General features: G+C 27.3%; 3 protein-coding genes across 5 annotated transcripts; all 3 read left to right on the top strand.

Annotated features, from left to right (window-relative positions):
• Window positions 1-29,218: 29,218 nt before the first annotated feature.
• LOC107166204 (uncharacterized) lies at window positions 29,219-35,616 on the top strand. Its single transcript, XM_015514773.2, has 3 exons — window positions 29,219-29,378; window positions 32,404-32,586; window positions 34,162-35,616. The coding sequence occupies exons 1-3, from the start codon at window positions 29,364-29,366 to the stop codon at window positions 34,747-34,749; spliced, it is 786 nt and encodes a 261-aa protein (XP_015370259.1). The 5' UTR covers window positions 29,219-29,363; the 3' UTR covers window positions 34,750-35,616.
• A 4,836-nt stretch (window positions 35,617-40,452) lies between these two features.
• Window positions 40,453-47,542, top strand: LOC107166208 (uncharacterized). The gene is made up of 3 exons (XM_015514779.2): window positions 40,453-40,709; window positions 43,000-43,191; window positions 44,952-47,542. Exons 1-3 carry the CDS (start codon window positions 40,695-40,697, stop codon window positions 45,471-45,473), a joined length of 729 nt encoding a protein of 242 aa, XP_015370265.2. The 5' UTR covers window positions 40,453-40,694; the 3' UTR covers window positions 45,474-47,542.
• A 4,231-nt stretch (window positions 47,543-51,773) lies between these two features.
• Window positions 51,774-55,678, top strand: bigmax (helix-loop-helix-leucine zipper transcription factor bigmax). Of its 3 annotated transcripts, none has more exons than XM_015514777.2 (7): window positions 51,776-52,313; window positions 53,333-53,396; window positions 53,472-53,579; window positions 54,244-54,455; window positions 54,756-54,923; window positions 55,112-55,225; window positions 55,481-55,678. In XM_015514777.2, the coding sequence occupies exons 2-7, from the start codon at window positions 53,375-53,377 to the stop codon at window positions 55,562-55,564; spliced, it is 708 nt and encodes a 235-aa protein (XP_015370263.1). In that variant the 5' UTR covers window positions 51,776-52,313; window positions 53,333-53,374; the 3' UTR covers window positions 55,565-55,678. The 3 variants fall into 3 exon arrangements, with proteins under 3 accessions (XP_089073313.1, XP_015370263.1, XP_015370262.1); XM_015514776.2 differs by having other exon boundaries at window positions 51,777-52,372; XM_089217187.1 differs by lacking the exons at window positions 53,333-53,396; window positions 53,472-53,579 and having other exon boundaries at window positions 51,774-52,372.
• The last annotated feature ends 8,664 nt before the right edge of the window (window positions 55,679-64,342 follow it).

Here is a 64,342-nt window from a genome sequence, read left to right as displayed (position 1 = left end):
CATTTCAATATTTCTATTATGGCTAAACAGTTTTTTATTATTTTTAAATAACCTGAAATGTTGTCGTAGTAATCCGACATTCATTTAAAATCGATTTTAGTATAAAAATTAATATATACATTAGTTTTTACCCAATTTACTGGTTGACTTATTTCGACAACTTTCCACATAAAAAAAAAAAACAAAAAGTACCAACTGTACAAATACCTACGTATAATGAAAATTAGTATAAACATACCTAACCTATAACTTGACCCGTTACATTTTTGGCCTCTGACCTGCTTGACCCACAATGCTTATAATCTCGATAGTATAAAATTATTATTTTTTTATAAAATCGGAAACCTGGTGGCTGGCTGGTTGTTCATGCAGGTTCAAGTGTTTAACTTTATCTGGTACCTACTCGTAAAACCCGTATTGGAGCTGCAATTATGTGTGTAATCTGATTTATTATCATAGTGTTTTGTGTTTACGTTTAACAAAATAGGTACATACTGTTATTTCACAAACCTGTTGCAATAGATACAGTAGTTATTACAATGAAAGTTATATTTTATTACAATTTAACATGCCGTATTAGATGATGTCGTGTTAATTATAACCGATTGGAATCTAGTACAGGTATCTTCTATAGCCTATGGGTAGGTATCTCAAAATTTGTACAGTCTGTTTTTTAATACTTCAGCTTTTTCCCATGTTATAATATTATATGAAATCTACGTCTACTTTTACTTTATAATTAAATACTTGACAATAATACATTTTAATAATTATTTGTTATTTACTTTGAGTGCAGATATTTTTAGTGGTGTATTTTTTGCACAACTACTTATTACACTATCAGTATTGATTTGTGTCTTGAGAATTACCGATACGACTTTGTACTAGCTGCTTATATAGGCAGATGCATTAAAATTTAAGTGTCTATTACAAAAGGCATATAATAATTATGCATTATGAAATATATTTATTCGTCCATATGGATGTACATAATAGATGATGAAAAATTTTTAATTCTTACAAGAAAACACAAGAGTTCCAATAATTCATTATACATGTATATGTATAAAACACAATTATATCTTACTATATTTAGGTGTCTACAGTTTTTTTTTATTATTATAAATAGTCAATAGGATAGGTACTTAGGTACAATAATAATAATTAATAACTATTAATCATTAGCTTTAAATATCTTTACGGCTTCACACTGTTGTAGTCATTCATGATTAACTATAATATGGTTGATCCATTATCTTAAAGACGTGTATATATGTTATTGCATAATAAAGTTTATACCTCTCAAAATCGATAAGTCTAGTGTGACTGTTGCGGGATTTTTAAGATATCTAATCCTACTATATTAATAATGTATATTATGACATTCTTTTTTATGGTGACTGAGAGTGAAAACCACTTTTTGAATCATTTTAAAGTTTAAACACTGTGATTCATACACTTTATATTACTTCAAATGATTGGCGTTTGAACAAGTTAACAAGTTCACAGATACCACTAGGTATATGTATATGGATGGATAATTTGCCCAAAAAACATAAATAGGTATATTAAAAAAAAGCTTAAAAACAATGAAAACACTATTATGGCGCAATTTTCTACAAAATTTTGCTGTAATTTTCAAAATGGTGTAATATATTTTATATTACTGTATTTATAGAATTACGAGTACTTATTATTATGATTTCGATGATTTGTTGTTGGTTTAATATAGTAAAATAACAGTAATTGACATTTTACGGTATAAAATATGAAGCAAGAGCAGTGTAAAATATTTAACAGTTGTTATAATGTGCTGTTATATTTAGTTATATCATTTTTATGGAAAGTACCTATTATATTATATTACCTATTCTGATAGATATAATATTATACAATGCATCTTTGTATTAAATCTTTCACCTAAAAAAAGGACGTTTGGATACTTAACTCATATACTATATTGGCTATAGAATGAGAGCAGTATAATATTATAACATTTACAGATGAAAATGATTTTTAAAGTTAAATCTTCTTGTGATACATTATCTACCTTATCACAACGTATTGAAAAATGGGATTATACAGAATCCACAACATTCAACTTGAAATGCAAAGGTTATCACTAAAGTATTATATTTCTTTTTTAATTGTCAGTATTTCAAAATCGTATACACTTCTAATAATTTGTGTTTGGAAAGAACGTCATTCATGGCATTCATAAACGTACGTCATAATACGCGAACGTATCGTTACTCGATTTTTCAAATTGAACGCGATCAACGTTTATGTATTAATACATTTTAACAATTTTTAAAGCGCTCTATTTATATACCTATATATCTAAATATATGTTTATTGTGTAATAATATTTTCTTATTAAAATTCCTTTTATAAAAAAAATTAAATTAATGCATTTATTTTTTTAAAGAACGTACGAACGTGAACGAGTTCCTTTTTTAGTGAACGTTCTGAACGCTGCTTATAATAATTATATTATACCTACATAATGTTATATTATATAATTACCGCGGTCCCTGAGTAGAATCGTTGTATCAAATCATAACAAAAGTGTAATTATGATAGTGGAATTTAGATGTTAAAATCATACCTATAACAGTTAAATACCATTAACATTTTTTACACGTGAATTAAATAGTATAATATATAGACAATAAAGCAAATATCAATCCTCAAAATGAAACTTATATAGTTATATAGTTATATATCAATATATGTAATGCATTTATTTAAGCACATTGTACAAGTATTATTAAAATGTGTTGCACGTGAAAAAATAGTATAGGTAGGTACACAGTAAAGTGAAGATTAATCTTCTAAACCCTAAAGTATTCTGAAAATTCTTTTAAGTCTCTTATAATTAGTTTAAACCTTGTGTATTATATGGCGTGATAATCTGATGTTACTCGAGAGATTGATAAATATATTATTATAGTAAGTATATAAATTATAAAATCCATCCACTGTTCTTAATTTATATTATATATAAAAAAATGTGTTGTTTTTTTGCTGGCATAAAGTTATTACTCTGTGATAAAAATTACACATTTTTAACTTTAAACGTAACTTCAAATCAATACCAAACTAAAATGGAAAATATTTTTACTTTACCTTGATAAATTTAACGAATTCCTTGTCATCGGGAAGAGTCTTAAATTTATTTGCTCTTTCATTTTGTCTTAATATAATAACAGTTGAGCTAATTTACGTTAACATGTCGCATATATAATATATATATATATACATATAGATGTAAGAAAACTAAATACTCAAATTTTAACGTAAGTGCTGTATAATATCACACTTGATTGTATACGTTTTAAAACTTGACACAAGAATTTTACTTTTTTATATTTATTTTAAAAATTGATTAGACAATTTGGGGTACGGGACACAAACTATGTACCTACCTATATACCTACTTACCTACTAAGTTTTTCCACAAAGTTATATCAACATCAAAAAATGTATGAAATTATCGATTACGCTGTTGGAGTTTTAATATAACACACGTGTCAATATCAAGCTTAGATCATAATATAAATTATAATAAATTACCAAAGATGCTGAGGTAAGAACACATATATGAATCTATGACCCTGGAGTATTGATTTATGCATTGGGCGGAACTAATTACACGACCGCAAAGTGTATAAGGTAAGCGATCTAATTGATGCATGTTGATGTTATCAATATTTATGGCGGTGAGTTGGTCTTCGATATGCATTTTTTTCGATCGTTAAACCATTTAAGAATTAAATAATACCCATCATTGACGTTATACCATCATACATCGCATATTATGAGTAACTGTCCTTCGCATCAATATATATTAGAAGGTAAATAGTTGAGTGATTTGTTTTAATTTGTAACATTAACACTTACGGTTTAACGCTAAATTATTTCCAAGTATGACTTCTTCGGATGTTATATCGCATAATTTTAAAATGAAATAAAGGCCACATTAAAATTGTTCATCGTGACATCCTTGAACTTTTTTTAAAAAAAAAATACCGATACCTATTTATTTTAAATAATTTACATCATATTAAAAATTTTCAGGTGCCTAAATATAGGTATGTATAGTAAGTAAAAAATATATTATATAGGTTTTATTGAAATTTTTGGAATAAATTAAAATCATATTCATCGACGACAGGTTCACTGTATCGTTTTATTTATTATACATTTTTACCTGTAGGTATATTAGGTAAAAATAGATTGCACAAGATTTTCAAATAAAAATGCAATCTATATTATAGTGTTACGAAAAATTGAATGTAACTATCATCATCACATCGTCAGAATGTATATGTAAATAGGTATTCGTTACGCCAGATGATTTTGGATTATTCGTGTTAATTAAAAATCGAGGTTTAGATGTTTCTGGAGCAGACGTTTTCGTGATTCAAATTCCGATTTCTGATAACGTATTATACCTGTATAGAGTGTCTATAAAAGAGAATATCAATAATGTTCGTTATTAAATATATATTTAGATATACATACTACATACAAGTATATATATAAAAAAAATGTTTTATTATTGATCGGCAATTGCCGATGGTCACGGATTAAATATTATGTATATACGCCATCATCAAGTGCTGAAGTGCCTATACCTATATAATATTATTATATACGCCACCGTCGAGTGTCTATATAAATATTACGTAGGTATACTGGGTGATTTGTTTCACGTTGAACACTCCAAACATCAAAAAATATCAACGTTATTGAAGTCATCACAAAACAACGTATTTTTTCAACAAAAAATTATGAATAAATGGACTAATACATTTGACCAACCCCTATAATATTCCACTCGCTCGTCTATACTTTAAATATAGATAAATAATTGCAAGTTATTATATGTCGATTATAAGTTTATGACTATAATTAATCATCTAAGTATATACATTCAAAATTCGATATTTAAGCATCGAAATTGTTTAAACAATATTCTGCCTCGTGCCCTTATACGATAAAATCAAAACTGCAACAGTTATTAAAAAAAACTAAAATTTAAGAAATTATAACTGTAAAAACTTTAGTGAACGTACTGCTTTTTAATTCGAATTATGTAAGAAAAAATTATTCCCAAAACGTATTAATACTTTTTGAGATGACAGGTGTTTACCGCTAAACAAAATCACCCTGTATATTTTGTATAATATTATTACACATTATTATACATTCAACGATTTATGTATGAAAATATATTAAGCGCGAGGACTATTCCCATAATCCCATTCCTTTCGTTCACAAGCTTTCTTATCGTTTTCTTTTGCGCGTGTAAGTATAATATTCAAGACGTTCTATAGTATGTGTACCGATGCGTACTTCTATATACGTTTCCGTAACGTTAACATGAAAAATGCAAAGATTATATTACTTTTACTCGTAAGTCGGCAACGGTGATTGTACAGACACGTACCTATATAGGTTGGTACCTACCTGATGTGTGCACTCTATATGTGTGCGTGTGTGTGTTCGATGAGACAGCACCATAAACGATCACGAAATTATGTAAGAACGTCAAATACACTTATTAGAACAATGTTCGATTTTGTAGCAAATTTAACAGTTGTTTTAAAATATATTACGATATGCATGATATCACTGCGCTAATTCTCAGCACAATTTATTGTAAGTCGTAACGCTCGATCGTAACTATATTGTTGTATCGAACTATAATAAAAATAATAAATTAAAACATAACGCAACGATTCAGATTTACAATCGTTTGGTATATTATAATTTTTGTAGGTATAACAATAATATATCATAGTAATAATCGTGCCAAATAAATTGGGACGACACAAGGCACAAGCTATACGCCTCCCCTAAAAGTATTTAACAAAAACAATCATTGCGTAGACAAGAAAATAATTAAAATGACCTATACAGTGATTAAAATAATAATATAAGCGATAGTAATCATAGACAATTGTACATGGTTAAAAGTGAAGAATAGCCAATAGGTATCAACACATTTGATATTTGTAATTTTTTGACTATAAGAGGGTAATATTATGAAAATTATTATACTATAAAATAAATGCGATTTGGTTATGACAAAAATTAGTAGTTTCATAACCTATCGTATTACTAATGGAAAAATGAATTATTGATAGCATGCTATATAAAATATTATATAATAAAATATCATTAAAAATATTAACTGACGGTTTGCTGTTTATATATGTCTCTACACAATTGTTTTTCATCGTATATAAACAATAAACATCATACAATGATTTATCATTGAATTCAAATTTAACATATTCATAACAATGACCTACTTAACATATAGCGAGGTATACTCGTCCCCTATAAAAAGAGCCAACAATTTTTGAAAATGATACGATGTCTAAAAAATAATATTTATAATAAATAATAAATAGATGGAAATTTAAAATTTCTATACTGTTACAAACGAAATTGCAGGTATCGTGCAAATATTTTCATTTTCCGTAAGTAATTGTTTTCAGTTTTTCCTAATATCAATAAAATAGATAGGTGTGGGAAATTATATTGATTTTGGCCTTCAAAGTAGATCCGATTTACTACCAGGAACCCGCATAGAATTTGAAGATCGAAGCCATTTTTTTCTAGTTAGGCATGTGGCTTTACACAAAAAAAAAAGATCAAGATATAAAGATCATACTATACCTATTATCGTTTTAAATATTATAATCAAACTTTAAAAGTGGTTAAAACTTTAATTCGCAATCGTATATACAGTCGTAGTATTTCAAGAGTATAAGCGCCACATATTATATGATGATTGCAACGATGACTGCTTATGATTCATGATTGCTATCATATAAAAAGTATAATATAAGAATGTCAATATCATTAATCCCGGTGGCCTTTATTACGTTTGTGACTTTGTAATGGTTTTCTATGTACCTATAATTAATACGAAGTTGTTCATAAAATATTTTTAAACGGTTTGATTGTATTATGCTGCAAAATCCGTAAAAACGGCGTTTCCTTAAAATATTTCATAATCATGCATATCCGGGAAACTCGCGGTCATCAGGCCGCCAATACAATAAATTATTATACATAATAGTTTTACGATTATGACGTGCACACAACAACACATGATACAATATTATAATAACGCAGGACGTTGTCGCCGTAGTCGTCGCCGAGGTGCGTAGGCGCAATAATCGCCTAGCTATTACGAATTGTTTATCGCACCATTGTTGCGTTAGAATAAATCCATTAGGTAGGTACCAAGTACGCGCGCGCGAGAAGAAGCCTTGAGTCATCTGGCGCGAGCAACGCCCACGCAAACGTGACATTATTATAACATTTCACAATATATTATATTTATGTACGTACATTATATATGTATAATATAGGTATATATAGATACCTATGTATATAGATCGCCGGGAAACTCAGCCATTCCTCCTTTGCTGCACATAAGGATGCGCGCAAACAATCAAAATTACATAACTGTGCCGCCGTCACCTTGAATGCATTCGTACATTGGTAATAGGTATTCGATATCGGTAAACGTATAATACAGTTCGATCTGCGGCTCATAATAATAATATATTATAAACATTGCGCGGAGTGATCCATTTATCTAACTAAACTGTAATTTATAGAGACGTCAATTTTTTTTTTTTATGAATATATAGGTAGTCGTCGAATAAGTAGGTATGTAATTATAACGACATTTTTACAAAAAAAAAATTTACTATTTTTTGTCTTGTATATTTATATAGACCAACGTTTCCCAACCTTATTCCCTAACGGCACACTAGTACTAACCCATATTTCACGGTAACACACTTGACATTGACTTTTATGATATTATGTTAAGTGAATATATATATATTTTTTTTAATATTAGAATAAGGTTTTCATCATATTAATAAAATAAAAGTTGCATACCCATCAGTAGATTAATAAAAATTATTTAAAATTGTGTGTTTATTTAGGTAAAGAAAACTCGTGTAAAATTTTAATTTATTAAAAATACGAAATTTATTGATATGGGAAAACAGAGACATTACTTTACAATTACGTTACGTTTAGTTTATATTAGCTATAAAAATCTACTCCTAGTAAAAAACTTGGGACTGTTTTCCCTTCATTATAAATTTTTACCTTATAGTGATATAATCAAGTAGTTGACAAGCTCATCCTCATATCAGAGTAAGAGAATTGTTAAAATATCTTAACTTATTATTGAAATTATAAGTAAGCCAATTGCTCTATTAATAATCTATAATCATATTTCGCGGCATACCTATTTCAAATACCACCAATATGCCGCTGGAAAACGCTATTGTAAACTTTATTTGCTTAAATCACAATCTCACAACTCGTTATATTTTTGATTTCAAAAAACAGAATTTTTTTTATGTATTGCATAAATATTTAACATTGAGTAAAAAATGTTTATTAACTACAATTTGAAGTTGAGATGATCTGAGTAGTGATTGGTGGATCACAAATTTTTCAGGGTACTCGTCGTATAATTTTAATTCGTTCATCTAAACATTAATGCATATTAAAAATAAATAGATTGTATAGTTCTATAAATATGGCTATGAATTTGAAGTGGTAAAAATTTCAAAAACGTAACATAAAATGTACTACAAATGCCAAAAACTGAATTAACAATATTACAAATTTAAAACGAATAAAAAATATATCAAGTATTAAGAATAAAAAGCTATTATATTTTATAACTATTTTTATTTGTCTACAAATATATTGTATCAAACGAAAATTAAAAATAATTCATAAAATATGAGTAAAAAATGTTTATAAACCAGAATTATTAAAAGAATTTCAGTTATGATCTCTCAAAGGTGCTAACTATAGTTTTTTTTCTATGAGAAAAGATACATATAATATGTCTTTTTATAAAAATAAAAATAATAATAATAAGTTTACAGTACTACATGGAAATTGCTCACAATAAGATACACATTATACTATTTTTAGAGGAGAAAGACTTGGACGATGACACTTTATTAGTGTTCCCATAATATTATATCATATATGATATATATATATATATATGTGTGTGGCACGTGTGTGTGTGTGTTCGTGTGCAGTACCGTATATTGGTATTGAGTGTATACAATATAATCAACTAGGTATGTTAGATAACATTATACGCACTCGTATGTAGCTATATAATACTATATTGCACACGGCCGAGTTATGCGTATGCCTGCTGCGTGTGTAAACAGCTCATTTTAATAATAGGTTTGGATTTTTGGGTAAAAAAATTTCTTAATTAAGTTCAACTGGATACCACGATAAAAACGTGTTTATAATATGGGTATATTTAGAAGGTAAGTATTACCTCTGATAACCTCTCTCGCGTGCTATAAACATTTATAATACACCGTGGAGATGCGGATGCTTTTAGTCAGAATTTCACACGGTCTTGGACGGACATTTGTCTTTCTTTTTTTTTTTCATAATATGAGAACTATACGATAATCCATTATGTCCCACCACCGAACGAATATTACATACTTTAATATAGTATAGGTATAGAAAATAGAATAGTGATCGAACACACACCAGCTACAGCTGCTGCAGCACATGTGTTATGCTAGAGATGATCATGTAAGACGTGGTCTTGAGAAGGCGTGTAATTCGTCATGAACACCCAATGTCATGATTTTTTGGTAAAATGTTAAATATGCACATATTTTGTATATGAACAATAAATATCTAAAATATGCTTACGCAATAAGTGAATATACTACGATATAATACGAGTATATAGTTTTGTTTTTTATAATATAATATATTGACTCAATGTGCCAGAGGTGTGTTGGAGGGTAAACGCGGATATACGACGTATACCCGGATCACTATTTTTGGTTTTATGCGTACCTATACCTTTAAGAAAATTCGTCTACTATGGGTATACACTATAGGTACACGCCAATAATTACTAGAAAATCAAAATTTATGTGCATGTGCAAACTTCTAATTTATCATCGATCATGCATAATTAATATCAGTGTAGAAAATAAATAGTTATAGTATACAATTATTATTATTTCATTATGTACACTATGCATTGTCCAAAAGTAGTATCAAACATTATGCAAATTAAAATTTCATTTTTGAACTCGTTAGATAGTGATTCGAATTTGTAGCTGATCCATCTCTTTTAGATTCTGAACGAAGTGATGAATGTATTGATTTTACAATGATGTGTTTTTTTTTTTTTGTTTTTTTTTTTTGTGTCTGTGTACAGCATAACTAGCCGAAATAATGCTTCGATTTCAAACTTTGGGGGTGGTTTCCGATGTAAAATTGAAGATCCTTGGTGCATTATAGAGGTCAAAAGTAAACATTTTCCAACAGTTTTCAAAAAAATCGAGAAAAACAAAAAAAAAATGACAGAAAAACGGGAATTTTTACGCAAAATCAGTTTTTGACCAAATCGATTTTTTTATATGGTTGTAATTCAAAAACTAATCACTGTAAATACTTGAAATTTTCTCCAAATGTTTATGTTAGTGTTATCTATATACAGTTTAATTTTCACAAATTTTTGACTCTTTTTGAGTTAATTATAGACCACTGAAATTTTAAATTTTGTTGAGAATTTTTTTTTTTGAAGTGCCGGTAAAAAAATGTCGAAAGACCAAAAAAACTTGAAAATTTAATACAAGGTTCCTTATGAGTTTTTCTTATTGTAGCTAAAAAAAATTAAAAATCGTAAGTCACAATTTTTTTTAATAAGCTTTTATAGTTCAAAATTTTACGAAATCTGTCGAAAACACGAAAATTTGCAAGTAATTTTGAAGTTAAAAAATCATAAAATTTTTTGCGTTTATAACTAAGGATTAAAAATACAACACTAAGTTCTCCATAAGTTTTCCTTCAAGTAGCTATAGAGAAAACTCGAAGTATCATTATAGAAAAAATTTTAAGTGCGTTTTAATTTTAAATTTTTACGAAATAGCGTAACGATAACGATTTATCCTGAAACGATTTTAAATATTTGTTATTATTCAAAAAGTATAAGTCCTAGATACTTGAAAATTTTACCAGTTATTAGGATTGGTATTTTCTTTACATGATTAAATTTTCAAAATATTTTGACTTTTTTTGAGATATTTATAGACGACTGAAATTTTCAATTTGTCTGAAAATTTTTTTTTGAAGTGTCGAAAAAATTTTTTTGGCCCTATCAAAATACTTGAAAATTTAATACAAAGTTCCTCATAAGTTATTCTTAAAGTGATTAAAAAATTATAAGAATACATAGGCACAATTTTTTTTATAAGCATTTAAAATTCAAATTTTGACTAAATACATAAAAATTACGGCAATGTTCAAAATATCTTAGATAGAAATTCATAAAAGTTTTTCTTTTTAAATCTAAGATTTGTGAATTTAATACAAGGCTCCTATCATATTTTTACAATAGCAGTTGAAAAATAAAAGAAATATATTGTCACAAATTTTTTTTATAAGATTTTACAGTTCAAATTTTGACTAAATACATAAAAATTACGGCAATGTACAAGTTATCTTAGATAGAAATTCATTAAAGTTTTTCTTTTTAATTCTAAGATTTGAGAATTTAATACAAGGCTCATAATATATTTTTACAATAGCAGTTGAAAAATAAAATAAATGTATAGCCACAATTTTTTTTTACATATATTCAAATTTTAATTTTGACAACATACGTAAAAATCACAAAAATTCGTAAATTATTTTATCCTAGAAATTCATAAAAAATTTTCCTTTTATACCTAAGATTTGAAAATTTAATACAAGGCTCCTAAAATATTTTTACAATAGCAGTTGAAAAATACAAGAAATGTATAGTCACATTTTTTTTTACAAGCATTTAAATTTTAATTTTGACAACATATATGTAAAAATCACGTAAATTCTCAAATTATTATAAGCTAGAAATCCATAAAAAATTTTCTTTTTAAATGTAAGATTTGAAAATTAAATTCCTTACAAATTTTTCAATCTTTATCACAAAAAAAATGTCCACCGGAATTTCAAATTAAATTTTTATTAGCATTTGAATTTCAAATATTGACAAAAATTCGTCAAAACCATGAATATTTGCAAATTATTTTGTAGTTCAAAATTCATATAATATTATTTGTATTTATATCTAAGGTTATAAAATTTAACACTAAGTTTTCCACAAGTTTTGCTTCAAATAGCTATAGAGAAAATTTGAAGCGTCATTATAGGAAAAATGTTTTAGCGTTCAAGTTTTAAATTTTTATGAAATCGCGTAATGATAACGATTTTTCTTCAAACCAGGTATTCGTATATATAAGGTATTATGAATTATGATAACTACATTAATTGATTAACCATGTCTTATGCAAAATGCGTCTTAATTGAAAAATAAAATATTTGTTTTAAAATAGAATATATGACAATATTTAAATATAATATATCCTAGACTGACAAATTATCTCCGTTCAGAATCGTTTTTCGTATACAATGATGCCTATCATTGCATTCAAATTGAATCCCATCCATTACAGTAACCTACTGTACAGCAGAGCGACATCCACGACTTACCCGCTTTTTTTTATTTTTTGGTATAGGTACTCAGTAAAAATATTCAAATTCTAACCTTCTGGGCGCTATTGATTATATTTACGGGTAATTTCAAATTAAATATAGTTTTGGAAATCATATAATATTAACGTTAAGAGGACGTCGGTGAGACAAATTTAGGTGTTTATCGTACATATTCGTACAAATTCAGTACAAAATATTGGCCAAAAAAAAAATTGCAAAAATACAATGTGGGGGGGTGGGGCTGAGGAAACGTACGTCGTCTCACCCGCATATATGTTGTCACCGTCTTACACGCGTACGACATATCAAATTGTACGCTCAGCAGAACACGTGTAGCTTCGTTAGTTTAAACATTGGAGTGAATTTAGAGTAAATTAACCTTTTACAAAATCTAAAGGTAAAATTGTTATCTAGACAACCTCATAGGCTTTTAATTATATTTTTATTTTAAAGTGAGTTATGAGCATTTTAACATTATAAATTGTGGCTTGGTGAGGCGCGGTCGTACGCTCAATCTGCGGAAACGCACTGAGCGTACGTACCGGCCGCAGTTGCTAGCTCCCGGATGGGTGACCACCCGGGATTTTTAGCAACATATCCTTGCCACACTTACACAAACACGTGTTACAACCCTACCCAATTATAAACCTACAAACAAACATACAAAAATAATCCCTACCATACCACCCCACACCCAATGGCCTATGTTGCCGTGGGTTCTCCTTACAAAAAAAAAAAAAAAACATTATAAATTGCTTGCACATCTTGAAATACTCATAACTCGCTTTAAAATTAAAATATAACAAAAAGCTATAGATTTTATAAGAGATAAATTCACTCTAATTTTTAAACTAACGGAGCTACACGTATTCTGCTGAGCGTACAATTTGCTATATCGTACTCGTGTAAGACGGAGAAAACATATGCGGGTGCGACGTCCTCTTAAGATATCTCGAACGAAGCGAGTAAATTTTTTAATACCTATTCAAATACTTTTAGGTGTGAATACCCATCAATTTATTTACCAACACACCACTGTAGATTGTAGACATAGTTCAACTTACATACTTAGAAAAAAACCAGAATTTAAAAAAAGAAATACAAAAATCTCCCGACAAATTACTTTGCTTAATAGGTACCTGCAGATATCTCCTCATTTAATAAGTCACTGCAATAATAAATATTATGTTAAATTTAATTATTTGAATTCGATGGATAAATCATTGCATATACATAGATGCCCGCAGTGGGGGGGGGGGGGCAAGCTGGGGCATTTGCCCCCCTGGCTTTTCCAAAATGTTTTTTTTTTAATTGAATGCTTTAAGATAAATTAATATATACTAATCAACAAATTTAAAGTATTAAATAAGTTGTAATATAATAAAATATAATATATTGTATACGAGTATAATAAAAAAGGTTATTATTTTAAAACACCTAGTAAACTTATAATATTTATCCTCAAATCCTAACATTGCCCCCCCCCCCCCCCTAGAAAAATGGGCTGTATCCTCCAAAAACGAGATACCGTTTTCCTCCACTGTCCATTTTTCTCCAATAAATAAAATATAAAATCGTCATTCGTTATCAGAATGTTAAAAAAAAAGAACAAATCAAATATTTAAATTTTAAGGTTTAATTATAATATAATAATACACCGTACACGCTGAACTTGGCAGGTGGCTAAATAGAGAATTAATATAATAAAAAAGTACTCACGTCGATAAAAATGCATCAATAAAAAAAAAATAATAATAATACAAAATTAGTCAATAATAAGGGATTGGTGATAACGCAACCAGACATTATGTAAAATATAAAATATGGTAAAAAGATAATGAATATAATAAAAAAGTATGCACGTCAATAAAAATACATCAATCTATTAATAAAATAATAAATTAGTTAGTAATATAATATGTAAAATAAAAGATATAAAATATAGTAAAATCACTGCAGTAATTAATATTAAATTTTTTTATAGTTATAAGACATCTTTATTAGGCTTAATCAAAGTTACAATCGACTGTTATAAACAGCTTGTGCTGTTGGACACTTGGACTAGCGTTTTTCCCTAGCCGATAAGAACGCGACCAGAATTTAATCAACAGATACTCGCAAAATGTGATCCTAGCCATACTCTATTTTAATAATACGAAACGCGACACTACAACACTGACTAAAATATTGGAGGAAAATAGACATAATTTTAGTCAAAAATAATGTGGAGGAAAATGGAAACCAACCTTTTTTGTTTTTGGCGGAAAATGGACAGTGGAGGAAAACGGAATCTCGTTTTTGGAGGAAAATGGTCCCGCTCGAAAAATGTCTGCGGGCGCCTATGTGCAATGTGTATATACCACAATTGATTTTGAGCGGAGACATTCTACCTAGTACTTATTGTTTAATATTTTCTAAGGATATTTTTTTTTATATATTTAAACTGCTGTTAGTAATTTTATTTTTTTATTAGTAGAATATTAAATAAAGTATCAATATGTTGAACTAATTTTTGTCAAAATCAAATCGCATAGTTTATATCAAATTAATTATTATAAATTATAATATTATTTCATAAAATATTACTATATCTGTTTGATGATAACTGATAAGTGATAATAATTTATAACTTACAAGTTAAAACCGAATTAAGTACTACAGAATGATTTGAATTGTTTGTGGAGTAAGATTAGGGCCATATTTAGATCTGCTACATATAGGAAAACAAATTAGACACTCAATTTAAAAAAAAAATAAAAATTATAACACTGCAGCATTAACTCAAATAATAAATAGAAGTTAAAAATTGTAATTTTTTTTTTTTTGATTTTGACTCACAGAGTTGCTGATTGTTGTCCCCCCTAATTACGGCCCCACGCCCCTACTTAAAATTAATGAAAATATATTTGAAAATATCATTGCCTATTTAAATAATTATAATACAGGTACGCGTAGAGTGGCGAGAGAAGTTCCAAATCACAATGATTAATAATCTTTTTTGAATTACAATAAAATAACTCAAGTCTTATATAGTAATTTTTTTTTATCTAAATATGTATTCAATTTCATTGACATTTGAACTTGAAATGTCTAGGTAGTGAAGGGCACAAAAACATATACATCATTGTAAAATCAATATACTTATCACTTAGCTTAGAATCTAATGAATGTGTATTGTACCTATATTTATATCTTATATATTTATATATGAACTTTGTTCACGCTCGCATAACTTTAATTGCACGATGTCAATGACAATCATAATATATCTCACATTATTATTTTTAATATACATCGTTTGCATAAACACAACATGAACGATAACATAATATTATAACAGAAAACGTGTCATTTCTTATTTCCGCAAACTATAAATACTACAAAATAAAAATAAAAAACCAATATTTACAAGGTAATAATGATTAATAGATATTTTCATGCGTAACTCATGACGACTCACAAGTAGGACTAGGATTTTAAGAGAATTATTTTTGGGGTGCTTTGCAGTTGTTATATAGGACAATGCATTCCGAGTACATTATTCGTTTCATGTGTAACAATGTAACAAAGATGCTTCAGAGATGCACTGCACCGATGTTCCATATCACGAGAATGGCCAACTACACACTGACTCCCTGCAACGTGCTACTCAGTCCTTCTATAACAGTTTAACATGGTTGAGGGCATAATATTAGGGTGAAAAGAACAGGACGAGAGAACAGCTGAGGACGAAGCAAATCTATGGGTTTAACCAACCCGACCGACTGAGCCCTCTTCGAAAAAAACTGCAGGGACTATATAGAAGAACGAAAATATAAATTGGCGGATGCGTGCGACATCGGGCCGGAAACAGACTGGTGGACAACTCTTTTAATTTTATACTAATCTTTATTTTTTAATTTGTTACAGCACAACCTGCAATCGCCCGATGATGTCATGTGTAAAACCATGACGTATACTGTTTTTATTTCTCGATTTTGGCAGAATTTGTACACAAATATATGTATATACTATATAGGTACTGTATGTCTGTATATTCAATGTGCGTGTATAAGTATTAGTATTTTATTTTTTTTATGCTAGCTTAGTTAAGATTAAAAAGGTGTTAAGAATGCTGAAAGTTAATCCGTTGTTTTCCTGTAATTATGTGACTATAACCAAAAAAAAATCATTTTTAAGAGCATTATTGCGTTGTTCTGAAATCATTATTTGATAACCTTTAGTCTTTAGAGCTCTAAATCTGGATTTTACTCATGGGTTTATTTAGAAATATTAAAAACTTAACTCACAGATTCCTATATATAGGTAATAATGGTAATATTATCTGTTTACATCATAATATTATATCCATAGTTTTTATTTTTTATTAAATAAAGTTTCCCTGATATATGGTATGTAATCTAAACTTATTGTTGAATAAATTACAAATATTGAAATAAATAATAATAACTACAGCTTTTTGTGCACTTTTCATGAAATAAAAAAAAAATTTGTACGTTCAATATTAACAATGGGCAATAAATATGTAGGTGCCTGTATTTATTGTTTTTAAATAACAATTAGATAGGTACCATTGTCCATTATTTTATTTAATCATACGCATTTAATTATAAATATTATCAAATAATATTATGATAAACATTTTAAACGTGTCATAGAAAGTACGATGCGATTATATATCTAATAATTATGTATATAATGTATTTATAGACGTATATGTATCTAATATGTATAATGTTATTACTTAATAATAGGTACTTAAAATGTTTGTACCTAATTTATAAAATATGTGTGTATTTAGACTTTATTACATTTTAGAGTATATAATATTATATACATATAACATATAGTACTATAGTTAAATATTTTCTAGTTATCAATTAGAAGTCTTTTGATTATTAAAGACAAATCTCTCATAATTATAATTTATGTTTAATTTTAATAACACAGTTAATAAGTCTTAAACTATTTTCCGTAGATAAGACATACATGGTACATCACAACATCAGAGCGCCTAAGCCAAAAAATTTTGTGTACAACTGTTCATGTTGTTAAAAGTAAAATTGGCAATTTTTAAAAAAAGTAGGTACCTACCTATTGTATTATTTTTATAAAATTGCGCCTGGATAAAAATTAATCAGTAAAAATGTTTCCGTTTATTATGCTGGTGTTAATATCATTTTTAATAAAAATGTCATGCCTCGAAATATAGAAAAAACATAATGTTCAATTATTCTTTACCACTTTACCAGGAGTCCCTGATTTACCTCATCAACTCAAGTGGGTGGGAAGGGGTGAAATTAACTTTAAAACATGTACATTTTACAACTGGTCTTAACTATACTATAATAATTGTGATGTCACAAATTCGTTTCTCGTGAACGACACTTAAACGGATTGAGCTGACGAGTGGTCTCAATCAACATAATATAATAATAGTCGTGAGGAAAATGACACGGATCTTGTGGAATGTGGAAGACATGCAGTGACCAGGCGAGCTATTTTTTTTAAACATAAGATGCAAAGACTTTAGTCTACCTACTCATGGGCCATGACCCACCAAATATTTTATCAAACACATAATAAAAAATGTTTGCATATTATTTACATTTATTTAATGACAAACAAAAAAACATTTCTTGAACGTTTAAAGTTATCCCATATTCATTAATAGCTTCTTCAAGATATTCAGATTATTTTGTTGCTTATTATTATCTTATTTATATTAATTAGTACTTCGCCACTTTTAGTATGTACGTATGATTTAACTCGTATAATAGTATAGTATGCTAAACATTAATACCCACTCTCCGAAAATTCATAGGAGCCTCTTAATTTGCTTCAAAACAACACTGAGGCACCAGGCACGTAATGAGTCCTCTTTCTTTATCTGGAAACCAGATATAGTTAGGGCCCCCTACGTAATATAGAAATGGATCACATGTAGGTACACCATATATAACCAGCCAAATTGTGTTTCACCAAGACAAAACTATATAAAATTACTATTTAATTATTTATTTATTATTTTTTTTTTTTTGAAAGCCTACAACACCGATTGACTGATTACCTGTACAAATAGTAAACTGTTAGTAATTTTCTGTTCAGTTAAATTATAAAAAAAATCTATATTTTGATTTTAGTTTCATAAAAATAGATAAATACATCAACAATATTGAAATAATTATCGTTCATTAATTAGGATTAATTAGAATTTTTTGATGTGAAACATCTAATGAATCTTTCGAATAAAGAATAATTTTGCTATAAAAAATCTAAATATTTTGTTTTTAATTTTGACATGTTTTTTTGATTTAATAAACCATCTCTTCAACTTCCATGCATATTTTTATACTAAATAATTTCGATGTTTTATCTCTGGCAGTCATCCTGCGATGGCCCACTTTTTATTTAAGCGATATTGATAGCAAAGTATAAATTATATTAGGTAGATATTATTAAATAATAATACTTGGTACTTCAAAATGGTAATAAGATAAAAAAAATACACAAACTGTTTCATACAATTTGTAAAACTTAACTTTCATTATTCTTAACATGCCTGTATTTTTTTCACACAATAAGTCAATTACTTAATCTAGAGTAATTGGCTACCTAACAATTTCCTTTCACAGGTCATACAAAACAATGATTCCAAATTATTTTATGTTAAACAACTTCTTAAAAGTGTTTTTATAATTTTATGATTCGAAAAAAAGAAAATCCATTTGGATTAGGTACCTATATAAATATAAATATAAATTTAATATAATAATATCGTTCTTTTTATTTTTGTATGTAAGTAAAATTCTTCATATGGGTCTATTTATGAGTTATAACAATATCAATCATCAGCCACACACATCCGAATGTGAAAGATTGCTAATAAGTTGTAGGTAATGGAGTAATGGACATTTATTATAATTTATAAATACTAAATACAACAGTATTAACGCCAAATTGAATATTGTGCATAGCTATACTATCTATAGCCGACAGCTAGTGTCTTATACAGTTATACAATTTATGATTAGGGTTCGGGACTTATTGCTTTTGCAAGTTTTTTTGTAGTAGTCGTTAATTATTCTAGGTGAGTTATAAATTTGTTTTATGAAATAACGAAATTTAATACTATGTCTGAATTAACATATTTCTGCATATTTCATCATATTTTAAGAAAAGCGCATATTTGAATAATTTTTAGCATATTTTGATTTATTCTGCATTTTAATATTTTTTAAATTGTCTGGAAAAATCATAATTGGATGGTTGTAGTCTGTCAAATCTAACAATCTACTCGTAATACGTACGTCTTTTAACGATGATAGTCTATTTATCGCTTAATAATCAACATTTTTATCGACAATTGTATAGTTGTAATAAAACCTAATGAATCCTATATACTCCTATACTTCTACAGACAAATATGTACCTACCTAATTTTTAGATTTTTATTTTTATAATAATAATTGATAATTTACTTTATGCGTTTTTCAAAAACAAAATAAAAAGTTTGCTACACATTTTGATGATTTTGACTGCATATTTCGATAATTTTAAATGCAACAAGTTCCGAACCTTGTTTATAATCAACGCTGCGGTATAATATTACCTACATTATTTAAAAATAGTTTTTTAATAATTACCTTTTATACATAAACAAAATCCATAAAAGGTTACCCATGAAATATGACCAAGACTACGTAATCGTAATTATTACAATTTCTTAAATAGTACCTAAATTTATAATAATTTTGACTTTCTACTCATGTCTCTTTATTGTACCAATAGTTGCTGACTTTTACATTGGCTACCAGTTTGTATACTAATTTTAAATTTCTGTATTATAATAATATTATTGTATTGTATATAGAAGCAATTAAGTTCAACACACCACATTTAAAATAATTTCAATATTATATTCTATTTTCAATTTATTTAAACTATTATTATATACCTACCTAATAGTTTGTATTATTTGAGAAATCAATCGCCCTAATGTCTCTAATATTAAAATAAATCAAAACTTACCGGTTCCAGCTATCTTGACATATGCCTACAATACCGAAATTCAAATTGATGAAAAATATACATATAATATATAAGCGACGCGTGGCAAAAGTGTCCTCTTATGTAGGTACCTACTCGGCTGAAAAAGTTTATAATATTGTTATTGTCACATAAATGTGTAAGTCATTGATCATTTCATTACTACTTGGTATATAGATGACCTCATCAAGTTATGAGACTCCTGTGAGTGCATTGATATTTGTTGTTCATGAAATACGTACAAATATTTAAACCTTGTTCAAATGTTATAAGATCATAAGTGTCTTACACTATAGTCGATTAATCGCCACAACGCTATAATTATCACGATGTGACACAAAAGTTTATTATGTTTTATTTGGTTTTAACTATTTTATATCAATTAAAACGGCTGATAAAATATTTTTTTGTTATAAATGTAGAATAAATAATAAAAATAAAACGTTTTACTACTGTAACGATTTATGTATAATAGATTCATTGCACATAATCAAATATCTGGTCGACTCCTAACGCTCCCATTGCACACGTTTTATTTTATTAATTACTAAAATAAGAACAAGCAAAATCGCATAACATACGCGCATAAAATAAGTAATGGTAGAGTGCCGTCTAGACCCAATAGAACAGAATATGTGTCGCTAGTATAAGTACTTAAATTGTTAACAATAAATAATAAAGTATCCTTTTATATTCCCAATGTAATTTATTAATAGATTTATGATTGTATAGAACAGAATGTATTATAATTTATAACATAACCAATATAAGACAATGAATTTTTGTAAAGATAACTATAAACGCATAAAACACAAATAGAGCTTTAGATTTGGGAGGAGGCCTGAAGCCTTGCTATAATAATATTTAATTAGCTTAAAAAGAGATTTTGAAAATGTTTGGGGTAGCCTAAAATTAAAACCCCCTCTATATTTATGAATTTTCCTACGTATAAAATATTTGAATAATGGCATAATAATTTATTAATTAATATTATTACGTATATGCTATAATTATTTTATACTTTTATAGAAAACTTTATTAGTCGATTAAACTTGGCAATAATGGTAGACATTTTATGAGCTTGGAACTTACGAAGGGTGCTTTGAAAATGAAGAGTCGAGAGTTCGTGAGGGATCATCTGCAGTTTCGATATCGATCACAAAAAACTAAAAAGTGAAATTTAGAACTAAAAAACTTACCTACCATAGAGGCATAATACATTCTTACAGTATAGAAATAAAAAAAAAAATTATTAAGTTTTAAGCTTTCAGTATTCTTGCTTCTAAAACGTAAATAAATTTAATTGGTTAAAATCTTTTTCTTTTTTTTGTGACACGTATAAGTGTACTTACTTTTATAATTTATATTATTGCAGAATAGGTGTAATTATGTGAATTGACTGATGATTATTATGCATAATATTTATTACAAATGTAACACTGCGTTATATCTCATATAAATTAAACATGATATCAAATTAAAATTAAATATAAAGTTATTAAATAATAAAAATAATAAAATACGGTTTCAAAACTTGAAATATGAATCGTTAGTTTTATAGAATGAGTATATTACATAACAAAATAATATAGAAATAAAATTGGCGATTTAGTCATTTGCACTCTAAATTATTTCGACATTTGATATTGCATGCTCGTATATTTTAACATAACGTATTGGCGTACTTATATCGTGCCTACCGCCCGCTTGTGACGCAGGTACTGTCGTGCTGTCCACCTGTCCTAATAATAAATGTACCTATAGAATAAATATTTCTTATATTTTCGACGAGTGAAGTAAAATTTCGAATACTTTGTATTTATCGTGATGATTTAATATACTGACTAATGAACGAAATAGTAACTGTTTTATTGGTTTAATTCAATCATAAACCTTTTCATAAAACGTCACAATATTCTTTTTTTTCTACAACTACCAAATTTACTAATAAATGAAATAGCTGGTATTCAACATACAAAATAAATACTCAACCACTACAGATTATAATTAAGAATGAATTGCCTATCCGCTCCGCACGGCTCTAATGCTCTACAAATTACAATACAATAACATATAATATGTCATTCATACAATCGTATATTATACTTCCACATAATAGATAATTGATAGAATTATTTGATTTCACGTTCATCAAAAAACAATTAAGTTAAATTAGTAGTAAAGTTAAAAAGTTAAAATTAACTTAACTTTTAACTTATCAACTCATCGAAATATCATCATTAACGAATTATGATATTTTAAATATTGAAAGTTTTATATGTGTTATAAGAGTTAAATAATTGTGTATTATATGTGTAAAAAAAAATTCAAACATATGAAAGCCTAATAAATTACATAAAAGTATTTAAATCTGCTTTAACTTGGTCACATGTAAATTAAAATCAAACTTATTAGTTTCACTTCACCTATACATGGCTACCAATCTACATCACCAATTCATTAGATAACTATAATATTATCTAATGAAATATTCATAATAATTAATTTTTAATAAAAAAAAAAGTTTTAATCGACGTAGATGACTTATTAATAACACTAAATGTGTGGATTACTTGAATATTTATGATTTATTAATGTTATTATGTTCGATATCGGCATAATTTTCACATGCTATTTGCATCAGGTTCTTATAATCTATCATAATAGAACCGTCTATATTATTATTATTAATACTTTTTGACCATTACTGCCTATAAACTATTATTAGATAACGGTAATATTATTTCAAAGGTATTTCAGAAGCCATACCGATACCTGACCTACTTATTAAGTACCAAGTAATAGTGTTGGACGCTTCTTCGATTATACGGCTAGCATATATTATTACCAATGAAAGTTTGTGCTGGCGACTGATATAAGCGACTGTAAGCCAAATCGATTTGTATCGCTTTTAATAGAAATATTATATTATATAATAATAGGTAGTTACTATTAAAACATCGGTATCTATCTCGTATACGGTGATTTACGGTGTATTAGCGACGGATTAATACCAGACGGGAGGATACAAGAGGATTTTAATGTGAATAATATTAGACAAGACACAGGGCCGTATTTAGGAGGGAGCTACAGGGTACTGTTGCCCCGGGCGTCTGAGTAGGAGAAGGCTATAGATAAAACAATAGAGAGGAAAATGAGTGTTGTGGATATGGAATATGGAAATGTTAAGGTGGATGAGTGGAGTGACGAGAGAGGACAGAATAAGAAATGAGTATACAAGTATAAGAGGTAGTATAAGAGTGGCTCCAATAGTTGACAAATTTCGTGAGAATAGGTTGAGATGGCTAAGACATGTTTTATGAAGAGAAAAACCTAGGCAGTTTCAGTGATAAAGAACATGAGTGTAGATGGAAAAAGAGGAAGAGGAAGACCGAAGAAGAGATGATTTTAAGTTATAGAGTGTGATATGAGAATGACTGTTGTTCATGAGGAGGATGCTAGTAAGATCGCAGTAAGTGGGAATTAAGGACCAGGGTGGCTGACCCCAAATAGTTGGGGTGAGAAGGTGATGAAAAAGAATGAATGATGAAAATTTTTTTATTCGTCTCGATCCCGGAAACTATTGCCATTAGCTATATTAGGGTTTACAGTTGACACCATTGGTTCAAACACGTGTATGATGTGTGGTAAATATTTGCCATTAATAAACCGAGTGGTCACCCATCCGGGATCTGGTGGCACCGGTCGATTCTAGCAGTCAGTACACGTGATATAAAACAGCTCCGAGCTATATATGAAATAGGTATTTGGCAAACATATTATTATGTTATACATAATTTCTCAGCAAAATTTGTACAAAATGTTTTTTTTTATGGTACATTTTTTTTTATGTGGTGGGCCACGTTGCAGTGTACGAAATGTTTTCATTCCATTTACGATTTACACACCTGCCCTATGAGTAATATAGAGCATAGGTCGTAGAATCTAGAGTGTTGTATTAAATAGTTTTAAATGTTAAAATAAAAATTTACACTCATTATTTTATTATTTTTATTTATTATATTTTAACACATTATTGGCAAAAATTGTATATCATTATTTTATTTTTTATATTATATTATACATATTGTGACATATTTACACAACAAACAATATTACCATATAGATATTCTTATATTTTAAATAATTTTTAACATTTTATTTTAAATTTATTACATACATTTGGTCGAATCGGCCGAAAAGGGAAGGGTACGTTTTTGGTCGAAAATGACCATGCCAGTAATATAGTTTTAAATTAGTGTAAAAAAAAAGTATTTTCTTAAAATGACCACTAAGTATTTCAATCAAGTAAAACTATGATAAATGTTCAACAGTAATATTTAACAGGCAAAAATAAAATACATAAAAGTATATATCTCCGTAAACTGCTGTAATTCTCGATGGTAGATTAGCGGTAGAGGGATGACATTGTGTTATATATTATATTATTATGTCACAAACATTTTTTTTTTCCATAAAACTTTCATGCCAACATTAAAAACCACTTATATACGCGTACATGGAATGACGATTTTACATCTTAACATTCGTTAACCCATATCTCGCTAATGTACAGTTACATTCGTAACGTAACTTATTTGTGATGAGATCGTGTAGCCGTGTAGGAGTAGAAATTGAACATAAACATATAAATGTTACGCAATAAAAACTGCCACAGAACAGTCGTTGATCGATTGCCTTTGCTTTTAAACCTGGCAACGAATATCGTATTTAAATCAAAACAAAAGTGAACATCTGCATAATTATTATTTATGTTATCGACCGTACGATATAAAAATTAAAAACAAACTTTTTCTTTTTATGTAATTAAATTATTGTGTTCGCCCACATTCTTACATTTCAATTTCCCAATGGGAATTTTTTATTTCATCGAATAATATGTAATATTTAGGTAGTATTCTACTCACGAATAATGTGCGTAATGATGTTTAAGAGTTCACATATTTTTTTTTTTATAGCAGTAAGTAGTTTGTAATAAATTTTAATTTATATATAACACTAAAAGTTTAAAACTGTCTCATATTCATAATACATATCATTATATTTTACTATGAAACTGAAAAAACCCCGGGATCCAAATAGTTGTAAATTTAAAACAATTTAATGTAAAATTATAAAACGTAAATAAACGATTAAATTAGTGAATTTAAATAAATTTAATTATAAGAATAAAACTAATAGGTATTTGAATTGTTGATAAACTATCATAGGGTATCTACAAGTAAATATTTAAAAATTATATTACTGACATATGTTATTCATTTATGTTCAATACTTATAATTATAATTATTATAATTATTATAATTCACAAAAAAATAAAAGTATTTTATTTCCATACTTTATCATATTATTATATTTATATTATATTTTATCAAAATGTACATACCTACATTATAGTTAATAAGTTGTTACATCTAACTATCTAAGATCGAAAACAAATGGTCTTTAAAAAAAAAAAAAAAAAACAGAGATGGGTTCAAAAATTAATTTATCATACTCTGAAATAATATTAGGATACTGGATAATCATCAAAATCGGTTGAGTTATGTACATAGGTAATAATAATAACTCAAATATTGTTTGTTTAGAATTAAGAGTTAACACAATAGGTACATATTTAATATTTTTAGTACCTTAACCCACTGGCGCATTTTTAACTTTTGACTTGAGGGAGGGCTAAATATATTATTAGACAAGCAGATATTTATAATATAGCATTTTAAAATTGTATGTACTAGATTTTTTTATTAGGGGGTGCTATGGCCATATTTTGAGGGGCTAGCTTCCTTAACTTGCGCTTATGCGGCTAAACCCATATTCAAACATTTTTAACCATATCTAAAAATACGTGATTTTTTTAAAATACCTAAACATTAATTTAAAAATATCGGGAAAGTGGATATCGCTCTGCGTACAGAAGGTTACAAGTGGGTTACTGTAATGGATGGAATTAAATTTGAATACAATGATATTATATCATTGTATACGAAAAACGATTTTGAGCGGAGATGGTTTATCTGTCTAGGATATATTATAGATTATTAGGTACCTACTTATTATTAATACCTATTAAAATATTTGACTTTCAGGATTGGCAAACTTGTAAGAAATCTTGTATTAATTTTTCAAATCTTAGATTTGAAGAGAAATTTTTTTATGCATTTTTAGCTTAAAATAATTTGCGAATTTTCGTGATTTTTACGTATTTTGTTGTAAAAAGTTGTGACTATGAATTTATTTTATTTTTCAACTGCTATTGTAACAATATCTTAGGAGCCTTGTATTAAATTGTCAAGCTTTTCTACCCAACAAATACATTTTTATCGATATTAATTTTAAAAAAACTAATAATGATCGAAAATGGCGTATACCTATAAATATTTCAACTTGAGCCAAACATTTTTGAAAATTGCATGGTGAATAGAGCATACTTATATAAACATTCGGTGAAAATTTCATGTGTCGATGGTCATATATTTTAAAGTTACATCAAAAACCAAAATCGATTTTGTCGAAAATTGATTGTGCGTGAAAATTCCCGTTTTTACCTAAATTTTTAGTTTTTTTATCGCAATTATTAAGAAAAATATGGGACCTAACCTAACCTAACCTCAAAGTGCCAACTAGGTTCAATTTCTGACCGAACTGAAGGTACTGAAGTAAAAAATCGAAGCACTTTTACTGCCCCAAAACGTGATGACAGACAAAAAAAAAACACACACATCATTGTAAAATCAATACATTCCTCGCTCCGCTTAGAATCTAAAAGTTATTAATTTATTTTAATAATGATTATTTCTGTATAACGTGTCGTAATGTTGTAGGACGAATAGCCCATAGCCCCCAAACAGTTTGAACAAAAGTTTGAATTCCATTAACTGAGTAATAGTTACTTATAGATATTATATTATATTAAATTAAAAATCCTCTTCAAAATGTACTAAAATAATTTTAAATGTTGCTTTCCTACTATATTGGACTTGCCTTGAAAACAAAATATTTCAAATGAAGAATGAAACAAATGTGCACCGCCTCTTCTATAGTTATGACTTATGATCATGAGTAACCTGCAGCACAACTACCAACTATAGTAATTTGTCTAGACATCTCTGATTCATCATTATACTATAATATCTTAATGTTAAACAAAATACGAATAATAAATTAAAAAATGAAATAATGTAAATAAAAATGTGGCTTTTGACATACATAAATAAAAAAATATTCAATTATAACTCTCTGGGCTTATGTATTGATTATTTAACGTTTCCATTCAAATCTACACGTAATTCTGCCTAATAATAAGTTAATTATGAATAAATAATATTTGGCAATAATGAACATTTTAGGTCATCCAATGTCGGCTATCAACGGTCACGAATCGCACGAAAAACTATTAATTTTTAATACCGAACGAACATCCACGTTAATTCGGCGAAATTCAGTCAGACAAGGTTTTATCGTGCTTAATTTGAACAAATATCTCGTACCTTTGGCGAATAATAATAATAATGTTATCATGTTCGGGTTGCGTCATCTGTGTATTTAGAGTCGAAATTCGAAATTATAATTATTATATTATATTATTATTATCGATGTTCACATCGGCAGCCTAAGGGATAACGATTCACCGTGAAAACAATAACGATAATATAGTCAACATAGACCGATGTGGTGTATACTATTCGCTTGGAGGTAGGTTGGATTTCGGTTGGAGGTATTATTGCTGTTCGCCCCGTGGAAACGATACATTAAAAATAATACCCATTACATTAATAATAATATTATCTCATACCTCTTCAGCTCATCTAAATACCTACATCGGAACGCACGGCAGCAAGATAATAATAATAAGGACCTAGGCTGCTGCGTAACACTTGTCGACACGATAATCTCGATTTATAATATTTTATGTACCTACCTACCACGCTCATTATATATTTTTTATTTTCAATAGCCACGCAACCCCCCCCCCCCCACTCCATGGTATTTACATATTATATAGGTGTACACATAAATTAATATCTATACAAACAACACCAATGATGGCGTGCTTATAATTTCATTTGGTCGGCACTTTACGCCGATTCAATACACTTAACATAATATTATAATGAACACAATAAGCACACATTTAATCGCAATATTTTTAGTCCTTCGGCGCACGTTGACGTTTACCCATATTTATTTTCTGGAGTATTTATTATTATTATTATCATATGAATCATGCTCCACGAAGTACACATGTAATTTTACTCCAAGTCCATACGACGTAACATCGCGGCGTGTTTCCGTTGCGATAAATAACCAATCGTTACTAGGAAGATCACGACGCTGCCTCCGGTAATGACACTTGACCTCAGTTTAGTATCGTCGTTGCATGGAGCAATATTACATCATTGGAATCAGACGATGAATGGGGCTGATTATATAGATGAACTAACCCAGTGCCATCTCGGTCGTTTTTTTTTTTCTTTCTTTTCTACAACCTAGTTCTTGCATCGTATGCTAATTTCAGTTGCATTCCGTCGGTGACTATATAAGACGTCCCGCCGCAATCAAAGTAAATCATTTGTGATAGTGCCGTCGAACGGGAAAAATACCAACTCCGTTCCAGTGTGCGTATATACCTGTCGTCTACCTCGTGTAAATACTGCACACCTACGTTTTACACTTCAGTATTATCCGCCACACAACCATGAGCCAACAAAAGGTAAGCGAAAAACATGATAATAAAAAATATTATTTTGGTAAACGCAATATGGGTGCTGCTCAAATAGAATATTAATATTTTACACCAATTATATTATTTATTATTTCTATACGAGCATTTCATGCCATAATAATAAAACACTTGGTGCGACATTTGAACAATCATTGAAATGTTCTAAAACACTACAAGTTTTACACACCGCATTAAATTATATAATTATATTAAATACATCGTTATTCGTTGACATAACTACATATTAATCATTCTTTGCTCAGAATTCCATTTTAAATATTCAAAATAATATACCTATAGTGTTATTATATTTAATTTTTACAATAAATAAATAAAATAAATAATGCAATTGAAAACGAAATACTATATTAGTTATTAGTACAATAGTAGGTACTAACAAGGCAGTAGATACATACAATAATTCTAAATTTAAAATTTCCTCAACCTTATATTTTATTAAATGATCTTTTTCATTTTCAATTAAGTGTAAATACTATTTTTATTTTAAAGTACTGTTTTTAAAATCATATTCAATCCAAATGATTTCAAGATACTTAAGTATCTGTATACTTCAATTATTAAAATATTTACCATCAAATATTCAAGTCAATAGGTGTTTGGTAGGTATCCAATTATAATAGTAAATAATTTTATTTAATGATTTTTAATAAATATTTAATAAATTATTTGATTTAAAACTTTTTATCTATTGAATCCAAAAATAGTTCATACTATACATTTTCTACAAAACGCATACATTATATTATACTAAATTAATTTATATAGAAACTATTATACGATTAAATTTGTTCGTAATAGTAACGTATAATAATTTTTATAACTTTTATATTTTAAAATTGCAATCAATAAGTCCTTATACCTATTTACTATAATAATCCTTTGACTGTTTTACTGTAATCTACTTTTTAAAAATCTTAAACACAGTTGATACTTAAGTTTTAAATACTTATGTAATATGATAAAATATAAAAATAAGAATATTTCATAATTTAAATTTATAATATTTTTCCAACCATCTTATTGATGAAATGTTAAATAAATAGTTTTCCTATAAAACAACAAAATAATTCATCACCAGTACATACCTACTGCATATATTTGCTTAAATTTGATTTATGCGTGTATTGTGTACTAGTGTAGTTGTGTGTACTTCTTATGTACCTAATACATACACGTGGTCTTAAAAGTATCACTTAAATAGTTTTATTTAAGTTTTGATTTATTTCAATATATTATAGTTCCTAAAACAATTTAATTGTAAAAATATTATAATATTAAGCATTATTCATTAATAATAATGCATTTCATAAATCTTTGTGTAAGTAACGACGGTTAGGCGTAAAATTTAAGTATTTTTATTTTATCAACAATATGTATAAACAAACTTACAAATAAATTAACGCTCAATATTTAAAACAAATATTTTGATCTAATATATTAAAATGCACACAGGTTAGTAAAAAAATGTTTAATGTTCTATTTTCTATAACGCCATATAATGATTAATATACATATAACATAATTAATAACTTTAATAAACTTGGTTAAACTCTTATTATTATATTGTAAACTCGGTTTATTTTTTCGGTTTAATCATTATAAATTTCATTGGAGTGATAAAGTCATATTTTAAGTAAAAACAACATTTATGTTTTACTATCTCATTACAACGTGTATAATTGCGGTAGGTAATGCAAAAACATTTACATTTTTTAACAATGTACAATGTCCAATACCTATTTATTATAACTTTAGTCTGAAATAAGTTCAATACCTATACTTAAATACATATTACGTATCTAATACGAACATTTTAATTTAAACCTCTTAAAGTTGTCACATAGAAAACAGTAGAAGTATCAAGTATTAGTAGGTATCTGGCTGTTCACAATGTTGCTTCAATGTGAAATAAAATAATTTTTTAATACATATATATTTATTAAAATATATTTTAATTTTTAGTAGGTACTAATGGTACTATTTGGTACTATATAAACAATACTTATAAATGTTATCAGTACTCTTTATGATGTAAAATGAGAGAGTATTGAACATTCTTCAATGATTTTGTTTTTGGAAATCGTCATTTATTTGGTACCTACCTACACTACACATGCCCGGCCATAGTTGTACATCATACTATATATTACTATATAATATTTTATATAATACAAAATAAAGTATGCTTCTTTTATTATTCGTTGCCATATATGAGTCAGTACATCTTCACTATTTTATAAAACAAATTGTGACCTCTGATTCGTCATTCATTTGTCCTTACTCGTTATAATACAATATTATAATTTTTCTATAATTCACATAGGTACCTACAGTAAAACAGTTAACACACAATAGGTACCCACACATGATTTCATTTTTACAATTCATTCTTTATAGGTACTTATTTAGTTTTTTTCCCAATATTTCATACTTCCTGAAGAAAATTGTAAATAAAACAAAAACGTCGTAAATTAAATAGGTTATCTTTGTTGATATAAAAAAATACACTCATAATTATAAATTGTTTTAACCTGGTATGATTATATTTTAGTATTGGAATAAAATGTATATAATTCACTCAATTTTTTTTTTGTCATTCAAAATGATTATTTACTTAATATTATTAAAGTTATTAACCTGATTAATTGGTCAATCTAAAAAAATGCGTTTGAAATATAAATAAATAATTACATGAAATATAATACGGTAATAATAGATTTGATTATCGTTGCTCATAAAATAAATTGTATAGCGCACGCGTATAATGCATTAATATCTACCTGCTTAATTGTTATTTTTTAAAAGTACAATTTTAATAAACTCATTTTGTACATTTCACAACACATCATTAAGACAGTAGGTAAGCTAGTAAGTCACATGCATAAAAGTGTCGAGTGATAATGACACACATGTATTATGGAAAGGTTAGATTAAACATTTGTAATAATCACAAAAAATTTAGTGTTTTCATAACCATATTTCATACTTTTAGGCTATTGCCATTCTGTTATTGAATGTGTTTTTAACATCATTCGTCTGTGCCCAATATGGAAGCCCTGCTGGAAATGGCAACCCTGGATACGGTGGTACAGGTACCGGTGTACCATCAGGAGATTATGGACACAAAGAACAAAATCCCATCGGAGGAGCCGGTGGATCAGACGGAAATTCAGAAGTAAGTTCCATGTTTGTATTATGCATATTGTATTTTAGGTAATACAAATCATATATTCACAAAAGGCCATTACTATAGGCATAAGTGCATAACTAATCAATATTTGCATAATGCAAATAAATTTCATAACAAAATATTAATATGTACCCACGCCAATACTGTTATTATTATAATATGGTAGTAAACTGTAAACAATGGTGTCAGCTATCAGGTATGATGTTTTCTCAATCGAATTAATTACGCCAGCTTGGTAAAATTATATTGTTTTTAAATAGAATTTACTTAAAACTGTATAGATTACCATAAGTCATTGAACACGATACGTACCCCCATACTGATTTTGTTTTTCCCTTTCCTTTAAAAAACACAATTTATTGAAATTAGTGTCAAATGCCTCATTATAGAATAATAAACTGTACATTGTACAATAAGTATTTATTACAGGTCTATATAATAATTATTACTTAATTAAGTATTACATAAGTGTGTATTCCTGTTAGTTATAACGTATTTTAATGCTATAAAATGTGAACTAATATACGATTATAATGAAAATAATATTATTTTGTTAATCACAAAATATGTCATTATAAATTATGATATTAAAAATTATTATTACTGTACTTTAACAAAACAGCAAAGTATCAAAATTAATTAATTTAAACATAGGAAAATTAGTAATACCTAATAGAAATGGCTTTATAGTTATTAAAGATACTACCTATGTACAAATTATATATTTGTCTTAAAATGTAATGACTACAATAAAAGGGTGTGATAACCACTGCATACTGTAATATACTAATGTGTCACAACTTTTATATTACCAAATCACTTTATTTTTTAGTACTTGAAAATAATAGGAAACTTTAGGTATAATAAACTTTAAAAGTGTTTAAACCCATATTTTAAAATACACATTAACACATTAACCTATCGTGTTTTTTCAAGCAACTATATTGTAAAACTTGTGTAATTAACGTTACTGTAGTAGGAACCTGTAAAAGTAATCTCGGTACATGTTCACCTAAGCATATTTTTTATGAATTATTTTCGTGACTACCTATTTTAATAGTTACTTCTAATATTATTCTTTAAACAATTGTCTATAACTTGATAAATTACCCTATAAATTATTTATAGAAATTGGGCTAATGCATTATGTGAATTGTTAAAGATTTAAGTCGCATGCACTGCACCATATCTCCACTTCAAATTTATGGCCATGGTGCAGAACTAAATCCGGTCCCCGAAATTTTTCTAATATAAATTGAAATAATTATTTGCATGAACGCCGGGCTACAGTACCATGGGTCCTTCTGACACCTCCCCACATGTGGGGGCCTTGCACTACAGTTATCATTATTTTCTGGTGTTCCCAAGCAACTCTGAGTTATAATTCCGAAATACAGACATACAGTTTTAACTAACAACTAGTAACTATATATTATATAGCTTCACGGTATACCTATATTGACATTATAGTAGTATAGGTATACACTACATTATTTGATATTTATTAGTTTATATTATTAATAATATTAACTGAACAATGTTTTGTCTGCATTATTGTAGCCCGAACCATTCAACTTTGCTTACCAAGTGAAAGATGCACCCACCAATACAGACTTCAAGCACGAAGCCAACAGTGACGGCAAACGAGTGACTGGAGCGTACAGCGTACTTCTTCCAGACGGTCGTAACCAAGTAGTGACATACGTAGCTGACGAAAACGGTTACAACGCCAAGATCAACTATGAAGGAGAAGCAAAACCACAACCAGGTCAACCAGGCAGCCAAGGAGGTTATCCATCAGCATCTGGTTTCCCTTCTGCTGCTCCTAATTATCCTTCTGCTGCCCCTGGATATCCTTCTACTGCCTCTGGATATCCTTCTGCTGCCCCTGGATATCCTTCTGCTGCTCCTGGATATCCTTCTGCCGCACCTGGATATCCTTCTGCTGCTCCTGGATATCCTTCTGCTGCTCCTGGATATCCTTCTGCAGCTGCTCAAGGTTATCCTTCTTCAGCTCCAGGTGGTTACCCATCGTCAGCCTCGAGTTACCCTTCATCGGCATCGAGTTACCCATCGTCTGCCCCGAGTTACCAGTCCGGTGTTAAGGGATCTTACGCCGCACCTCAACCCAAAAACGGAGGATATTAATTAATACCTTTGTAACCTTTATTTAATTGATTACCTAATTTTTAATATTTTAAGCGATTTTTCGCCCTTGTACTTAATTATGTATTTAATTTTTTTTCAAAAACAGTCAAAATAAGTTATAAAGTGGTTTGTAACGAACAAATATTATGTACAACAAAATATTGGTGAATGTATACCATATTTTGACTAAAAATAGTTATACTTAAATTAAATTATTTTTTTATTTTATAACTAATAAACATTTTGTTTTTTTTTTATAAAATGCGTGTTATACTGTTATCGTAATAATTATTAATAATAAATTTAAATTTATCAGATAATTTGTCGATAATATATTTCGCCATTCGTCAAGATCAAGGTCATAACACACTTTACAATTATTTCGGGTTCTCTAAAATGTAATATAGTTATACATTATAACATGTATCTTGTATCTCAATCAAAACAATAATGGCCTCCCTCAAAAAAAAAAAAATTAAAAAATTTTTAGTAATATATATGTAATATAATATATAGGAAATATTAATATGTTAAACTTTATTTTAATATGATTCAAATGTGAATAATTGTTTGTATGGCACTAACAATAGTAAATTTTACTATATAATGATATTCTCCCAAATCGTGTATTGTAATATTATTGTACTGGTATTAAGTAATTGGAATAATAGATATGACTATGATATTTAAAATACTTTCAAACTTTTCAAGTTCCTCACTTATAACACATAATCTGATAAACGATGTTTACATACAATAAATTGTTAAAAGCTCAACAGTTACTTAACATATTATGTTATCATTATATAATTTAGCAATTGTATGTATATAAACAAAAATTTAAATAAAACGATTTTTTAATATCTATTACGCAAAATTATTTATTATATTATATATTTACTTATTAACCTAAATACCTTATATTATAATACATGATAATAACAATGTGTACGAATGTACGATATATACAATATAAAATTATCGGAATTAACTTACAAAAAAGTAGGAACCATTATGAGAATCACTCTTTCTGATTAATATTTTTACATAAACAATTTTATTGAATAAAATATGTTAATACAGGCTGCTCAACACGTGATGATTTTCAATGAGAAAATTGAGAAAAAATTGTTAGTGATAATTTCTGGACCTATTTAACCAATTTTAAAACTTTTCTTACCGTCAGAATGCTACACACTATTCGAAAGATCTATAGTCTATAATTTATCACGATAAGTGGCCCTTAATTTTTTTCAATCACAATTTAAGAATTTTATATAGAAATAACAATAATAATATATAAATATATTTTTGTTTATTGGTTACCAAAAATAAAATAGTAATTATAATTGAATATAAATTTTGAGTTTAAGACCTGTCATATATTATATTTGGTCAAAACTATTAAAACATTTGAGACTATTATCCATTAACAATTACGTAGGTGGTTTCAGTGATTGCCTCGAATAAACACAAAAACAAACAATATTTCTTCTATATAATATAATATTAATTAATATGGATAACTCAATAAAAATGTGGTATTCCTAGCGCCCTGGAGCCTTTTCATATATATCAAAAACACCGTCATAATGTACCGATTGTAAAATTTGTTGCAAAAAAATGCAAAAAGGCGAAAAATAAGAGAAAAAATAGCTATAATTTGATAACATTTTAGACCTGCCTCGTGCGTATTTTGCATGACTGTCTTAAAAATCTTACATGTAGATTAAGATGGCGCATATTTACGGGAGTTTGTCACGGAAAGTTTTGAACATCACAAAGTCACGTATTAAAATATGAAGAATTGAACACAAATAATTTTGAATCATACAAAGTTAGTATTTTTAATGTACATCGAAGTGCTTTAAACAACTTCAATTCAAATTGAAATAACTTTAAAACAAAGAGATCATTCGGTATAAACACGGGTATAAATGGTATAATGTTATAATCTTGAAGTATAATAGGTAAATCGCTCTAATAATAAAACAACGAAAAAAGTTATATAAATATTAATAACTAAAAATTATATGGAAAAGAAAAACGATTCTGAGTGGAGACTGTCTACCAGATTGTCATATTATTAATAAATTGATATTAATTAAAATAGTTGTCATCTGACCCTGTCTATTTCGTTGCCCATCAAAACTTTAACTTTTATAGCTATATAATTCAAACTTTTTCCAATTCGTTATAAAATATTCAGTGAAATGGAGAGTAAAGAAAAATAATTACTTTTGAATCGGTTTTTGCTTACGGGGAACCAATTGTTAGCAAAAATAAACAAGTTATAATTATTATGCGGTTATTATGATTTAAATCCGCAAAAATATTGAGAACAATAAATTAGTAACAAATATAGGTTAAAATTATTACCACTCATAATCATAAAAACAATTCGATTTTAGCAAACCAGTAGCAACCATTTATATAACAAAACACTATTTTATACTAATTTATACAGTTAGGTACTGTTTTAATCTGTAGCCAATGACAACTACTTATATAAACAATACAAAAAATGTCAATTTCAATCGCAAATCTCATAATCCTCACGTCAGTAACTGTTAAATTTATTTCAAATTTTCAAATTGTCTGACTTAGCAAACATTTTTTTTATCGATATTTTAATATTTATAGAAAAAAAAAATCAAAAATGTTTCATGTCTATAATAACAGCTCAAAAATAATGTCAAATATTTTTTGAACAACAGAGCATTTATACACTTATTTCCCGCGTTTTATCCTTGAACGATAAGAGTAGCACAATACTTTTAGGAATTTAATTTATTTTAATAATGATAATTGTTGATTAATTTGTTATAATATGACGCATGGATAGCATCCCAAACAAAAGTTTAAATTCCACCGACTGAGTAATAGTTGCTAATAGGTATTAATTTAAAAATCCTCTTCAAAATTTACTTACATAATATTAAATGTTACTATTATAGTATATACCTATTAAACTTACCTTGAAAACATAATATTTCAATTCAAGAATCAAACAAATGTGCACCGCCTTCTCAAAGTTATGGTCATGAGTTTCTGTACCAACTATGAACTATAGGTAATAATTATTATTCGAGATATCTTTCATTCATAATTACACTTAAATCTCTTAATATTATACAAAATACAAATAATAAATAAAAAATATTTAATTAAAATGTTGGGCTCATACTGATTATTTAGCGTTTCCAATCAAAGCAACACATAGTTGTTGTGGCAGTGTGCCTAATAATAAGTTAATTACGAATAAATAATATAGTTTTTTAATAATAAACATTTCAGGTCGTCCAATGTCAGTTATAAACGGTCACGAATCTCATGAAAAACTATTACTTTTTAATACCAAACGAACATCCGTGTTATTTCGGTGAGATTCAGTTGGACAAGGTTTTATCGCGCTTTATTTGAATAATGATAATGTTATCATATTCAGCTTGCTTTGTCTGTGCATCGAGTCAAAATTCGAAATCATAATTATATTATATTATTATCGATGTTCACATTGAGAGCCTATAACAATGAGATAACGATAGACCGACGTGTAGGTACTATTCGATCGCAGGATCGGTTGGAGGTATTTCTGTTCGCCCTTGGAAACGATACATCAAAATAATGCCATTAATACCCATGGTCTCTGTAGATCTTCTAAGACGACCATGGCAATACCTATTGGCTATTACCTTAGATATATCTCCTATCTAATCAGCTCTACTGTATGGATGGAACGCATATGATGATAATAATTAATAATTATAATAAGGACCGAGGTTGCTGCCTAAATACATAACACTTGTCCACGCGATAATCTCAATTATAATATTTTGTGACTATGACATTGTATAATATGGGTATTATATATTATTTTATTTTCATTATCCTTGCAACACGGTATACTACTACCATAGGTACCTACTATATACTTCCATATACAGTGACATGTTGAACTCATTTTTGGTGGGTAGCAAAAACGTACACAAGGTACTCATCACACCCACCCACCCACCACATTTGTCCATCATACCAAACAATAAAGAATTTACAGAATTAACCAACCAGCTTATTGCTTATCCGTGTTTCCCTAATAATACATATACATATACCTACTGCAAGACCACGATTACGTGCCTATAATTGTGATTCAATATTACATCATTAGAATCAGACGATGGATTGGGAAACACTCACTGATTATACAATGGGAAGTAATCAATTGACATAATATGATAGTATACCTCAAGTTCTGAATAGGACCCTTTTTAAGGGGAAGGGATCAAATTTTATTATTCTTTAGTTATGAGTTAGTTTTTTTAGTCATTTTATTTAAACCGCGCATTGGCTGATGTATTTTAAAAACTTTCTACTTTTCGTAATTATTTTTTAAATTTTAAAGCTGATTTATTGTGCTATCAGCTAATATACACAATTATCAGATAAAAGATAAAACTAAAATGTAGGTACAAAATACAGATCGTTTTTATTAGAAGTAAAAAAGTTATTGAAAATAGCATTTATTTTATAAAAGGAAATCGCGTGTAACTCCAAATAACACCTTTTTAGTACAATTTTTATTTTTATTTGAATGTTGTATAAAAAGATATGTATAACTACATAGCTTAAAAAAGTTTTAGTGCATTGACAACAATAACTACAGTCAGAAAAGTCTTGTCATGTTTAGAAGCTTATTATTTGTAAATTATAGGAGATATAAAAAAAAAATTTAAGACATTCTTGATAGAGTATTTAGTGAAATAATAAAATTTAATAATAAAATAAAAACTGTATTTATTGCGGAGTTATTTGGAGTAATAAACTCCGATTACCTTTCAAAACAATAATTGTCGACAAATTTTTTCAAACTTTTATAAATTTAATAAAAACCATTTTTTCATTTCTTGTTTGACTGTGTATGTTAATAATTAGTTGATAGTTCAAGAAAAATTTTGGTATTTTTGTTTTATTTTATTTTATTTTATTTTTTCGATACGATTTAGTATTTACTGTTTGCGGAAATAACACTTTTATTATTGCATTATGTTAATGTTAATTTTATGTTTATGGGCAATGTTATTATTAAAATTAATGTGAAATGTGAGATATAGTTATCATTGACATCATACTATTAAAGTTAATAGTTTGCTAGCGTGAACAAACTCCATGTATAAATATAAGATATCCATATGTTAGGTTCTGAGAGAAATGATAAATTTATTGGTTTTAAAATGATGTATATGTTTTTATGTGAACGTTAGACACTTCAAGTTCAAAATATATCTTTGAAATTGGATATGTATACCTATTTAAATGAAAAATAACTATATTAATTATTTTATTGCAGTTAAAAAAATATATTCATCACTTGAAACTGGCTTTCGTTGATCTTTTTCATACTCAGTAGATGCGCCCAATATTTTCTGGTGGTAAATCATTTTTTGTTTTAGCTGTTTTTTTTTTTTTACAATTATATAAACCACAAAAATCGCTTAAACATTATCTACATTTTCTGTTTTAAGAAAAAAACGCTGAAAACTCACTTATTTAAAGACTTTAAGTACAATTGGCACAGTAATATTACATTACAATTTATCAAAACCACGTTTTCTACAATATGACTAATGTTATAATACCTACGTGATAAGTTCGAACAACAATAAATACATTTCGAATATTCGGCGGATATTCGAAGGCGTTTTAATCGCCCGCGAACCTCCTAGTGTGAATGTACACATATCAACCGCAACGATGTATGGTATATTAAATAGCTTTATGTTAATTTCAGTTGCACTTCGTCGATGACTATATAAGACGTCCTGCCGCAATCGATGTAAATCATTAGTAATAGTTTCGTCGAACGTGAAAAATACCAATAGTGTCTACCCCGTGTAAACTGTAATTCAGGTTTTAAATTTTTTAATATTACCCTCCGCGTTACCATGAACCAAAAAAAGGTAAGCGAAAAATATTATAGTATTATTATAATTGCCTATATAATATAGGTAGTAATACTACACATAATATATCTACTGCTAAAAGCCAATGTTAATGTTTTACCTATAGGTACTAGTTATTAATATTATTTCTATACACATTTTATGCTATCATAACTAAATATAACATAATATAGTTACCTACTTAGTGCGAAATTTTATAAATTAATCATTGAAATATTTTACATATTAGATAAAATTATATTAAATGTGTCGTTTTACTTGTTAGCGTACCTAATCGTTAATCATATTTTATTTTCGGGATTTCATGTTAAATACTTAAATATTCAAAATAATATAGTTACGATTGTTGCAATTACAAAACGTGTACCTATGCAATTAAATTTAATCACAAAATTCATTCGTTGTTATGTTATTTTATTTTTCGCATTAACAGCATAAAATAACTGAAAACAAAACAAAATAATGTATTATATATATTATACAATTATAGTAGGTAGGTACCTTGAGTTACTAGATTTAAAACGTCCCAAAGTTATTAATTTACTGAATGACCATTTTAATTTTTATTTAAAAATAAATATTATTTTTATTTTGAAATGCTATTTTTAAAATCATTACCAATCCAAATAATCTTAGAGTACCTGTAAACTTTAATTATTAAGATATTTACGAACAAATATTCAAGTTTAAAGCTGTTTGGTAAATATTCAACCATAATAATAAATAATACTAAAGAATGATACGTAATAAATATTGTGTATACTGTTTGATTACAAACTATTTATTTATTGAATCCAAAAATAATTAATACTATATAATATAATAAATATAATATATTTTCCACAGATGGCATACATTATCTACTAAATTAATTGGATAAAACCAATTATACGATTAAATTTGTCTATAATAGTGACGTATAATAATTTTTATAATAATAAATTATTACACACTACCTATGAACATTTTTAAATTGAAATTAGTAAAAAAAATAAGCATCTATACTATAGACGCTTTTTAATACGTGTAGGTACGTAGTATCTAATACGATAATGTTAATTTAAATATTTTTAAATTATAACTTATCACATACAATATAGCAATACGATCACCAACGCAATATTGTTTTAAAGTGAAACAAAATAACTTCTTAGATTATATATTTATTCACTATTTATTAAAATATATTGTAATTTGTGAGTATTAATAGAACCATTTGGAACAATATAAACAATATTTTTAAATTTAATTGGTACTTTTTATGATGTATGTGACGGAGTCACAATTTTTTTGAAATTATTATTTACTGTGAACCTAATTGTCATTATTACTATAAAAATCAACTTTGAATTGAACATTTAAACAAGACATCAATAACACTGCAGTAGGTATACTATATTCAGTTTTGTAAAAAATACTTTTGAAATTGTATTTAAATACAGATAAAAATACATCAATTCAAAAAATATTTAAAATAATTTAAAATACTTTTATGAAAAAGTATTTAAGATACAAATACGAATACTTGGAATGTATTTAAATACTTTTTTATTTTACTTTTCTACTAGTCAGTTCGTTCGCCAAATTAATATTGTTTATAATATTTATTATTTATTTAATTAATATATATTTAAATTTTGTAATTACTAATTTAAAAGTGGCATGTTATATTCAATTAGGTTTCTTTAGAAATATTTGTACAATTTTCTTATTAAATGTACACTAAAAATTAAAATTAATAAAATCTGTTATATTATAGCGATTGTGTAATATTAGGTTGTCAGGTAAGTACCTAGTTAAACAGCAAACACGTTTTATCAATGAAATATTAAAATCATACAGAACATAAAAAAAAAATCATTTCAGCAACATTGTTTTTTCAAAGTGTTCATAACGCTCAATTTTCCTCTTTTTATTTTGTTGATAAAATACGTAGCTTTTCCAGCAGTCAATACTAACTCAAAATTATTTGTCTAAAAGTATTTGATTTCAAATACAAAATACGTCCAAGACAGTATTTAAAATACTTTCCTAATACTTAATCCAAAGAGTATTTAAATACATTTACTCAAATCTACTGACTATTATATTATAGTCAATATGACTCATATTAGTGTTGAATGATATGACTTGAGCGAATGTACAATTTCCATCGGAGGCAGAGAGTTTAATAAACATATAAATATTAGTAAAAGATGTTAATTATACACATCTTTTACCAAAGCTTTTATCAAAGCAAAATTAAATTTAGCGCTTTTATAATAACGATATTTGGTAATATTTTTAGCCCGTTGTCATTCTATTATTGAATATATTTTTAATATCATTCGTCTGTGCTCAATATGGCAGTCCTACCGACAATAGCGATACCGGATACGGACGATACGGTGGTACATATACTAGTGTACCATCAGGAGATTATGGACACATAAGCCAAAATTCCGTCGAAGGAGCTGTTGGATCAGATGGAAATTCAGAAGTAAGTTCTATATTTATATGAAAATTGTATTTTAATATTTAAAAAAATGTATTGTTACAAAGTTATAATATTGGCATAACTAATCGCCATTTTACATTATGCATATACATATATTTCTTAACAAAATATTAGCTATGTGCCTACGGCGATATTATTATATTTTTATATGGTAGTCAACTATAAACAACGGTGTAATAATTATAATCATCAGGTTAGGTACCTATCCATATATATAAAGGAATATTCTCAATCGAAATAATTACACATCGGTATAATTATATAGCTTTTTATTAGAATTTACTTACAATAGTTGATTAGGTACAATAGGTACCATAAGTGTTGTACCATTGGACATGGTAAGTACCCTCATAAGAATTCTATTACAATAAATTCCACTATAAGGATTTTGTTGTCCCCCTTTCTTTAAAAGGCATAATTTTTATCGAAATTAGTTTCAAATGCAACAGTAAAATGTATACCAATCGTACATTATATATTTATTACAAGCCCATTACTATTACTTATCAATTATTGCAGAAATATACATTTTTATTCCTGTTAGGTAAACATCTTGTAATGCTGTACAATATAGACATAGACTAGTGCACGACTATAAAGATGATATTTTGTTAATCTCAAAATATGACGCAATAAATAATAATTATATTTAAAATTACTATTAATATACTTTAAAAAAAAACTGTACAAAATTAATGTATTTCACAATAGGAAAATTAGTATTAATTGAAAAAGCTTTATAATTATTAAAGATACTCTGTCCAAATTTTAATATACTTAAAATGAAATGAATACTAACTACAATAAAGGGTATGATTATTGATTAATAATTTTATTTTTCACTAACCTACCTATGGGCTATGGACTGTGAATATAAAATATAATAGAAAACTATATGTATAATAAACTTTACTAGTGTTAACCCATATTTTAAAATACCTATTATAGATTAACCTATTGTATCTAATGTGTATTATTTTAGCAACTATCTATATTGTAAAAATTGTATAGTTAACGTCACTTGGTGTACTCATAGTTGAGGGAGGTAGAAAGTTCAACCCCTACTCTCCCCTCTGGTCACTTAATAAATATGAATTTGCTTATAGGTATATAATTAAAATTATTGTATTTCTCAATTTTAAATCAGGAAATTCGCTTTTTTTAACCAACTTCTCCCCCTATTCAAAAATTCCAAAGCACACTTATATGATTAACCTTACTGTAGGTAGAAACCTGTAAAAGTAATACCCATCATTATATGAACTAAACATTTTAATTACTAATTTTCATAGTAATTCTTTCTTCTAATATTATATTAATATTTACTTCATAAATTAATTACCCTGTTATAATTTGTAAATACCTATTGTAAAATGAAAAAATTTTAATTATATAAGATTTTATTTCAATACACATTTATTATACTATTATTATGTTAACCAAATAATAGTCTCAATAGTGACAAAAGATTCGATTTAAAGTTAAAATCCCAAATTTAGATACATCCATACTTTTTTTAGCTATAACTTATATCCAGTATTTATCTATATGACTATGTGGTATAATAGGTATAGGCTACACATATTGATATATTGTTGTATGAAATATATAACATTTATAGACTAGAGACTAGACACAAGAGTGATAGTAAGTATTTAAAAGTATAGTAGTTAGTTAAAACTTATACTTTGTTTTATTAATTAAATTAACTGAACAATGTTTTTGCCTATCTGATGAATTAGCCAGAGCCGTTCAACTTTGCTTATCAAGTGAAAGATGAACCTACTAATACAGACTTCAAGCACGAAGCAAACAGTGACGGCAAACGAGTGACCGGATCGTACACCATACTTTTACCGGACGGTCGTAATCAAATAGTGACATACGTAGCTGACGAAAACGGTTATAACGCCAATGTCCGCTATGAAGGAGAATTAAAACCACAACCAGATCAACCAGGTAGCCAAGGAGGTTATCCATCAGCACCTGGTTTTCCTTCTGCTGCACCTAGATATCCTTCTGCTGCACCTGGATATCCTTCTGCTGCTCCTGGATATTCATCTGCTGCCTCAGAATATCATTCTGCTGCCTCAGGATATCCTTCTGCTGCCTCAGGATATCCTTCTGCTGCACCTGGATATCGTTCTGCAGCTGCCCCAGGTTATCCTTCATCGTCATCGGATTCACTTTCGTCTGCCCCGAGTTACCCGACGGGTGTTAAGGGATCCTACGCCGCACCTCAACCCAAAAACGGAGGATATTAAATAATACTTCTGTAACGTTTGTTTAATTGATTAATTTTTAATATTTTAAGCGATTTTTTAGCCATTGTACTTGGTTATGTATGTAATTTTTTTTCTTTACAAACAGTCAAAATAAGTTATAAATTTGTTTGTAACAAACAAATATTACGTACAACAAAATATTTATTACTGTATACCGTATTTTGGCTAAAAATAGTTACTTAAATTGAATTATTTTATTATTTTATAACTAATAAACATTTTTTTTTTTTTTTATAAAATGCGTGTTATACTGTAATAACTCAAAAAATAGAAAAATAATAAAATAAAATTTAATTATAATTATTTAATAAATATAAGAACAATTTAATATGATTATAAATATAAATTAATACAACTAAAGCTCCTGCCAATAGTTATATTCAAATTAATTTATAATTAGGGTAAGTTGAAGTTAATGGATTGATATCGTTCTCTATTACTATTATAAGAGCTGGTGAATATGATATCAGATATAGATATTACAATATCTAAGTGATCTTATAATTACAATACTATTATAGACATAACAATTATTAATAAATTAAAATGTCTCAGATAAATTGTCAATAATTCTCTTGCCATTCGTTAAGCTCAAAATCATTGCACAGTTGCATATAGCTATTTCGGGTTCTCTAACTATATTATATAGTTATAGAATATGACATGTATCTTGTACCTCAATGAAAATTATGATGGTCTCCTCCCCCCCCCCCCCCAAAAAAAAATGAATAATATTTGTTGAGTTACAGCCTCGTATGCCATATATGTTACCAATAATAATGCGCTTCCTAGATCATCATTATCTTTAGATACAACGGTCGTTAATAATGGTACTGATATTGTTATAATATATTATTATATTCTAATGTACAACGGCCACTTAATTCTTCTATTCTAAATATTAATAAAATTAATTTAAATTCCGATATAAATCTGAATTCTATCTCCTTCACTGAATTAGATGTCCTTAATTTAATCTCTAATATCAAACTTAACTCTAATGTAGGCCCGGACGGTATACCTTCTTTATTCCTATATAACTGTAGATTTATCTTAACTCCAGTATTAACAAATATCTTTAAGTTATCTCTCAAAAAAGTTTTATTCCCATCAATTTGGAAAACTTCTTTTATTTCTCCAATTTTAAAAAAAGGTGACCCTTCATTAATTTCGAATTATCGCCCTATCTCTAAGTTATCTATTATCCCTAAATTATTTTCACACTTGATCTCCTCAAAATTATCAAGATACTGTTCTTCCTTACTATCAAATCATCAATATGGATTTACTCCCAAACAATCTTCCTGTAATAATTTAGCTGTGGTAAAAACATAATCCTTAATTCTTTTGAATTAAATGCGCAAACTGATATTATTTATACTGATTTTTCTAAGGCATTTGACCAGGTCAATCATGCAATTCTTATTAGAAAATTACAAATATTTGGTTTTTCAGGTTCTCTACTAAATTGGTTTCAATCATTCCTATCCGGACGCCACCAAATCGTTAAATATCTAAATTTTACCTCTACACAGTTTAATATAGGTACCTTCTGGTGTTCCTCAAGGTGACCACTTGTCAACTCTTCTTTTTAATATATTTATAAATGATCTACCTAATGTCATCACTAATTCTAATATCCTTCTATTTGCTGATGATGCAAAAATAGTAAAAATTATTAAATCAGAACAAAACGCTTTTAATTTGCAATTAGACATTAATAACCTTATTTTGTGGTGTAATGAGAATAATCTATTTTTAAATATACAAAAATGTAAATTTATGAAATTTTACCTAATTAAAAATCCCGTTAACTCTCAATACTCAAATTCTAGCACAAATATCGAGCTTGTTAATCAATTTAAAGATTTGGGTATAATTTTTGATCGTAAATTAAATTTTTCTCTACATACCTACTGAAATGATAAAAAATAAAGCTTTTCGTAACTTGGGGTTTATTAAACGTTCTTGTGCTGCATTTTCAGATCCTATTCCCTTAAAAATCCTCTGCATCTCTCTTGTCCGTTCTAATCTAGAGTACTGCCCCCTCATCTGGATAAATAATACGTCGAAACAAGCTCTTACGCTGGAATCTGTCCAAAAAATTTTTTTACGTTTTATCTCATTTAAATTTAACATAAACAGACCTACCTACGGCACATGTAATAATTAATGTTTTAAATTTTCTTAATATTTCCCTACTCTCTGACCGTCGTACACTTTTACCCTCAAAATTTTTACAACAATTAATATTAGGTTCAATAGATTGTCCTGAAATTCTCTCTTTAATACGTTTTAAAATTAATTACCTTAATACTAGAGATCCAAAACCCTTTTATCTACTTCTTTCAACAAAAAATTATATCTTGAACTCTCCTGCTAACCTTCTTATGACTGCTGGTAATACTTTTGTCTTTGACTATATTTTAATATTAATTTGTATATTTGATTTGTATTCTATATCTACTTTAGCATTATTATTTTACTAATTCTCTAATTTTAAGTATATATTTAACTATAAATTATGTTTTACGTATAAATACGTTTTTCACACACAATGTAATATTATTATGTTTTACGACTGACGTCCGTTTATATTAAATAAATAAAAAAAAAAATTTAAAAATATATATAGACAATTTAATATAAACTTCAATTTATTATGATCCAATTGTGAATAAATGTTTATATGGAACCAACAATAATACATGTCATTATATTATGATATTTTTCAGAATCGTCTATTGTGGGAGCCCTGAATTTACCTATTCCTATCGGTTCACCACAAGTTCATTATTTTAGTGTACAATTTTGAAGTTTGGTGTATTAAACATGCTAATGTTTTATTGAAAACCATTGATAATTTATTTAAATAATGTTTTGATATTTTTTAAAGTATTTTTTTCGAATTCTACGTCAAATTTTACATATAGGTAGGCACATTTTTTTTGTTAATAAAAAAAAATCATGCATGAAGAGGTTATATAACTATATATAGGTATTTATATACGAGTAACATAGTCATAAATTGCTAATTTTTTTCTTTTAGGAAATTATAAATATACTTAAAAGATATTAAACATTATTTGTACTCAGGTCTAAATTTTGTTATGTAGGTTTTATAAGTGTTAATTGTTATCATTATTTATTTAAAAATAAATAAACGTATGGCACTATGGCACAAAATATTAGTTAATTGTTTTAATTAATTCCAATACGGGTACCTGGTACCTGTATTGTTCATCACATAGAGTTTTTTTGTACAAAATAATTATACATTAATTCATTAACGATGTGAAAAACAAGTTGATTAATAGAATGGGTTATCTAAATAGAACAACAGACTAATAATTACGAATAAATCGAAAACTGTTAATTATTCGTCTCGCTGTCTATCAAAAATTGTTAAATTTAAATATATATGATACTATTATTGTTTTTACATTCGATTTATTTCAATGCGTCTAAGAGCGACTCGATATTTAGTGTACCATACTACCATTTAATATTTAAAAACACAAAATAGGTAGATTATAATATGTTGGTAACATCAAAAATTATAAATAAATGTAATAATAATAATATAATATACAATGTTATATTTTAACTATTAATAGAATCAAAAATGTCTTTAGATGAAATATACAAAATAAGAAGTAGTCACTATTATAAAGGTTTACATAACATCTTAAATGTTTTTATTTTTGAAAGTTTTTGCAACAGTACTTGATTGCAATTGCCACTTAGCTACGGTCACCATCTGTCATAATTGCTAGTAGGTAGGCATCTAATTACGATTATATAGTACCTACACTGTTGTCTACTCGTAATTCCCACGGGAAAATCAAATCTGGATAAGAACATTCTCCTAAATTTGTCTACGTAACTGTGTCAAACTTTTATAAATCTTTAATTAATTTGAATGTTCTTGGAAATTCAGTTTTATAGGCTGTTGTATACTGAGATACCTTTCTCCAATTTTACTAGAACATTAACTTTTCAAAAATGAATTTAAATTATCATAGAAAATATAACTATTTATTACGTGTATAAAATTTTTATTGTTAGATACAATTGGGCAATTGTAGGGGCTAAAAATAGGTGCAGCAATTATGTTCAAACTGTGTACCTGCACTTGCAGCGATAAGTGGTGTTACTTGGTAGACAAGTGGTAGCACGGAAAATGAATAAATAAATATTTAAACTAATATTTGTAACGCATTAAATTTAGTTTTTAATGGATATGTAATGTGTATATAGTAAGTTGTAATTACTTTAAAATGTAAATTATTATTATTGTACATTCTTAATTTTCCTTATTACAATTTTTAATAGGTAATTCAATTCTAGGTTCTAAGTGGATCGATGAATGTATTTATTTTATAGTGAATTGTTTTTTAGATTTTTATTCATGTAATTAATCAAAATAATGCTTTAATTTTCAACTATAGTATATTTTCTGGTGGAAAAGTGAAATAGTGAATATACGTAGTTAATGTATTCGGGAGGTCTAAAATTAAAATTCCCAATAGTTTTCAAAAGCGAAATTTTGAATTTTGGTCAAATACTCAAAAATGTTAGATTTTTAAATCTAAGATCTAAGATTTGAAAATTTAAAACAAGAATTTTCATAAATTTTTCTACTTTTATCAATATTCTAGGTACTGGAAAGTCAAATTAAATTTTTATGAGCGTTTGAAGTTCAAATTTTTACAACATTGGATAGGTATTAACTCAATTTCTCATAAAACGATTTTCCTATTTTGTTATAATTCAATAACAAAGTTACTTGTTACTAGTTACTTGAAATTTACACCAAACGTTTATTTCATCATGAACTATATTACTTGATGTAATTTTCAAAATATTTTTTATTTTTTTGAGCTGTATACCTACTGAATTTTATTTTTATTTTTTTATTTTTTGTCAATGTCAACACCATTTTTTTTGTCGAGTCAAAAAACTTTAAAATTGATTCCTGATATATTGTAACATTAACAGTTGAAAAACAATGAAAATACATAGAGATGATTTTTTTTTCTAAGCATTGAAAGTTCAAATATTGAAAAATGTATTAATTTGAAAATTTACAAATTGTTTTGTAGTTAAAAATGTATAAAACGTTCAATTTGCTTAACTAAAGATCGAAAATATAAAACAATAAACTTATGGAATCACTACATAAATAAGTAGCTTATTTTATAATTAAAAAATTAAATATTAAATTCAAAATTATCTATTAAACAACTAAAAACAACGATTTTAAAAGTAATATTCGTGGGTACTTGCAACTTTCAAATTAAATTATTTTATTTTAATATGATAACAGGCAACACACAAATAATATTAATTCAACCTAAGTTAGGTTACCTAACGGCTACAGTAATAATAATATTAATATCAATAAAATATAACATATCGTAGGTTGATAAACCGTCTACGCTGAGAATCGTTTTTCTGAAGTATTCAATGATATAATAACATAATTGAATTAAAATTTTACACCATCCAGTGCAGTGACCCACTTCACACTTGTACAGCAAAGCATAACCTGATTTTTAGTCATTACTCGTTAGTGGAAGGTACGTGAAAAAAAATTATGGAAAACCTCTGAGCTAAAGCCACTATTCTAGAAGTGTTCTAAAGAAAATTCAAAATAAATGTTTGAAAAAAACGATTTGTTAATAGATGATAATGTTGTGGTGAATAATGAATATAAACACAAAATAATTGATACCTAATATACCTAATGTAGCCATGTGCTCGTATATAGGTATCAAGGTATAGTATGTACCTATTGATAACTATTCGCAGGCGATAGGCGATAGGTAACTCGTACCTTGTTACCTAAGAATAATAATTGTTCTTTTAATTTTCAAAATTTTCAAAATTTTTAAATATAATGGACTTGTTTTCAAACGAATATTTTTTTAGTATTTAATTGTTACTGTAAATAACTGTATAATTATATCATAGTTGCGACACGTTAGGACGTAACCGTAACACCGCTACCGTCTTCCCAATATTATCCCGTTGACGACGACGACTTTACGTAGGCAACAATTTTTATAACAATAACAATAACAATAATAGTAAAATCTGTTATCAGCGTTTCCATTATCATCCGCATACCAGCTATCATCCCACGTCTAGCCCGACGTCGCGGCTCTACAGGTGGAACAGCCGGTACCCCCTCCCCCTCCCCACCCAAGGACATCGTTGCACGACAAGACGTTAAAGTTATTACCGTTAACGATTACTATCGCAATATTCGCAATAGAACCATTAAAACCTTAGATCATATACTATTGTATAATATGATCTAAGATTAAAACATTATAATTAGTAATGTTATTATTATTATTATTTTATCATCGCGCACGTCTCGTATCAGTATCGATAGGACGTCGTAGTGAACGTTTCCTACCGATCGCCATCACTCCGCACTCGTCACCGCCGCCGTCTATGGTACAACCACACGTAACCGCGTTTTATACATTATTATTATTATGGCCGTCTATCCATTTCCCGGCGGACGGCGGTCGTGCTGATACGTTCGATAAAAAACGCACCGTGGCGGCGACGGCGCTACCGATCAAATGTGTAGCGCACACCAAATGCGATATTATTATTTTTTAAGCGTTGTTTGGATTTAATTGTTTCTCTGTGCTCGCGAATAATTATTGTTGCTGCTATCTACTCGCCGATAATCGTTACTACTGTTTTCCTTCTTCACATGATATTTTCTTCGTTTTTCGTTTCGGTGACATTCTCCATAAGCCTTTGGCAAGAGGAGAAGCATCTACTACGAGTGACACGGTGAGTGAGTCGTCGGTCGTCGGTCTGTGGCGGAATGACGGACAAACTCTCCGGGATTGGTAAATGGCATTTATTGTTTTAATCACAGTGATTATTCGACCATTTATAGAGTGCAATTTAATTCGTTTAAAAGTCGTTATGAATATATATATATATATATATATATATAAATAAAAAATAATAAATATAAGCAATACCTTGGATATACTTGCCGTTAAATTCTGCTATAATCAGTTATTCCTGTTGGAGGGAGATATATTTGTATTTTCTCTTCACAATTAAATAAAAGAAAAAAAATTAAATACATTAACTGTGAATTTCTATACAATACTTAATATAGTGATATGCAAAGGCCATCATAAACTATTGGAGTTTGTTTAATTTTACCCATTTTTTGCAGTCTGGTACTAGTACCGACGCTCAATCACAGATGTCAGACATTGATTACCAACAAATATTTAAAACTGCTTTTTAAATCATTTCAACTTATAACTTAAATGTTCACAAAGTGTAAGGCACATATATACCTCCTCTGAAAATTCACCAACTCATTGACTGATGGCCTATAAAAAGTTGTATGAGTTTTGCTTACTGAACTAAACAAATAAACAAATGTACATTAAAACTTTTTTACTTTGTATTTATACATGTCTAGTATTTTAAAATAATTGTTTGCCTAGACATTTTATTGAATATGTTCAATATGTTTTATTATTAAATTGAATTATATTCCTAGTTACATAATCTACAGCACAATTGCATTATTTTATTTTAACATTTTAACAAATATGTATAAATATACTGCTGTCTATATTTTTAAAAAATCCTTCCATACGTAGTTTCTTTCATTTTTACTAATTATACCTAAAATTGTCTAATGTATTGTATAATGCACCACAGTTATATTAACATTTTTAATATTACCTAACATAACAATTTGAATTATGTATTTTTATACTTAAGATTTATATAATAATTTCATTAGAAAAAATATTTATAGGTGTATTATTTATTTTTAGATTAATAAAATTATTTGATGCATTACAATCATTTAAAAAATCATGGATTCTAGAGATAGTGATGGTATGGTGTTTTTAAACTACTTTAATCTAAAGACTAAGACTTTATATTTTACTAATTATAAATTTACATTTTTAGACATGAAAGTTGAACCATCTAGTCCAATACGAAATACAAATCCATTTAGTCGATCTAGTAGTGGGAGTTCCCTACATACAGGAAATCATAGTAGTAGTAGTGGTCATGGTATGTATTTAAACAAGTTAACTTTGTAGGCAAGTTGTAAAATTAAGCCTATTTATTTTTATGTAATTTTTAAATTTAAAATTCTAAAAAATGTCAGACATTTTTAACTGAATTATATACATCATTATAATAGAACCATTAGGTACATTTCCTAGAACATAATAAATGTATATATATACATATATATGTGTATACATTTGTATTCAATAATTCTCTTATTTTTCATAATATACATAGTTAAGTTAACTATTATACTGTATAATACTTAACCATGATTTTAGTTATGTTGCCAGTAATCCCGATGTGCAGAATTCGGTGTAAACAACTTTTACCAGATGAGTTTATACAATAGTGTAGGATGAGAGAATTGGCCCATCTGGATTGTCGATGTCAGTAATATCACAGTCTATAACTGGGTGTCTCTTCATAATTAATTGTAGGTGTACCGATGAGGGAGTATAATAAGATTGTAAGTTAAATCTTAATAATTTCCAAAACTTCATATCTGCGTTTTCATTCTTTCTTCAAATATTTTACTCTAAAGCATTATTTACTTAGCAGCTTGCCTCTTTACATCTATTATTATCATCAACTATTATTGTTGTTAAACTGTAACTGTAAATGCTGCAACTCAATGTTTTTACTTGTTTTTCTATTTTTGTAGAAGATGACGATAGTGAAGAAAAAGGTTCACCAAATAATTACAAAGAAAGGCGACGAGAAGCTCATACCCAAGCTGAACAAAAACGTCGTGATGCCATAAAAAAAGGTTATGATTGTTTACAAGATTTAGTTCCAACATGTCAGCAAACAGATAGCAGTGGTTATAAACTAAGCAAAGCAACAGTATTACAAAAATCCATAGATTACATACAAGTAATTTTTAATCAATTAAATTTAACTTAAAAATTAAAAAGTGACACAATTGGAAGATTAGTAGAAGAAAAAATGACATAATTAGTTTTAGTGTGTGTGTGTGTGTGTGGAGGCGTTATTCCACCATTATAATTTTTGATAGTAATAAATTATTTACATATTATAATTTGCAAACAAAAATGTCTGAACAATACATATTTATTTCAAAGTATTCTTACTATGTAGTGTATTGTATACGCATACACACATATAATATATGTATGTTTATTGCTATTTATATATTTATTTTATTTTATCTAGTATTTGCTGTTGCAAAAGAAAAAATTAGAAGAAGAACGTAATGCTTTAAGAAAAGAAGTTGTTGCATTACGAATTATGCAAGCTAATTATGAACAAATGGTAAAAGCTCAACAAATTCCAATGGGTCACGTTGAAACTAGAATACCTGATGAAGAAAAATTTCAAATGGTAATTATAAATAGATGTTTTAAATAGATAAATACATTTTTATTTAATTTTTCTGACTCCTCCCTCACTCTCACTCTCTTTTTTAAATTTTATTTCTATACTTGTCTATTTATAATAAATAAATAAATTCAACTTTTAGCTATTTTAGAATTATCATTTCTGTAGCTAATAAAAATTGTATTTTGTAGTTTCAGAATATTATCGATGAATTGTTTTTTACATTTTGTAATATTAATGTTAACAATTTTACTGAACTTTCTGCTTGCGTGTTCAGTTGGCTTGAAGAACACTGTAAACCTCAGGTGAATATTTTTTTACATAACTTAAAAATATATTTTATCTTCAAAAAAAATAAAAAATATATTCAAATTATAATTTAATAATTTATAAAATGTATTCTTTGAAGTACACTTAATAATATAGGTATAACATTATTTTGTATTGAATATTTTGATATATTATGCTTCTATGGATATTTATATTTAATAACTTCATAATAAATTTCATTAAGCAAATCTCTCATCAGTGAATGTACCTATTAGTTATTCAATTTTCAGACATTACAAAATTTAATAGAAACTGTTCTTGAAAAGGAACCAAAAAGTCATACACCTACCTCATCCGACAAAACTTCACCATAAAGTATATTTCATTTATTTAGTTTTATTTTTTACCAAGTATCCGATTATTGTTGTATAATTTTTAATTATGTTAAAATAAAATATTTTTGTAAATATATTGTTTTGTTATCATAATAGATTCTATTTGTTATAACTCCTAATAAATATTATTAATGTTTCTATATTTTGGGTTTCAGTGTAAACTGTTTAAATTATGAATTATAATATTATGCTAGGCATTTAGCATGCCACATATACTCAGCTAGTCAAGTGAAGTTTGTATGGGTTGCTATGTCGCTAAAAAAAAGTTAAGTGGGATTTAGTGAAAAATATTGAAAAAAATGTGTACAATTAATATTTTTCAGTCTATATTCATTTTATTATCAAGCAGTTTTATCTATAAAAGAGTTTTAAAAAAATAAAAATATTGCATGTGCATTTAATGTACACCATGTATATTATATAATTTAACCTCCAGGATAATTCCTTCCTAATTTAATCCCTAAAGTAAGTTTACATAACAATTATAATATTATAGTTATAGCAGTAAAGACAAATCTCATTAAAAATTAAATATTACATTTTACGACTTTCTGAATAATTTATTTTCAGTTATTACTTTATCTTATCTGGCTTTAACCTAACCATACCTCCCTAATAAGTAATAATCTTCCCAGCTCCCCTCCCCCCCCCAACATAATCTGTTAGACTGGTTAGAATATTCCATGTATTATAATACTCAAAGGTAAAATTCATCTAATTTGTGTTTTTACTACTAATCTTTGTTTAGAAATACTTAATTGATTATAATTTGTATGAATACGTAATTCATAATAATTGTACAACATACTATTTCATGATAATGGCTAATAATGATCGATTATATTTAATATAAGAACAGGCAATAGAAGATTTACAAATCTAAAAAAAATTTTAAATTTTGGCTTATTAACTCATTTGCCAAAGTATTGTCCTACTAAAAATAATACGTCTCGTCATCATAATAATTAAATACATATTATAAATGAAAAAGTCGGAAAACTAACGATGCTTTGCAGTAGACTATCAGGGCCGGAATTTGGGAGGGGTGGCTGAATGGGTTTACCAATTGCAATAATTGCAGTCCTGGATGATTTTGTGTTATTATTTAACGGTAATTACAGAAAGATGTATTTAATTTCAATTAACTCATATTAAGAATATATACGAGTATACCTATTATAATATGACACTTAATTTAAAATAATATGTTCGTATTTTATGTAGGTATAGTTGTATATTGACTAGGTAAAAGGTATATAAGTATATTTTTACTACTTGGTACTTACTACTGTACTAGATATACTCATTATGCCTAGTTTGTAGAATCTATAATATTATTATGTAGCTTTGCCGCGCATGGTTGATCATAAATTCATAACAACATTATCGAATGTGTTTCTAAACATATACGCACGTGGGTCGGGAATTATTTACGTCAAAAGTCGAAGTAATTATAATACGACGGCCAACTACGAATTCTACGTCAAAAACATTATTATCGGTAACATAATAATTATTAATCAATAATCATTATCATTGAGGTGTGACGTAATATAACAGGTATATCCAAGTGAATGTTTACAGCTTAATAAACAAAATTAAAAGTATCTACACAACAAGGTTTTAGAAGAGTATTAGAAGTTTCTATTAACTTATTATATTATTATTTAGCAAATAGTGTTATCGTTTTCTACAAATTTAAAAAGGTAGATAAGTGAGTAGGTACCGATACATATTATGCTGCACAAAAGATGTCATTATAAGCGCAAATAACGGGGGAATCTAGGGGTCAAGCCCCGCAAAAATTCAATAGAACCCCATGAGTAAATTGTTTTAAAGTTTATCAATATTTTTGTCTATAGTTGAGCTATAACTACCCCCCTCCTCTAATGTCAAACACTATTTGCGCTTATGGTTGTCATGTGGGTGGTGGGTCACTATAATTATGGATGTGTTAAATTTGAATTAAATAATATAACATTGTATACGAAAAACGATTCAGGAGGAAGAAAGTCTGTCGCCTATAATGTTATGCTAAGTAAATTTTAATATTTTATGATATTGCTATTTAAGTAATTTACTTAGATAGGTATACCTATTAATATTACCATTATACAATAGGACGAAATAATTGAATCAATTTTTGCCGAAAATGGCATTGTGTGTATAAATATAAGAAATTTATAATATATCCGCTTTAAATGTTTCAAGAAATCACGAATAATGTTTTTCAATTACAACAAGATAACTAAAATTGGTTATATTCGTTGAAAACACTTTAAGTAGATATCTAATTTTGTGCAAATTTCAAGTTAAAATATACCTAATATTAAGTTTTGATATTAAATAGATACTTATGATAAACCTTGTTTTAAATTTCCAATAATTTAGCTATAAAAATTAAACGTCTCATAATATTTTAACTTGAGTTCAGAATTTGAACATTAAATTTATACCTATATAAAAATAACATGCCAGGTATGTCCAATAATATTATTAATCCACTAAAATAATAGCTTATGCAGTTATGCCTTATGACTTTATGAGCTATCTAGAGTAAAAATGTTTTACAAAACGTTTTGACTCATCGAAAATGTTTTAATCGATGATATTTATGGAAAAAAAATTCAAAATTATATCAAATCCCTATAAATACTTATCTTAGAAACATAAAAAATATTTTGAAAATTATAAGATTTATAGAAAATACTAATACCTATAAATATTCAGTGAACACTTTTTGTGTTTACGGTTACTTTTTTTTTAGTTATACCAAAAAAACAAACTCAATTTTGTGAAAATATCTGTTATGCCCGTTATGGATATTTTAAAATATAGATATATCATTTGGCATGTATTATAATATTTATTATATTTAGGTATACATTTTATATTATAATGATCAATTTATTAAAATATCTGTAAGAGAAATATATTCTATTAGTAATACGATTGGTAAAACTAATTTTTGACAATGAAATCGCGTAAATATATTGTTAATTATTTAAATTATATATTAGCTATACTAATTGTTATTAATTATCATAGGTGGCAGGCGCAAATGGGGGAGATTATTAGAGGATATTAGCACCCTCAACTAATGATCGTGCTTATGTATCAAAAACCTCTTATTTCAAAAAAAAAAAAAAACTAAATTGACAAAATGCATAGCATAAGCACCCTTAGTTTTTTTTATTGAAATTGCGCCTATGTTAATTATTATACCTCGATATATAATAGGTTGTAATATTATATACTCAATATAGTTAATATTGACCGTAGAATAGCACTCACTCCCAAGATGGCCAAAAGACTTTTTAATTTTATTAACACAACAGAACTGCGTCAACGCCGTCAACTGATTTAAATATTTAGAACTTAAGGTAGCAATATACATATGTAAATATATATAATAAGTAGCAATTAAGTAATGTATGCAAAGCAATTAATGTAAATTCAAAAAAAAAAAAATAATAATAAAGAAATTAACGATACAATTAAATGTAGGTATACCTACATTTTAATTTTGACGCTTCGATTGATAAGGTTTTAAAATACAATACATTGTCTATGAAGTATATTTAGATAAGACTTACCAAATTGGAAACACACCAACTGATAAACTTATCTAATAGGTATAGTATTTCATGTTGTAATTACATTTATCAATTATTGAAAATATTTTATTATTAATTATGAATTATGGTACAAATGTGCAACAATCGTAATGATTTTAAAAGCGTTATCAAAGATATCAAGGTTTCATCGACAACGAACCATATTAAAATAACGTCAAGGTTCCAGTCATCAAGAAACCCAAATAAATTGATAATAAGTCCATTAAACAACAAAACTAAACTAAGGTTAGTACTAACTAGGTACTTAAAATAAGCTACTGATAGATATTTAATAATTGTAGTTGGATAATTGTTAATTGGTAAGAATCTTCTTATACCTTTCGTAATTTAATTTAATAAAATAAAGCCAGTGGTTAATAGTTATTAAGTATATAATATATAATATAAAGTTATATAATAATAGAGTACATAACACAAAAACTTAAATGATACAGATAACAGATATAAACCGGCTAATTAAATTACATAAATAAATAAATACAATAATAATAATTAATTAATATAATAGGAAAGAGCTGACACATTTCTAAACTTTTATACACATTAAACTACCAATTATCGCCGTATTTGAATGACGTGACAATTTCGGATATCACATCATATATCCAAACTGTGTCTGCAAAATGGCCAAAAAGGGACACAAACACGAATACGCTCTTGAACACTATATAGTGTGATTTTTTTTATCATGAACCACTCATTATTTCAAAAAATATCAATTTTTTTACAAAGTTTCATGTTGTTAAAAAATTAACGTTTTTATTAAAAAATTATGTTTTTAAATATTTTTTATCCTTATTTTAAGTTTTTTACTTTTTTGAATGACAACCTAGAGTTTTAATTTCATATTCCAAAACAGAATATTTTTCTAAGTATATTTTGATAAGTAAAAATCGAATTTTGAACGAGTAGTTTATGAGTTATAAGTATTTAAAGTTTAGATTGGTGGAGTGGAGTGGTACGGGGTTACCCCGCCAAATGTTTGACCACTACTCCGCTTGTCTAAACTTAAAATACTTATAACTCATAAACTACTCATCCAAAATTCGATTTTTACGTATCAAAATACTTAGAAAAATATTCTGCTTTGGAATATGAAATTAGAACTCTAGGTTGTCATTCAAACAAGTAAAAAACTTAAAAAATTACAAGGATAAAAAATATTTAAAAACATAATTTTTTAATAAAAACGTTGTTTTTTTAACAACATGAAACTTTGTAAAAAAATATTTTCGAAAACATTGATACTTTTTGTAATAATGAGTGGTTCATGATAAAAAAAATCACCCTGTATAGCATAGAGAGCTACACGTGCAATTATGACTTGGGTAATAAACTATAATGGTTTTCTGTATTTGCAATTTTAACAGTTAAAATTTTCGCAAAACAATGATTGATGACAATAATATATACAACTGCGTTGCATTTACGAGAACAGTGGAACGGATAGTTCCGAGGGGAGAGATTGTATTAAAAACTGAAATGTAACACGTAAGTATATCAAAATATTTTTTTAATTTTATAAATTTTCATATGTTGTATAATCAAAATATATGTGTGTATACTACTGTACTACTTTGGCCGAACAGTAATGATGTCAAATTCACAATATATCATCAAGTGATTAGTGTTGACCCATCTGCATTGTACGGTTTTCGTCTTTTCGGTTGTCTATTCGGTTAGACATATTATAGTAGGTATTGTATTTGATTCTGAGCGTGTGTGAGGAATGCATTAATTTTACAATGATATGAGTTTTTTTTTTTTGATTTTTTATGCGTATCTGTACGAATAAACACGACTTATAATAGAAAAAAAATATGTTTTGATATTCAACTTCAATATTTTTTCTAGTAGGAATGTGTTTCATATGATTATCATTTGGTTATTAGATTAGTGTATTTGGGAGGTAAAAATAAAAATTCTCTTTACTTTTCATAATAATTGAGTAGAACAAAAAAAAATTTTGAGAGAACCAAAATTCTCACGCATTTTGACAAAACCAAAGTGTTGGTCTTTGACATTTCCAAAAAAAACAAACATAATATAGGTACTTCTGGTACTTGAATGTTCACCAAAATTTATATTAGTATTTTTTATAGGAACATGGAATTTTCAAAACATAGTTAATATAGTAATGCAAAATTCCTCATAAGTTCTATTTAGGTACTGAAATTTAAAAAAAAAATGTCAGCGTAATTTCACAAATACTATCTATGAGCACTCAAAGCTCAAATTTTGATGAACTTAAAAAATAACGCATAAAATAATTATCAAACAATTTTTAGTGTGATTCAAAAATGAATAACTGTATAAATACATGAAATTTTCGTGAAATGTTTATTTTTGCATTATCTATACACATGGTATTATTTTAAAAACATTTGAACTTGTTGTTACATTTGAGTTAATTTTTTTCAATAAATTAGGTACGATTAAAATATTTTAGCTTGGTCAAATCGACTAATGAAAACGGATAATGTTTTTAAATTTACTGTTAGGCATATTAGAAATAATTTCACAAAATGGGTTCGGTTTTACTCGAATGTTCTATGGTGTACCTACTGTTACAAGCCGGTTGACTGTTGCCTCGTACTTGTGGAGTTTAAATGTAGGTTTCGTAATAAATTAACAAACACTCGTCTAATCAGCTATATCATAAAGTTTATTTGAATTGGACATATACAGACAACGACTCTCTCAATTCTCCACTGACTCTCTTTCCTTATATATATTCGTGTATTATATCTAACTTTATCTAGGACAATCCCTTTTATATAAAAAGTGCTTATACGCAGTTTCGGGATTGTACTTGTTTACTCTAATATACAATCATTATTTAATTTCTTAGTCTTACCTGTTTTAAAAATACTATATTTCTAAATTATTTACTAACTATTACATTCGTGCTTATTTTCTATGTTTAATTATATTACTCATTCATAACACTACGTTTGAAAGGCGGAAACAACAAGAGTGGCCACATTACGTCCTATCAATATGCTGCAAAGCAAAAATATATATTATTTTAATTTAGTTATAGATATTTGATATTTTATGTGAAACATAAATTTACCATGGTGCTATAATTTTATAAGAGAAATAAGAATTGTTTGATGATTTGGACTTATGGGTCTGGAAGTTGTTGGTATATCTACCTATGTTTTATTCTTTAAATAATTAATTGTTCATAATGCAATTCATGCGTTTATTTACAGTGATTAGAAACTAACTACCTAGTTCATGTTTAAAATCATTATATTTAGTTAAGAGTATCTAAATTAAATCGTTACAGTTGATAGATTAGACCATATACTGTAGTAATTATTAGTAAATAAAACTATAAAAGTACCTATGACCATTGGCCATATATTCATAAAATAACGTAATACTTACATTTATATTATTTACTATTTACCATAATCATAAACTAAGAGTTCATAGTTCATGTCATGATACAGTCAATAGCTTAGAAGGTCATGTGTTTAATTTAAATACCAAACTGCTGTTAAATTTTTCTAAGAATTATAACTACTCTGAAAATTTTTCTGATTTCTGATGTATGGGTCATGCTATTGCATAAAGTGATTTACCGAACATGCTCATCCCCGTATTTTCTTTTAAAACAATGGATTTATTCAAATATTCGGCACTTTTAAATATACTTCTATAATTTACCTATTTTAAAATACTAGACTTTTGTGGTAGGTAATACGAATAACAATAATAATTGTAATAATCATATTATCATATTCTTTTTTCAAATGAAAACTATCCGTTTTTAACTTTATTAAATTAATCAATTTAATCTTGATAAAAACGTGAATACACTATAGCTGGTCTTAATCGATATTCGAATGAGTAATTTTTGTATTTGAAACGTTTGCCTGGAATAATAGGTACATAATCATTCGCTTAGAAAATATGGAATGGTGGCAATGACGATTTAAAAATGTTGGTTCGGTAAACCATCAACATTTTATTATTTGTTACGGTTGTTCAAATGTACCTGTTGTACTGCAGTAAATATAAGATCCAATATTAGGTATATATTTTTATTATTCGAGTAAAACTATTTTCTAAGACTATTGTTCTTAGTAGGAACGTGTAATATTATCTTTATTTATACAATTTGATAACTTAGAAACTATTCGCTTAAATTTTTATTTAAATTCGTCTTCTTAACAACTTACGGTTTAAAATGTTGGTTTTAGTTTTAAAAAAGGTAACCAATCTGCTGTATAGTAGGCATAGGCGGGCGCAGACCTTTTTGGTTGCGTGGGCCGATTCAATTATGATTTAGATACTTCAAGAGATACTTTAAAATATTTAATCAATTAAACTTTTCAATTTTAATTCAATTTAATTAATTATTATTATTGAAAATTGTAATTTGTAATTGTATTATTTAAGTATCATGACAAAAAATTATCAGGCCACGATATGTCAATATAGGTACACAACATTACAGTACGGCTAGCAGGGTGGACCATGGCCCACCTGGCCCACCCCGTGCGCACGCCTATGATAGTAGGTACTAGGTATCGACTGTCTAGTACTCGAGTGTATACTCCGTCATTGAGTACCGCGCGTAAATCGTTAGGTATTGATGTGTTTAATGAGTTTAATTGAAATTTAATAATAGAACATATTAAGGTTTAGACTATAGAATAAAAAAAGATGATGAGCAGTGATGGACTAACTTTTTCCCAAAACGATATTTAAATGTTCACAATATTGTTCGTAACTCCACGTACAGCCTAAATCCAATTTATTACCAGAAAGTAGAAATCATGGGATATCTAGCTTAAGTCCCATCTCTCGAAAACATTTCCCCCAAACATTTGGTAGTTTTATTTTTCGTTGTATGTAATGCTGTATAATATTAGGTATCGACTTTAAAGTTTAAATTATCAATGGTATAATTAATTATCAACTATCTCACTAAGATCGTGCACAAACACGTTTTAACATTTCTGTTGATACTGAAAAATAAATATAAAGTCATTTTTTAAGCCCCCCTCTTCTCCAACAAAAAAAAACAAAAATAAAAATTTAGCTGCCATGAAGTTAATATAACATTAAATTTTACATCTTGATTTGTATATACAATGCACAG

This window comes from Diuraphis noxia, unplaced genomic scaffold, assembly GCF_037042655.1.
Source record: "Diuraphis noxia isolate RWA-SAM2 unplaced genomic scaffold, SU_Dnox_SAM2 contig0001, whole genome shotgun sequence".
Classification (NCBI taxonomy): domain Eukaryota; kingdom Metazoa; phylum Arthropoda; class Insecta; order Hemiptera; family Aphididae; genus Diuraphis; species Diuraphis noxia.
This window is presented reverse-complemented; position numbering and strand designations above follow the sequence as displayed.

Bases quoted from the DNA above. Each gene is read 5' to 3' on its own strand.
- LOC107166204 (XM_015514773.2), top strand. The intron at 32,587-34,161 runs GTAAGTTCCATG...GCATTATTGTAG, and splicing joins GATCAGACGGAAATTCAGAA to CCCGAACCATTCAACTTTGC.
- LOC107166208 (XM_015514779.2), top strand. The intron at 43,192-44,951 runs GTAAGTTCTATA...CTGATGAATTAG, and splicing joins GATCAGATGGAAATTCAGAA to CCAGAGCCGTTCAACTTTGC.
- bigmax (XM_015514777.2), top strand. From the start codon at position 53,375: ATGGATTCTAGAGATAGTGATG. The intron at 53,580-54,243 runs GTATGTATTTAA...CTATTTTTGTAG, and splicing joins TAGTAGTAGTAGTGGTCATG to AAGATGACGATAGTGAAGAA. The intron at 54,456-54,755 runs GTAATTTTTAAT...TATTTTATCTAG, and splicing joins AATCCATAGATTACATACAA to TATTTGCTGTTGCAAAAGAA.